The sequence below is a fragment of the Oryza brachyantha genome, chromosome 3 (assembly GCF_000231095.2).
Source record: "Oryza brachyantha chromosome 3, ObraRS2, whole genome shotgun sequence".
Lineage (NCBI taxonomy): Eukaryota > Viridiplantae > Streptophyta > Magnoliopsida > Poales > Poaceae > Oryza > Oryza brachyantha.
Window position 1 is genome coordinate 10,873,569 of NC_023165.2, and position 71,512 is coordinate 10,945,080.

General features: G+C 40.0%; 6 protein-coding genes, 1 long non-coding RNA gene and 1 other non-coding gene across 8 annotated transcripts; 4 read left to right on the plus strand and 4 right to left on the minus strand.

The window, feature by feature from the left end:
* Positions 1-1,953: 1,953 nt before the first annotated feature.
* On the plus strand, positions 1,954-3,471 carry LOC102718331 (peroxidase P7-like). The gene is made up of 3 exons (XM_040522323.1): positions 1,954-2,243; positions 2,353-2,547; positions 2,683-3,471. The coding sequence occupies exons 1-3, from the start codon at positions 2,037-2,039 to the stop codon at positions 3,244-3,246; spliced, it is 966 nt and encodes a 321-aa protein (XP_040378257.1). The 5' UTR covers positions 1,954-2,036; the 3' UTR covers positions 3,247-3,471.
* Positions 3,472-5,410: 1,939 nt separating this feature from the next.
* On the minus strand, positions 5,411-10,866 carry LOC121053864 (peroxidase 2-like). Its single transcript, XM_040522111.1, has 4 exons — positions 10,627-10,866; positions 9,355-9,546; positions 8,848-9,013; positions 5,411-5,820 (listed from the first exon to the last, which is right to left on the minus strand). Exons 1-4 carry the CDS (start codon positions 10,840-10,842, stop codon positions 5,432-5,434), a joined length of 963 nt encoding a protein of 320 aa, XP_040378045.1. The 5' UTR covers positions 10,843-10,866; the 3' UTR covers positions 5,411-5,431.
* Positions 10,867-12,621: 1,755 nt separating this feature from the next.
* On the minus strand, positions 12,622-18,291 carry LOC102715539 (protein pleiotropic regulatory locus 1-like). The gene is made up of 18 exons (XM_040522694.1): positions 18,094-18,291; positions 17,858-18,000; positions 17,721-17,745; positions 17,520-17,619; positions 17,233-17,317; positions 17,089-17,145; positions 16,382-16,463; positions 16,207-16,299; positions 15,298-15,361; positions 15,104-15,189; positions 14,924-15,025; positions 14,751-14,834; positions 14,393-14,453; positions 14,248-14,314; positions 14,092-14,169; positions 13,315-13,379; positions 13,094-13,171; positions 12,622-13,000 (listed from the first exon to the last, which is right to left on the minus strand). The coding sequence occupies exons 2-18, from the start codon at positions 17,986-17,988 to the stop codon at positions 12,828-12,830; spliced, it is 1,431 nt and encodes a 476-aa protein (XP_040378628.1). The 5' UTR covers positions 17,989-18,000; positions 18,094-18,291; the 3' UTR covers positions 12,622-12,827.
* Positions 18,292-18,450: 159 nt separating this feature from the next.
* LOC102716769 (putative tRNA pseudouridine synthase) lies at positions 18,451-22,348 on the plus strand. The gene is made up of 7 exons (XM_006651292.3): positions 18,451-18,778; positions 18,878-18,913; positions 19,361-19,473; positions 19,580-19,728; positions 19,826-19,970; positions 20,777-21,193; positions 21,543-22,348. Exons 1-7 carry the CDS (start codon positions 18,514-18,516, stop codon positions 21,972-21,974), a joined length of 1,557 nt encoding a protein of 518 aa, XP_006651355.1. The 5' UTR covers positions 18,451-18,513; the 3' UTR covers positions 21,975-22,348.
* Positions 22,349-23,853: 1,505 nt separating this feature from the next.
* LOC102704224 lies at positions 23,854-26,010 on the minus strand. Its single transcript, XM_006649993.3, has 4 exons — positions 25,662-26,010; positions 25,192-25,308; positions 24,572-24,742; positions 23,854-24,369 (listed from the first exon to the last, which is right to left on the minus strand). The coding sequence occupies exons 1-4, from the start codon at positions 25,743-25,745 to the stop codon at positions 24,262-24,264; spliced, it is 480 nt and encodes a 159-aa protein (XP_006650056.1). The 5' UTR covers positions 25,746-26,010; the 3' UTR covers positions 23,854-24,261.
* A 22,633-nt stretch (positions 26,011-48,643) lies between these two features.
* TRNAG-CCC lies at positions 48,644-48,714 on the minus strand. The gene has a single exon. It is a non-coding gene; the product is annotated as a tRNA-Gly (tRNA).
* An 8,856-nt stretch (positions 48,715-57,570) lies between these two features.
* Positions 57,571-60,577, plus strand: LOC102704498 (alanine--glyoxylate aminotransferase 2 homolog 3, mitochondrial-like). The gene is made up of 8 exons (XM_006649994.3): positions 57,571-57,974; positions 58,128-58,358; positions 58,440-58,610; positions 58,726-59,049; positions 59,128-59,353; positions 59,472-59,585; positions 59,682-59,768; positions 59,969-60,577. Exons 1-8 carry the CDS (start codon positions 57,786-57,788, stop codon positions 60,010-60,012), a joined length of 1,386 nt encoding a protein of 461 aa, XP_006650057.2. The 5' UTR covers positions 57,571-57,785; the 3' UTR covers positions 60,013-60,577.
* Positions 60,578-65,912: 5,335 nt separating this feature from the next.
* Positions 65,913-67,912, plus strand: LOC107303847. Its single transcript, XR_001549815.1, has 3 exons — positions 65,913-65,938; positions 67,421-67,479; positions 67,823-67,912. It is a non-coding gene; the product is annotated as an uncharacterized LOC107303847 (long non-coding RNA).
* Positions 67,913-71,512: the final 3,600 nt, after the last annotated feature.

The window sequence follows — 71,512 nt, forward strand, 5'->3', positions numbered from 1 at the left end:
AAATACAAATATACAAATAAAATATGTCTGACAATGAATTTAGAAAACTAATTTGCTGTCATAGAGATTGCTATGTTCTTTAAAAAACTTGATTAAATTTAGGCTCTGTTTGATTGCTGGCCATACTTTATCACCACGTGTCAATAATCATTGTCAAACTTGACTAATTGATGTTATCATTTTTTTAAACATACTTAACTAGCTGATAGTATTAAATTCTTAGCCATATGTCTAAGAAAATTTTGGCACACTCGTTTGAGTCAAATTTTGGCACACTTAGTTTAAACCACGGACATGTGAGATCTAGTTTGCTGGATGAAAATTTTGTCATAACTATAGTTGTAACCAAATACCTACAAAATTTGTCTAACCTACGGCATGGTAAAATATGACAAAGTGTGGCCGGTAACCAATCACCCTCTTAACTAAGTTTGACTAAAGAAAAAAAAAGTCAAATCGTCTTATTTCTTCCATCCCAAATAAATGACTATTTTGGACCAATTTCAGATAAATTAGTGCTAATGTAAAATAGTGATTAAAAGATACGTCAACATTACTTTCCAACGGGTGTAATAACAGCGGGTGCTTCAATTTACTCTGTTTTTTTTTTCCCTTGAAGCCCTAAGTAGCCACTTATTTGGGACAAATCTTTTGATCAAATTCAAAATAATCGGGGGAGAGAGTATAATATAAAATAGAGGGAGTGGACTATTGCCACCTTCCTGACCTACTCACTAAATTAGATATTGCTCACCACCGTTAATTAGGGTGTGAAATTTCGGAATTGCCCGCCAGACTACTCCATCCATTTTAGCGATTTTTTTTTTCAAATTCAGTGAAACCTTTTGAATTTCTGAAATTATGTTTCCCTATATTCATCAAATGACACATAGGCTGGGATCTTTTATTTTAACATCTAAAAAAAGTCTAAAAATATGTTGGAATTTTGGTCTCTGAAACTCATTTTCACTCTGAAATGTGTGATTCCTACTTTTCGGGTGGTAGGAGTATAGTTTTAGTTTTAAGAATTTTTTTATATCAAGAGTGTATTTTTAAAATAGGTTTCATTATACATCTTTAATACTACTTATTTTATTTTGTTTTAGTCACAGAATCAATAGCATTTCCTTCTTGTTTTCTCCTCCTCGTTCTCACTGCACCTTAATAAAGCACACAATGTTTTTTGAACTTTCAGTACTTCATTTATCTTTTTGATTAGCTAAAATTACTGTGTTTTAGTGGTGGATCGACAACTAAAACTTCTAAAAGTAGAGAGAGTACCAGCTGGCTAGCTGTGAGTTAGTTTGTGGTTGGTCACCATCGTTTCAAGCTCGCTGAGCAAATCGAAGGCGGCAGCTCGCGCGATTAGTTGCCGGCTTTCGTCATGCATTACATAGCAAACCACATCGATCGATCCATCACTTTTAATTAGTTATTAAAATCACTTCTTTTGACAAGAAGCCCCACCTCACTCAATCCACGATCTCCATTTGCATCCACATCCAACGAATTCCCTTTGATTTTCCTACCTACCATTTCGAAACCCTGATTAATTAATTAACTGAATAAGTTCATCTTTGCTTCTTAATTACATGTGTCACAGGTACAATAGTGAGACAATGATCGTCTATATACATTCACATTAAATTAATTATCATAAATGATATCATTAACTTAAAAAAAATTAAATATTGTTATATATTCGTTCGACTACTGCTTGGACATGTACTTTTTTACAAGAAAATCTTTATCATTAGTGCAATAAATATAAAATATAAAAATAATATATTAAATATTATATAAATAACCAGATTGATAACACATTGTACAACTTATATCAAATAGACACGGCTGTCTGCACTATTCGAGTCGGCGAGGTCAACTCGGTGAGCTATATAAGCTCTCCATTTTCTTCTGCTTCCACGCACTCAAGTTTAATCAACCAGCAAACTAATTAAGTTGTCGCAGCTAATTAATTAAGCTTGTACGGTTAATTAGCCGTGTCAGCTACTAGCTAGCTAGCTAGCCCCTCTGCTATGGCGGCGTGTGCTGCGGCGGTGGCGGTGGCGTTTGCTCTGGTGGCGGCGACGACGGGCAACGCGCAGCTTGACCCCCACTTCTACGACAGCGTGTGCCCGGCGGCGCTGCCGACCATCAAGAGGGTCGTCGAGGAGGCCGTCTCGGCGGAGCCCCGCATGGGCGCCTCGCTCCTGCGCTTGCACTTCCACGACTGCTTCGTCAACGTAAAGATCTAGCACTAGCTATTGCTTAATTTGGTTGATCGATCGATCGATCGATCTGCGACGTCCATGCGTACATGCTGATCGGCAATGGCCGTGTGTGCTTGATTAGGGCTGCGACGGGTCCATCCTGCTGGACGACACGCCGTTCTTCACGGGGGAGAAGAACGCGGCGCCCAACATGAACTCCGTCCGCGGCTTCGACGTCATCGACCGCGTCAAGGACGCCGTCAACGCCGCCTGCCGCGGCAACGTCGTCTCCTGCGCCGACATCGTCGCCGTCGCTGCGCGCGACTCCATCGTCGCGGTGTGCAGCTTACTTACTTGCATTTTGATTGCACCTGGTACAAGTTAAAACCACGTAACCTAGCTAACTGGTGTTGCCGCCGGCCGGCGCCATGCATGGCGCGCGCGTACGTGTTCATGGATGCATGGTGTGCAGCTGGGAGGGCCGTCGTACCACGTGCCGCTGGGCCGGAGGGACGCGCGGACGGCGAGCCAGGCGGCGGCGAACAACAGCATCCCGGCGCCGACCTTCAACCTTGACCGCCTCGTCTCCAGCTTCGCCTCGCAGGGCCTCTCCGTGCAGGACCTCGTCCTCCTCTCCGGCGGACACACCCTGGGCTTCTCCCGCTGCACCAACTTCCGCGACCGCCTCTACAACGAGACGGCCACCCTGGACGGCTCCCTCGCGGCGTCGCTCAGGGGCCCCTGCCCGCGCACCGGCGGCGACGACAACCTCGCGCCGCTCGACCCGACGCCGGCGCGGTTCGACGGCGCGTACTACGGCTCGCTGCTGCGCGCCAGGGGCCTGCTGCACTCGGACCAGCAGCTGTTCGCCGGCGGCCTCGGCGCCACCGACGGGCTCGTCAGGTTCTACGCCTCCAACCCGGACGCGTTCCGGCGGGACTTCGCCGAGTCCATGGTGCGGATGGGCAGCCTGAGCCCGCTCGTCGGGAACCAAGGCGAGGTCCGCGTCAACTGCAGGAAAGTGAACTACTACTAGAGCAAGATGCATGGCCGGATGCTTAATCAAATGAGTCCTAAAATTCATATTTTCTCTTGTTGTTGATTGTGGCTTAGCTCTTTTAATTCATTTTGTGTGAATGGGATTTGTAAGTACAGTACTCAATGTATTTCAATGCTCTGGTGTTCTACGATTTCCGTTTCCTCTTGTAATAGAGACAATTTCAAAATTTAAATGCGCTCAGTTATTGTATGCACAGCTGACATTTTCATGGAAAAAACGAGGGAATTGATTTTTTAACCCTTCAAAAATTAGGAGCCAAGACATATAAGATATAATCCACTGTCATTAATTTATATAGTCTTATATATCATACCATGAGAGTTAACATAGTCAAAGTGATAATAAAAGAGGGAGCAGACGGAGTTACCTTAACAGAGGGAGTACTAGATCAACATTAATTTGCAGTGAGCACAGAACCACTATATACGTGGAAAAATGTGAACATTATGTGCAGTTCTACATATCTTTATCCTCTCATTTCGATCACCCTCATTTCTCGATGTATTAGCGATGCCGTTGTGTCAAAATCATGCATTTTTGATACTCCTACTTGACAACACGAAGACTGTGTTATTGTGTACACGTATGTAGACGTTTTTTTCGAACACAGTATGACCGAGAGCTCACAATGCATGCATACTATTTCTTCCCTAAGAAGACAACGTATAAACTCTACCCCTATGAGCACCTCCGAAGACTGGTCGGTCATAGATGACTCGCTGTTGATGGATACGTCATTTATAATTGAAAATACAAAGCTATTAAAATCATAGAACATTCGCTAAACCCACGATCTCAAGTATTATTAAGACTTTTGTATTCACCGTATGCAGGCGTTCTGGTGTTGCCTGCAGGTCTGTTTTGGCTTTTGTATAGGTACGTGTTCAAGGTGAAAAGAGCGCTTAGTAGGTGGACCTACCGGTTAATATATGCTATTAGTATTTGTCATCGGTATATGTACTATGACTTTGGTCCAGTAGCTGTACCTGATTGATAGCCTGATACTAACCGAGAAAGATCAGTCTACTGTCTGACTTTGAGCAGAGGAAGATAGTTACCATGCTTAACAATCACAAAGCATTCAACAAGATGCATATGGTTGGTCGGCTCTTCCCTTGGTAGGCACAACTATAAGGTGCCATAAAACGACACGCATGAGGAAAAAGTCACAAAGGAATTAAGACCCTCTTTTGTTTATAAGAAAATAGGATCTCAATTTTATAAAAGAAATCCTATCATTCCCTTTAAAATTCCTATTAATTGGACAAATCCGATTTTGTAAGAAAATGGACATCGGATTTTACCTCATTTTTCAACGTATCGTCAATCAAACGATAATTCTAATTTATTTTTGTGTTTTTAATTCCTGTAAAATTTTAATAGACATGATATTATTATGTATTTGCAATCACTAAATTTTAAATTAGGTTATTTGTGGCTAAGTTTTCTATTTCGGCTAAGTCTATTTTAAAAAAAAAGCTACGTATATCCGGTTGGATATAGACATCAAATAAAAAGTATCATTCTCTAAAAAAAATTACAATTACTAGGTGCTACGTTCCAACAGGCCCTAAGCCTTCGCACTTTTTGCTCGAAGACTTCACACACATGTGGAATACATACATATACACACATATATACACACACACACTAATTAGGCATTTTCTAGACCTCTAACGTTTACCAGAACAATCAGACCATGCATTAGACGAATAGTATTACTGGGACCATAGATCTGTGCGGATTGAGACTCCAAAATAAACTCAACTCAGTTTTCATCGATTCTCAATTTCATACTTATCAAGCATACAGAAATACTATAAGTAAGACTCCAAAACAATAACAACTCGATGTTTATTAACTACGAATTTCTGAATAACTAAACCATAAAAAAGTGTCTTTTAATATTTCAAAATATCACTAACAATATATATCCATGTAACGCACAAATTCACGACTCTAGTAGTACTACTAACCACTTAACTTATTAATCAACACTATAGTTTTATTCCCCTCAAAGAAAAATAATATAAAAAAGAAACGCTTACAGCTTTATTCGACTTTACCAACGTACACGGTAGAGACACAGTTGTTGGCACACATGTTACGTGTGCAGGCTCGCAGCCAGCTTCCGATATATCCAATGCTGTCGATCTCATCGTCAGTTCACCCTGGAGCAGTTGAGGCGGACCTGCCCCTGCGAGCCGGTGAGCACGCCGAGGCCGCCCACCTTGGCCATGGCGGCGGCGAAGTCGGAGAAGAACTGCGCGGAGTTGGAGGCGTAGTTGCGGACGAAGGCGTCGGTGCCGGTGCCGTCGCCGGCGTAGAGCTGCTGGTCGGAGTGGAGGAGGCCCCTGCCGAGCATCAGGTCCCTGAAGAAGGCGTTGTCGAAGGCGTTGGGCGTGGAGTCGAGCGCGCCCAGGTTGGCGTTGCCGCCGGCCTGCGGGCAGCTGCCCCGGAGCGCCGCCGCGAACGCCGAGTCGATGTTGGTCTCGCCGTAGATCCGCGACCGGAAGTTGGTGCACTGCGCCGCACCGATCGTGTGCCCTCCTGTATATATATACCGCAGCACAGTAGCAATATGTCAGCATTTTGCTATTGCTATTGACCAAACGTTTGATTTTTTTTTCTGATGTCAAACCATGGGTAATGTATGGAGGCCTAGGGGAGGGCGTGCACGTATTTATATTATCATCCAACGGTACGGTAGAGATACAGTTGACTGGATTTGAATGCTAGAATTAAAATTTTTAAACATTTAATCAGTAGGCGGACCCATATGTCAGCAGCTAAGGTAGGAAAAATTGTCCCGTAATAAGAAATGAAACACTCTCTACCCAACCGTTTTGTGAAAAAAAAAGTTCAGTTAATAGCTTAAAAATCTATTAACATGTGCGTGTATTGCAACGTACCTATACAGGTAAGTTGGACGAACCTGTAAAATCGGTGATATGCTGAGAGTTGGGAGTGTGGATCGAGCAACTGTTTTTTCATTAACCATTTTTTATTTCTCTTAAGATATATAATAATTATTTATATTGTCTATATAATTAGGTAGCTAAATATGAACTAAACCTCAATCCCTATGTATGGTTTGTCTCTTCACTTCAATTTCAAATTTCTAGAATTCTACTATTTTCCTCCCAAAATATAGAAACTTTTGTGCGTGACCAAATACATAGCCAAAAATTACTATATTTTAAACATAGGTAGTAGTTAATAATTACAAGATAGATAATTCATTTAACATTTTGCTAGGATCTAATTTTGTGTATGATTTTTACCTATATATCTAGATTTTTAGCTCGGATGGCGCTCATATTTATGCTTAGTATGCGGTACGTATATCTGTATACTTATTTATTTTGTATTATCATGTGTTTTTTATGTTGACATGATATATTTACTACCTATAAAAAATCTTGATATTATCTATATACTTTTATTATATTTTCATTGTAATTATTAATACTTCATAATATAAGACTTTCTAATATTTATTAATATATATGCTAATGAATATATACATAGCTACCAACATTATATATTATTTAATAGATAAATAATAATATGATAGGGTCAAAACGTTTTATAATATAAAACGGAGAGATCAGGTCAAATTGGTCCCTGGTGGTTAGAACCTGGCTTCGTCGCTGTACGCCACCGTGTTATCACCGGAAGCCAAGATCCACAGACGCCTCGTCACGGCGATCGGTGGCCTTGCCGAGGATGTTTCGGCTGCAGGCGAGCGTGGCGTGGGCACGAACCCGCACCTCACGATGACACCACGCGACGCCTGCGTCGATCCCCACTCTACTCGACTCCTGCTTCGATGCCCACAAGCTTTTCCCCCCTTTTTTTGTTTGTTTGTTTGTTTGTTGCCTATCCTAGCAGCAGCAGCAGCGTCGTTCATCAGAGGCCGAGCACGGCAACTTGGTCCCACGTCCTGTCCTGAGTTGCCGCAACGTACTAACGATTAATCTGCTTTGTACTAGTCCGAAATCACAAGCAGCTAGCTGGTGCAAGAAGTGGTGGTGGATTAGTGGAGTCGGGGAAAGAAAGCATATATGTAGCTAGACATGTATTATATTTGGTACCGACATGACACTAACATATATCAGCCAAAACCAACAAAGTCTCAAAACATCCCAACGAATATTAGAGACCTGGTACCGGTCCACGTATCACCGACACAGTATACCACCCAATCCCATCTAGCAGTAGAAAACTAGTTTACCAGTTTATCTAGAGCGAGGCTGTAAAACTGGCCAATAATATTTTTGGAACCGATGTGAGTTGGTCACCTGTCAGAGTGTGTGCAGCCTCAGCCAGCAAAGGAGGGACTTCACCGACATTGAGCAAGAAATTAAGCAACAACGGTGGTTGACTTAGGTGTTTTTTTGATCTAGAGATTTTTTTTAATCTATTGTCACATCAAATGTTTGAATGTTAATTAAGAGTATTAAATATAGACTAATAACAAAACTAATTGCATAAATAAAGGTTATTTCATTAGATAAAATTTTTAAGCCTAATTAATCTACGATTAGCAAATGTTTACTGTAGCATCACATTTGCTAATCATGAACTAATTAGACTTAACAGATTCGTCTCGCGAAATAGTCCAGAGTATGAGGTGTGTTTTATTAATAGTCTATATTTAATATTTCTAATTAGTATCTAAATATTCGACAGAGACTTTGGTGGAACCAAACAGCCCCTTAGACAGATGATCTGACAACCCGGTTTTCCCACGGCACTAGTGTGCAGATTAGCTATATATGGAGCTAGGTTTGGATATTCGGGTAGCGTAGGGTACAGGTGTTGGTTACTCGGTCAATTCAGTGAACAAATCCTAGCAATGAAAAGGATTTATAGGAAACACTAAGAAACGAATGTGTCTCATTCGAGTGGACAAATATGTTTTTTTGTTATGAAAGGTGACCGATTTATTTTTCTAACAAATATAATACATTTTAAATTAGCCTTTTGGCCTTACCTTATAATTAATATTAATATTGCTCCAGCATATATCCAACATTTGGTACTTATATATACTTTTCAATCGAAACTAAGAAGAAATATTCATGAACACATATACGAGTATTGACAAATCTAAATTGCGTTTCGAACATAGGAAATTCACACCAAGATTGTTGACTGGCAAAGTCGATCAATTTTGCTGTCGAAAGTTTTAAGCAGAACTAATTAATGATATATCACCGTCTTGTCCTTCATTCTCTTTAGGAAAAAATAACTAGAGAAAATATATAATACGACTGGGATTGAATGAACTACCTGCAGCCAAAATGGCTACAAGTCAGAGAGCGTGTAAAATTGGGGGCCGAATGAGTTATCAAAAGAAAAGGCTATGTCAACAAAAATCCTACGTGTAGCACAGAGAAAAACAGCAGCTAGCTACTCCATCTCAATGCTAGGCCTAGTATATATGTACGCAAATGTAGATTAAAAAAAATTAAATGAAGACGGGTTATAAACTTATAATTGGTTAAGATAACAAAGAAGGGGGCAGAAATATTCACTGTGGGATGGAGAGATTATAAGTTATCTACTTACCTGAGAGTACAACCATTTCGCTGGAGTTGAATCCTCTCCTGGCGAAGGTGGTGACGAGGTTACCCAGGTTGGTGGTCGGAGCAGGGAGGTCGATGTTCGCCTGCATTTGGACCGCCGTCGTGCCGTCCCTCCTCCCCAGCAGCACCGGGTACGACGGCCCTCCTAGCTGCACATATATGCATCCACGTACACAAATGTTACTAGTTTGCCTATATTCACCTATTTAACTGACTTTAATGTGATGTTTAACTAAAGTAAAAGAAAATCAATTTTTATACTCTGGCTAGACTTCAATCTACATTCGACATTTTAACTTTTTATGACTCTTATGATTATTGATAACAGATTTATTCTAATCTCATATACCATAGACACACAACGACTCATATATTGTAAACAATGAATAGCAAATCTTATACCGCTTGTAAGAGTGAAAAAAAAATTAAATTGCCCAGCTGGGAGGGAGGGGTCTCGAGCCGTTGGTGGTGGGCTTATTATTTTACGTACGGCGACGACGGAGTCGCGGGCGGCGACGGCGAGGATGTCGGCGCAGGAGACGGTCTGCCTGCAGGAGGCCTCGAGCTGCGACTTGATGGTGTCGACGACGTCGAGGCCCCTCAGCGAGTTGGCGTTGGGGAACGCGCCCTGCTCCCCGCTGAAGTTGGGCGCGTCCGCCAGCAGCACCGACGCGTCGCATCCCTGTCACCGCAACAACCACCAACCATGCCATGCATCACTTAGCGGGTGTTTACTTTTTATTTCAACGTGTCACATTAGACGTTTGACCAAATGTTAGAAGGGGTTATTGGATAAGAATAAAAAAGAATTTCACGGCTGGCATTGAAACCGCGAGACGAATCTTTTGAGTCTAATTAATCTATCATTAGCGCATGTGGGTTACTGTAGCACTTATAGCTAATCATGTACTAACTAGGCTCAAAAGATTCGTCTCGTGATTTCTCACATAACCGTACAATTAGTTTTTCGATTTATCTATGTTTAACACTCTATTTAGATGTCCAAAAATTTGATATGATGTTTTTGACAAAAAAAATTTTGGAAACTACACAGGGCATCAGATATATATGCGCCAAAAAACAAAAGACAAAAACAAAAAACCCTTCTTCTGATCACCGTACCATGCATGCATACTGATAGTGTAATAAAAGCTGTAAATGCCTTAAAACCACGTCGTCATGGCTAGCCACTTGATCATGCTTACCCCCTTAGTTTAAAGAAGAAATCAATTTCCTTTCAACGAATTTGGATAACTGGATATATAAATTTATTATAGAATTTTCTTTATTTTGGAACGGAGGGAGTATGAGTTACTCCCTCCATTTTATAACGCAAGAGGTTTGACTTTTTTACTTGCAATGTTTAACCATTTATCTTATTCAAAAAATTATATATAAAAATATTATTTATTTTGCTTGTGAATTTAATCATCTATAGTTAGAGAATCATAATTACATGCATATTGTATACTCCGTCCTTTTGCATAGTTGCTATCATTTTGTTCGAGACCGAGGTCAAATTTTTAAAACTTTCAGTACCAGTATATAACTATTAAAATATTTAGTTACTAAACATAAGTACATGTATAGATTATTCTTAAAAAAATACTTTAATAATACTAAACACATTTATTTACTCTTTGTATTTATTCAAAACGACATGAATTATTAAGCTAGAGAGACTGACATTATTAAGATCCGCAGAGAATGCATGAGTTATTATCTAGTATCAGAGAGACGATGAGCTAGTGGTGACACTTGCTTGGACAAAGCAGTCGTGGAAATGGAGCCGGAGCAGGGAGGCGCCCATCCGGGTCTCCCTGGCCACCGCCGCGTTCACGGCGCTCCTGATTATCGACAGCGCCCTCGGGCACGACGAGTCGTAGAACGTCGCCGACAGCTGAGCCGACGCCGCCGCGGCCATGCCCAGCACCACCACGACGATGGCCGTCACGACGACGGAACAGGAAGAAGCCATGGCCGATCGGTCACTCGAGCTAGGCTAGCGCTTTCAGCTTTACTTTAGCTTGCATTGGCATGCACACTACACACATATATATAGCCACTTTTTTGGCACATCGCCACACCCCTTCGAGCTTAACTAGCTAGTATTAACCATCTGTAATTACGTGCTAATTATTGCACGTCTCGTGAGCAGCAGAAACGCCCAAGCTAGTCTCTGTGGCCCTCAGGCTGTCTGGAAGCTAGCTTAGCTCTAGCTGATTAGTTAACTTGTCCACCGCTGCATGCATGTTCAGATCCTTCTGCACCTGGAAACTCGAAAGATGCATTTATGGAACGACATCGTGGTCTTAATCAATGACGGCCTGTAATAAACCATGATAGATCGTACGCAGCGACGCATCAATCATGCGCACGCACGCACGTTTCCTTCAAAACATGGGCATGCATAACCTTTGGCCCTAATCTGAATTAGTTGGCACAAACTGTACAGTGATCGATGGCTCAAAGTACCTTCAGAATATGCAGTTAATTAATTGAGGCACTGGAAGTGATCAGTAGGTAAATTGTCTTGGCGGTGCTGGAGAGACCCCATGTGCCTGCCTGTCTGTACATATGCAATAATAGATACGAACATATGCAATAAATCATGATATGTACATTCAATAATTCAGCCTTTGATAATTAAGGGCCAATGATCAATCCAAAATTGGAGCAGATATGTTCACGATTATAACGTGGATCTTCTCATCTAAGAACAAAACTAAGAATGAGTGTCACTACTTAAAGAAACACATTTGTGCCGGTGGACAAAATGCATTTTCCGAGACAGGCCATGCTTCGTCTATCAAAACGACTGAGAAATGTTCATTTTCATGTACTATCCCCTGTAAAGATCTAGTTGGTGAAAACATTTGTAATTAATGAATTTTGTCCAATCATGAGATCTGATGTACACTGTAACAGGGAACCTGACCAGTCTCTCTTTGTGATCTTCTCCTGGCCTAAATCTCCGTTCGCGCTTGTTGGCAGCCAGCTCAGTGTTGGCTTGTATCATCTAAATAACGAACAAATTAGACAGCTTAACAAGAAACAGTACTCGTACTCTGTTTCAGTATAGGGACATCCTTGCCGGCATGCATCCCTAGCGGTTCGGACCCAAGAGACCAATGTCACAATGCTGCATACTTAAGCATCTCCAAGAGATGTCTAAAATTGATTCCTAAAACTGAGTTTTAGGAATTGGACTAAAAAATATATCTTCAACAGGTTACCAAATACATTCTTAATATTTACACATTCCTAAAATTAACTCTCTTATAGCCTAAATTTAAGACAAAAATATGTGTTCCCAATACAACTTATTCAGTTTTAGATATCTGTTGGATGAACCTAAAATATTAGCATTCTCTTGATTGGTTGATTGCCTTTAATTACATCCACGCCCATGACAGTCACAGCTAATCCGATAGACATATATTACTCATGTGGATTACCATGAATTAATTGAGAATCCCCGTTGAATTCACAAGACATTTTGCTCTCATGTATCGAAACACCATTGATATAGGAGTACTGACAAAATACACCGCATATACTTAACTAGAAGACTAATGAGTAACTTACAGAATGCCATCCTAAACCGAATCATACCTGACCGACAGGAGGTTTGGTGTCGCTGCTCCAGGTCGAAACACAGAGCACTCGGCAACGTCTGGAACTATATTATCAGGAAGGTGCGAGAGTAGCTAAGCATAGCAAATGCTGTGCAACAGCTAAGAGATAATAACACATGTTTACCAAGAGGAAGCTCTTCTAATATATGAAAATTTCCTACAGTTAACATTCTGCTCGATAGATAGGATTTGGTGATGCGAAACATGGCAAAAATTAAACAGGTCCATCCCAGGCTGCCGCATGGAATTCACAATTTAGTTTTAGCGTAAACACTACAACATGTACCACATGTAGACATTTAAAGAGTTTAAGTACCCTGTCTGGTCAGTATCTTCTGATGTCCTTTGGAGGCTTGAAATTGATAGGATGGGTCTCTGGCGTGGCTGTCAAATCTTCTTTCCACATTTTTATTGTCTTATCAGCTTCGCATGTCACAAGTCTTGAGCCACTGACATCGTATGAAAGGGCATATATGCATGCCTCACTCTCCAGTGATCCTACAATTGGGCATCAGATTAATTAAGGCGGACGATTAGTGACAGTTAAAGAAGCATCCTAACAACCAACACATGATGCAAATCAATACTTACCAGGTTGGACTATGGTCTGATCTTGTTGGAAGTTATGGCCACTCTTCCAATCCCAAAACCACAGACTCCCATTATCCCCTGCACACAATATTAGAACTTCATACTATGATCGGCAAACAGTAAGTAGCAGCCAGCAAGTATGGCATAGACAATGCAGCGGGTACTAAATATATTAGAACCATCAATTTTTAATAAACTAAATTGGCTCCAACTATGCATACCTCCAGTTGCTAAGACACCATCTTCATTTACAGCCATTGAGTTTATGATGGTTTTCTGCTGTGACCTGAAAGGTGACAAGCCGTAACATGTTTCAGTGGAATGTTTACACAACCTCCTAGCTGATGTTTGTTTACAACACTGAGAAAAGCCTTTGAAATGAGAGCATAACTCCCTATCCACCCCAGGACATCATGTCCAGCAGCTAACATTATAAAGGTATCTGAATATGATTTTTTTTTTTTTTTTGCACTCGAGCACATCATGTACCTCCACTCAAACCCTGTTACTGTTTCAAAACACATTCTCCCGCTAAATAAGTCAGGGTGCATGATTTAAGTCTAAACTGAAGTCACCAAACATGCCAAAGAGAAAAAAAGGATATTTCATAAAGAACTCGGTAAAAAGTAAATGTTATACAACATGATTGTTCAAAGGTTTTTAAAACTAGGTAACAAAACTACACATCACAAATTTTCAAACCAAGTATGAGCTTAGTGCAATTGATAATTTTTACAGTCTAGGTAGAACAAATAGCCTGTCTGATTCTCACCTTAAACTAACGCATTTCCTCGTAAATATAAGGTTAGAAGTTAAAAGAAGAAACAAGTTCAGAATATTGAACTCCCAAGCAAAGCTTGTACTAGAAGCTACATGAGCTTCAAATCAAGCATTCAATCATTTTATAATGCGGAATACAACATGTCAATGTTCTAAATTACACAGAAATAAATCACAAAGACTGTTAATATCATAAATAATGTGAAAAGAATACATACAGCATGTTATGTAGAAATTCGCCTTTGGGCAGGCTAAACTTCTTTATATTGTCCGCTGATGCAGATGCAAACGATTTCCTGCCCAAGAAAAAAATATAAATATTTCCAGCAGTTTAGGTTATATGAAAAGATATGTAATGATGTATGGAAACTGACTCTTTTGGGTGCAGTGCCATAGCCCGAACAGATTTCTTATGATGTGTAAGAGTACACATAGTCCTCCCTATAGAAAAAAAAACTGTAAGGGAAACATTTAACAAGAAACCACTCAGATAACAGTCAAATTTGATAGTAAAATTACCAGCTACAAGGTCCCAGAACTTGATGGTTGAATCATGTGAGCCAGTGACAACTTGTGGATCCTGAAACAAATAAATACAAGATTAGTTTTTTTCAAAGAATGATATGCTAGTATGCAATAGTATAAAGAAACTACCCAAAACAAGCAATAACCTCAATGTATAAGATAAATGTGTTCAAGATCATTCTTCAATAGTTTACTCATTGATATTTTTAAAAGAAAACTCAGCTGGTCTGTAATTGCGATATGAATAAGAATGGGCCATAACAGGGCTAACAAGAAAGGCTTCAACTAAGGAAAATATTGATTTGCAAAACTGGACACTACTAATAAGCTATGAAAGGTTCAAATGTCTTACCGTAGGACGAGCAAACACTGAGCATACAGTATTATCATGACCAGTTAACGCAGAAACATGTGCTTTCGTTCGAATGTCCCAGACCTGTGTATGCCGGTTAGCAAAATCAGAACCTTAGTGCATCATATACTAATAATTGTGCATAATCTGCTTTGCAATAGGTGATTACATACCCTACAAACTGAATCACGACCACCGGTCAGCAGTATATCAATTGTTGGATGGAGAGCAAGACAGTAAACACCACTCAAATGCCCATGGTAAGACCTAATAACCTTAACAAGGAAAATAGACAAAAGGTTATGAGAATGCCAATATGTCCTGTATACTGCAATCTATCAAACAGTGTTAACCTTGTTTTGTTCAAGATCCCAACATTTTACTTGTTTGTCATCACCAGCAGAAAATAAATATGTGTGCCGTTGGCTCACAGCAAGCCCTACAATAATGCACATCGAATTTGTCAATTAGTGAATTTATAGAATAAAACAAAGTTAGTTCAAGGCTGCTAAACAGACCCTGTTAACAAAGGCCAAGAAAAACATACCACGAATTTGTTCAATATGGCCAGTCAGTGTAAGCTTCAGCGTTCCTGATGCAAGGTCCCATATCTACAAGAAGACAGAATCACATGGTGGATAAATTAACAGGATTTATAATAGCTTTACTTGTTGGGGGAAGTTGGGTTGTTAGCTTAATTTGCTAGCAAACAAGAAGGAAGAAGAACAAAGATATGGCCTGGTTTTTCTATAAGGCGTATCATCAAATCATTTAGAAGAAACATTGAAAACTCGATGGACAAATAAACTCAGATGACAGGACCAGAAAACTTCATAAAAGATAAAAACAAACACCTGGCGTGGAGCTAAAACTAGCACTTAAAACAAATTAGGGTGATGGAGGAGACAAACTAAAGTTGTGATATGAAACATAAGATGCGCTGACACTTTGCCAAACTGCCATTCCTATGTTGGATATGTATATCATAGAAATAAGTTTAAAGAAAAAGGGAAATGTGCGTTCATGTACAAGCAGAATGCAAGTCTCAGAAAATAATACTACCTCCATTTCATATTGTACGACTAGATTCATCTATACATCAATGCATATTGTTTCTAAATATTTTTAGATTCATTAGCATCCATACGAATCTATGCAATGCTAGACAGTCTTACATTTTGAAACGAAGGTAGTACTTTATTGTGTCTATGGCTATGGCCCTAGCCCCACTTGCCTAATTGTCATACCATGCGATCTTTTGCTGAACTTAGGGAACGTATAGATAAGATAATCCAGCAAAATGGAAAATATACCAGGATTTCAGATGTATGACACACAACATCTATAAACTAAGACTTAGAATATACAATGTAAAAAAATCGAGAACATACTGGAACACTAAATGTAGAAGGTGAGAGATAGAATAAACTACAGGAGTGCAGGCTGTAGAGCTCACCTTAATTGTCCTGTCGGCAGAACCCGTACAGAACCATTCATTACTTGGATCAAATGCGATAGATCGCACCCATCCCAAGTGACCACTGATCACCTGCATACATTTAGAGAAACCATTAGCACAAATTATAGCCAAAACTAGAAAATCGAGCACACAATGAAAAAAAATAAATTACCCTATAATTCTTCCAAGGAGCATGCCATACAGGCCGTGGCCATCTACTAGGTATCCTTTCCATAAGTGCAGATGTAGAGAATCTGAAAGAGATATAAGCCATTAGAAACTTAAATTTCAGAAATAGTTAGAATCTTTTTCAACTTATTCTATTATCATGGATGATAAAGGCTTACTAGTGTGACTAGTGTGAGGGGAGCTTGGTTTTCCACTTCACTGCCATGTCTCACAGGAATTATAGTCTAACTTTTTCTTGTAATATTTAGCTCTACTTTGACCCATACTTGAAAACAATTAAGGATATGTTTGAATGTCTTAGGCGTGCATGAAGCAGAAACTTTTGGCTTAGCTGGTTCCCATCCAGTTTGCTAGATCCTGGTTTGGGGGGCTGAAATTTCTTAGCCTTTCTTGGCATCACACTACACATGCCCTTAAGAGCCTGGGAAGCACCTAAACAATAATAGAATCCCAACACGTTGGCACAACATTTTCTATAACAACCACATCAAGTTCTCAAAGTTATACCAAGAACCACCCAAATATCCAATAATTCACCAAAATACTAGTTCGAGGGCTATGGGGAATGCCACAAGCTAGGTTTTCAAAGTTTAAATTGAGGGCATTTCTGTTTTTGGTTTAGCCACACTGGGAACCATCAAGGTGTTTGAGGTGCATGTCAACAATAAAAGCAAAGATAAGTGAACAAACCTGTCAGATGACCCAGAAATCGACAGGGTTGTATTCTTGCCTGGTATTGTCGAATCCCTAAAAATCAAAAAAGGAACTTCTCAGTGCCTACAATTAAGAATAGAGTAAACAAGTTACAGTCAAGAAAATTATGGATGGTCTTACGGTGCTTTGGGGAGCATATGTGGTGCAGGAACAATAGCAGTACTGTTGCTGCCTTTGTTATCAGCATCTTTGACACCTTGTGTTCCTGACAAGATATTTGTAAGCTCAATTAAAATGTAAAAACAATCAGTTTTCAACACAGCTTGCTATGCTTATATCAGGTGTCTCGATTTTTGCAGCACAAATCATCTAATACATTTCTGTACTAGTACGGTAATTGCTCAAAAGCACCATCAGATTTCACCTATGTAAAACAGAAGATAGAACAAACGGGCAGCAGATTTTACCTGGAAGTGCCAATGCAGTCGAAGTTGCTGCAACACTCTTCACCTGTTCCCGGCCCTGATCTGTTGGCAGGTTCTTCACCGCGCTGTACTCTGCATTCACCTGCAAGATACAACATCACCATCAAGTTTCGGGGCTTCATCAATTAAGCAAATAAAGATGGAATCTAGCAAGCGGAGATCAACAGAGACGTGCGAACAGACCTTGCAGCTGACACGAACCTGCTTGCTGCCGTCCGCGACACCAGCCAAAGGGGAAAACAGTTAGTAACAGTGCGTTAGGGTTCTGGGGTTAACAATGGGCAGGGAGGGAGGGGAGGGGAGCCCGCACGCTGGATTACCTCTCCTGGTCGGGAGTGAAGAGGAGGGAGTGGGTGGGCGCGAAGAGGTCGTGGGAGCGCTTCAGCGACTTGAGGCTCAGCTTCTTCAGCGACTGCGGCTCCACCGGCTCCCCCGTCGCCGCCGTCGCCATGACTCACAGCACCTTCCGACGGCAAAAAAAACGCACACAGCATGACAGATTTGAGCTAATAAACTCTACTGAGATGCTAGTAGACGCTTAGGGTTTGCCGCTTACCGGTGAAGGCGCCGGAGCGCGCGCAGGAGACGGCTTCCTCTCCCCTTACGCCCGCGTGCACCTGCAGATCCAAGCTGCCTCTCTCTCCTCCTGGTCGGTCACGTCCGTTCCCCCGGCCGCCGCTGCCGCCGGTGATGTCGCCGAAGGATCGATGCGTGGAAGCAAGCAACGGTGACGGCGCTTCGCGAACCGCGAGTAGGCGAAGAGGGGATCGGGCGAGGCGGCCTCGGCGAGGTGTTCAAGTGGGCCGGAGTAACCGGCCCACCAACGAGACGGCCCATCAAAGATCGGGGCCTTTTGAATTGTTTACTGGGTCCACATAAAGCCCATGTACTTCGGCCCACTTATAAAATGCTCGTTCATTATTTTCTTTCCTCTCTTCTTCGCGGTGTCTTATCGTCTCTTCCACCCCCGCCGCCGATGGCCGCCGCCGCCGCCGCGATGTCGTGTCTTCTCTGGAGGCCCTACTACCCCTGCGCTCTCCTCGCCCGCCGCGTGAACCCGAGGGTCCTCCGTACCACGCTGTGCCAGTCCTACTCTACCGCCTCCGCCCCGGCTTCTGACGCGCCGACCTCGCCTCCGCTCACAACCTGCTCCGACGATGGGGGCAGGGGCATCAGGTGGGAGTCCGCGCGGAAGAAGAGGGTCGTGCTACGCGTGGGCTACGTCGGCACGGAGTACCGAGGTTTGGTTTTGTGGCTGGATGAGATGTTTTTACTGCTCAGGCTTTGAATTAGCAATGATGCGCGTATTCATCACTGCTATGGCCTCTTTGTCCATGTAGGCCTCCAGAAGCAGCGGGAGCTCAGCGCGGACTCGAGTAAGCTCTGATTTGTGTGATTTGATAGTTGCTTCCTAGGTGCTGCTTCTTTGTTCACGAGATTGAAAAGCTCAAAATTGCAATGTCGCGGTCAAGAAAAATACGAGTAGCTTGCATTGCAAAACTAGTGTGGTGGTACTAGAATATTGGTATCAGTTTCATTCTAGCCGCATCGAATTGTTATCATTTGTTCTATGCATGGACATAATGTTTGCTTTGCGTATGTCCTTTTTTTGCCATCAACTAAATAACAATCTAGGTCTAAATATTCTACCGTTAACACTTTTAGGAAAGATCCAGATTGATATTATCATATGTTATCATGGCAAGTTTATTATGAACATTGACACTATATAAGACCTGCATGCGACATCTCATTATGAGAGTGCTAGTGTAATGGAGTATGTATGTAAACATTAATTGGTTTTTTCGGATCTCTTTCGGCAGCAATTGAGTCAGTCTTGGAAACCGCCATCTTCAAGACAGGGGGCATTCTTGAGAGTAATTATGGAAAGCTGCAAAAAGTTGGCTGGGAAAGGAGTAGTAGAACTGATAAAGGGGTAGGATTTTACATTTTAACCTATAGATTTGTACAAACCATTCTAATGTGTTCTTTCTTTTGTCTAACAAATGCTTGGATGCATGCTTAGAACGGACTAATTTCAGGTACATTCACTGGCCACGATGATCTCTCTAAAAATGGAAATTCCTGATCGAGCATGGGAGAATGACCCTGATGGGATTTCTCTTTCAAACTTCATTAACTCCAATTTACCAGATAATGTTAGAGTTTTCAGTATTTTGCCTGCACAAAGGTTAGAGATACAAAATCATTGATATAGAGCGATCAGTTTGAGTTACACATGGAAAAATCACTTTTCTATTCATGGTACAACATGCATTCAATATCAGGAGTTTTGATGTAAGGAAGGAATGCTTGTACCGGGATTACTTGTATCTTATTCCTGCAGAAATAATTGGAATTAAAGATGGCTGTAGCTCTGACGAAGTAGTGGAGCACTTGTCAGAATTCAACTACATTCTTAAGGGTTTTGAGGTATGTGTATGCTTAGACTGCAAAAGAACATGACAAATGATTCCTTTGATGAATTCTTTGAAAGAAGAGATGTGTTTATGGAGACACACAGTGACACAAATACTGCCCTATTCTTAAATAAGACTAAAACATATGTTTGTAGGACTAGTAAATTCACATAAGGTTATATAATTTTGTCATGTCAGTCCATTGTGGACCTTTATTTCAAATATCACTCTCGCATGTTACTGACTTTGCTTAGATCCAGTCATCCAGCTGCAATTAATCAGATGGAAAATAATGAAGTGGAAAAACTTGTTTAGCTCCATAAAGCATGCTTGGAATCAGATAGGGAATGTTAAGCAGGCTCAATAGCATCACTGTGTCCTAACTTGTCAATCTCCAGTTACTTAATGATGGATGGACTTCAGTGAAGAGTTTTTAGTAAGTTCATCTAAATACTAGACTAAATTGAAGTTTAGGAAACATGTAGAGGTGGTATAACTAAATAGATGAGGGACTCCTGGTTCATTATATTGTTTTCATGAAGTTACTGGATCAATTATTGAATTGTGAATTTGCAAAAAGCCTAGCCCAGTTTGATCCTGGTAGTAATTTCGTTTTTGGATGTCTGGGCTATTTTCCAAGAGACATCTGATTGGTACATAGCCCAGGCGGGTTGTTTCCCTGAACCATCACCGAATGGTTTGGCATGCATATCCTTTCTACTCAACAGTAATTATAGACATAGTCACAGTATTTTTATTTCTCATTCTGTGGGTTACTCTGCATCTGCGGCAGCTTCATTAAATTGGTTCTACATGTAGGGAAACCATCCATTTCATAATTACACTGCCCGTGCCAAGTACAGGAAAGTTCTAGCAGGAAGGCATCGAAAGGTAAAACGAGCAAGCTCAGCTGTAAATTCCATGTCCTCCAAAATGGGTATGGAGGGAATCTCTTCTGATGATGGAACTAGTTCAGATCACGATGAAGAAGACTTGAACTCTTCATCATTAATTGGTTCTAGTGCACCAGAAAACAGTTATAAGGATAGTCCTGAACTTTCTAAGAAGCAGGTGCAAATTCGAGCTAGGTGGCTCCATGAGCCTGATGAAAATGATAGATTGAATGCTTCACACTTCAGGGATATCCTCACATTCTCCTGTGGAGAGTTGCAGAGTTCATCAGGAATGCAATTTGTGGAATTGACCATATCTGGAGTATCTTTCATGCTACATCAGGTATGCAGACCATAAGAATTGCCCCCAACCCCGTCAATGTAACTAAAAATCCACAATAGTATTATGCTTATTGTTGTTCTTTGTTGCCAAAGGAGTCACATACTTGATACCAAAAATACCCCTCTTGACTAATCAGTTCTTAAAGTTTTTTAACTGTTTCTATGCTATAGTATTTTGTTTTTACTGTCACTAGGCTAGTTCCTTCTGAAACTATGCATAATCAGCAAAATTGTTGGTTTGGGTTCATGGTTTATATACCTTGCAATATGAACTGTAGGTAACAGTAAAAGTACTATGCATACATGGAACTATGGCTTTGCCATAATGTCTTTCTTTCTCTTGACCTCAGATCCGGAAGATGGTTGGTACTGCTGTGGCAGTTAAGCGCGGATTACTACCCAAAGATATTATAGCACTGTCTCTTGCAAAGTTTTCTCGCATTGTCTTACCAATTGCCCCTTCTGAAGTTCTGATCCTTAGAGACAACAGTTTCTGCCTGAAGAACAAGCAAGGGAGTATAGTTCGGCCTGGGATCCAATCAATGAATGAATCTGAAGAAGTGAAGAAGGGGGTTATGGAATTCTACAAGGCAGCTCTTCTGCCAGAGCTAGCAAACTTCTTGGATGCATCCATGCCTCCATGGAAAGAATGGGTAGAGAACTTGGACCAATTCACGAGCATACCAGATTCACAGTTGGAGGAAATTAGGAGTGCTTATAGAGTATGGAAAGCGGACTACGACCGAGTAAAAATGGCTAGAAAGAATGTTACCATCGACTGATTTGTTAAGCCCATCGACTGATTTGGTGAAGAGGAAGCATGATTCTATTTCAGACATTTCTTCATAACAAGAGCAACCTGACTGTTGGGCAGAATCATAGGGTCACATTTCATCCCCCAAGGATAACAGGGTACGGATCCTGAGCTCATGTTAGGGCCACATTTTATCCCCAAGGATAAGACCTAGTTCATACATGCAGATTTGGTTCAATTAAATGCTTGTTTACCCGTTGCCTAAGCCATGTATCCACTGCAAAATCTTGCAGAGCAATACTCTGGTCAGTTGTTATTTTAAAGAAAATCAGAGGTGAACATCGTCACCTGGCCATATTCAGATACTGCAACTCCGCAAACACCATAATCATCTGCCGATCTCGTAGGTTAATCCTCCTGGCCCGTTGTCTCAACTCTCAACTGAACGCGCGTCTCGTCAGTCACGCGTCCCGTGCAGCGTGACCTGTGGAGGAGAGCTTCAGTGCCCTAATTGTCGCCTCACGAGCAGCAGCAGCGAGCGCCCTCTGCATCTGCCCAAATCCCGTCGTCCGAGCTGGAAAACGATGTGTCTGGGCGCCAGAGCACGGACCCCTCGTCCAAGCCCGTAGCGGCGGCGGCGACGACGACGACGACGACTGCCTCGCGCCGCGCGCGCAGCAGATGTTCCTGTCCCTCGTGAGCCCTCTCGGCGACGCAAACGTACGTACGTACGCTCCTCTGGGCCATCTTGGCTGCTGGACGGACGGACGAGGACGAGGACGAGAGACGCAGCAGCAAAAGCTTGTCGCTTCACCTGGAGCGCGCGCGCGCGCGTCCGCGACAACGACAAACCCCCACGCCGTGTTTGTACGCACGCACGCCACCACGGCAGCACTGATCAAGTCCTCCCTCTCCGCTTCAGTGCCCTCGCCCAGAGCAGAGCAGGGCAGAAGCAGAGCAGAGCAGAGCGGGTGACTGTTACGCCCATGAGACCGCGCGCGGGACGCGGTGCGCTCGCCCGATGGCCAGCACCGTCTTTGTTGTTTTGCTCCGGGGGACGGACGGGCAGACGGGCGTACGTACGTTCGCGTCAGCGCGTGCGTGACCCCGCGCGCCCGCTAGCTCACCCAGAGAGTCACAGGCGAGGCGAGACGAAACCGACGCGATCACGCGGCGGGATACCGCACCCGCCCGATCGATCCGTCCGCGCGGGCGTCACGGGAGCATAGTGGTGGTGGCAGCGCAGCGGCGGCAGGGAGGGCGCCGTGTCTGTCTCTCCGGTGTCGTCGTCGTACGTGTCCCCTGGACAAACGGCACGGCATCCCGCTGCTTCCTCCTCGATCCGCCCTGCTCGCCGTGAACGCGACTGTGACCGAGCACCTTGCTTTGCTGCTCCATATCTCGATCGGCATTGCAACGGATATCATGAAAGCGTTATCAAGTCGTCTCAGCCTCCTTCTCATTGGCCGGTTATCTTTTATCTCTGCATGCTGCATCCGCCGGTACGTAGTTCCGTGGATTTTGGAACCGGTATATATATATATATATAAGCAATGCACCCTTTTTCATCTGACCGTGACCGGGTTGTGGTATGCATCTACAGTGGTGGTGATGAGCAGTGCGGCACGCTTGTGAATGGAGAGACGTCTGCCTCTGGCCTATCCGGCTCACACGCTGCTGCTCACCAGCTGGGGCAGCCACAGCCACTCCATGCCAGCCACTGTTGCAGAGCACGGTGCTACTGCTAGCCAGCCACCAATCGTTGCGTTTCGTGCCATATCATGCTCGATCGGGAGCTTCAAACTTTCAAATTAAGACATCGATCAGGGCTTCGGTGTCGTCATGCATGGTACCCACTGTTCGGTGAAGCTACAGATCAAGATCAAGACAGAACGTAACGTCGCATATATTCAGCTTTGCTTCCGATCGATCGAATCGAACCTCCCATCACATATGTTACATGATCTTATTGCCATAGACTACATATATATATAAATAATTTTGATGATATGCTCCCCTAACAGTACTAGTATTACACAGGAAATGGTTCGGTGTACTTTGTTTCACCGAACTTAATTTTAGGAGCCTACCATGCATGCATGCATCTCATCACCATGCACCGCCGGCGGGTAGACGACGGAGGCAGATATCAGAGAAAGGAAGAAATCGAAGGCCCGGGGAAATGGAGAAAGAAAGAACAGAACAGATTAATCGAGCAAATTGTTGCGATCGATCAGCCATGCCCGGCGGCGAGGACAACAAAACGGCGGATATGTGTAGCCAGGAAGGGCTAGCTTCTCCGCTTCTGTGCATGCTTACTCGTCGTCCTCCTCCTCGTCGTCGTGGTGATCTCCGGAGCAGCTCCTGATGGCCCGCAGGACGGCCTGCTTCACGACGTGCTCGTCCACCTTCTCCACCAGGTTCTGCAGGAGCAACATACGTACAGAGCAGGCAAAGAAAAAGGCATGTCAAGCTCTCGTCCAGAAATGCCTCGATGCTTGCTATATCGATCCAAACATCTCCCATATCTCTCGAAAGGGATCAATGAATTCTACCCAAATTGAATTGGCCTCGATCGAACGACTGATCCGATAATTAAGTTAATTAACGTGACTGCATGTTTACCTCGCCACCAATGGCCTCTAGGCGGAAGGTGTCGGCGCAGGACGCCGTGGCCTCGAGGACGCTGAGGCCGAGCTCGTCGAAGGCCTCGAGGATGGAGACGAGGAGGCCCGGGCAGCTCTTGCCGGAGAAGACGTTGACGAGGAACCCGTGTCCTAGGGTTTCCACGGTCACCTGCATGGTGTAAAACCATAGTATCCATCTAGTCAGCAGCTCAGCTCAGCTCAGCTCGATCACACTGACCAGATATTCAGACACAACTCATAAATGCAGACATGGAAGCATTAATTAACTGCGTGTTCTGTCTGTGCAACAGTGCGCGTGCGTGTACGCACGCGTACTACCAGCACTGACCAATCCAAAACTCCATTAAACTGGCTGGCTCATCAGCTAGCCACTGTAGCATTACATCGTGCATGTGAACTATGCTAGAGCCACACGCAGGTTGGCTTCTAGTGCTGGCCTGTCCTCTCTTGCCAGTACGAAATTTAAGTATAACAGAACAGCAGCAGAAGAAAAAAAATAAAAGAAAGAAAGAAGAAGAAAGCAAATCAATGCACTGTTGTGTGCTAGCTAGCTTGAGCTAGCTTAAGCTAAAGGCGTGTGATGAGTTTGATGCGTACCCGATTTTGTCTGAGAGCGTCTTGCGCGCAAGCGATCTCCTGGTTCAGCCTCACGACCTTCTGCTTCAGCTCCTTGATGTACTTGGACGCGTCCACGATGATGGACGTGTTGCTCAGCTGCAAACATATACAACGGCAGACACATCATTCATCTATCCATGGCCGGGGAATTAAGAACCATACAAATATATATCGGTAATAATATATAATTAATGTTGATCGAATTAATTTATCCAAACTAACTAACAGAGCACAACACATATGTTCAGCTGGATATATACATGTACAGGGATAACTGCAGGTAATATATGTGCGACATATATATATATATCGAATTTGATGGGGACTACAGAACTGACGCATGGTATCGTTTCGATCACTGACAAGCTCTCACTCTCACATGAGAAAGTAACAAAGAGAGGAAAAAGAAAACTTGAGAACAAGGAGAGGGAGGGCGAGTGATTAATTACAGCGTGGGAGTGAGTGATGGAGCGGAGGATTTGCAGCTTCTCCTGTAGCGCCGCCGCTTTCTTGCGTTCCCTCGACGACATCATCTTCCTCTCTGTAGCAGCAGCTCTCTCGCCCTCTTAATTCTTTCTCCTTTCTCTATCTCTCTCACAAACACAATCACAGGCACAGCTGCAGCTGGCTCACGAAGCCTGACAGCCCAATTGAATAGAGAGAGATATACATATACACAGCTTGAGAAAAGATAGAGAGAAGAAGAGAAAGAGAAGCAGAAGTGTGGTAGTAGTTAGCTTGGTAGCTAGGTGAGAGCAGAGCTGCTGCTGCTGCTAGTATAGCTTAAGATAGCTCAAATGGAGAACGCCGAGATGAAAAGGTCACTACTCTCCATATGTATATAGTGTGGCTGCCTCTCGCTCTCGGCTCTCCCGGCCGTGGCCACTCACGTGACGATATTGTTGTATCCTTCTGATCATTTAATATATTCCTCTCATCTTAAAAATCAATTGAAAGAACAAAAAGGAAATATATATAACTGAATGAGAACTCAGTGAAGGAAAAGAAAATTAGTAAAAAGAACGCAAAGTATTGGACGTATGCCTGCCTGCCATATATATATGTTTACTAGTATATGTACATATCTCTGAATCTATATGAGAGGAGACAAAATAAGATCGACTAACCTATACATCGTGCTGCATACGACGTCGGAGCAAGTGGACGATAGGGTTCGGCAAATATTGATCGCTCTTGTGTTTCGTTCTAGCCATGTATACAATTTTTGCTATTACTTAAAACTAGATGTGACATACGAAACTGGCATTTCGAGGCGTGGTTTTATTATTTCCAGGGAGCACACCCAACACACATGCATGATATGCATGAAAGTTAGTTAACTTTACTACTACAATATGTATACAGTGATCAGAAGTTGTGGGCTGGCTGCTTAATTGAGGGAACTGGATTATATATATGTGCAAAAACACGTACATAAGATGAATTAAGCGACAAATCCATCCATCCATGTAGCTAGATGGACGTGGATATGGTTGGTTCCTGTGTGCATGCATCACCAGCTAGAAAAGGAATCTGCTTGACAAGATGCAGTGCTGCGTCCTCCATCCCGTGTGGATTAAACAACTGACCATTAGCAAATTTTCTGAAGAAAAACTGGGCCATTAGTTATCCAAGGACTTGTATATGAACAACTTGCTGTACGTGGTGTGCAATATACTATATAGGATCATCGAATACATCGGATGCCCCCATAATGGAACACAAAATATCCAAGGTCCAAACGACACTGTTACTACATATAGTAGTAGCTAGCATGGTTGGTAGTGGCACTACCTCCGGCCGGTGAACTGAATAAATTTCTTTCCCCCTTTGACAGCGCCAGGGAGAACGATGTGTGTGGGTAGGGTAACCATGAGACCGATCACCAGCCAAATTAATGAAACATTCTGATGTGTATTCATATGTGGCGCCATGCATATGGTGGGCTGGTGGCCATTCCCAACTAGAGCAAAAGGAATGGAAGACCAGTACCACAGCATTAATTAGCTCGGCTAGCTATAGGTCTAGATGCTCTTAATATTATACTTTACTGCCGCTTTATACATAAAAAAAATACTCGCTTCGTCAAAAAAAAACAAATTTTGGTTTTTTATCGAGCGTTTGACTGTCTGTCTTATTTAAAATTTTTTAAAGAAATTCTATAAAAAATAGTCACATATAAGTACTATTTATGTTTTATCATCTAATAAAAATAAAATTATTAATCGTAATTTTTTTTAATAAGACGAAGAGTCAAATATTATATCTAAAAACTGAAAAGTTGATTTGTTTTAGGATGGAGGGAGTAGAAGTCACATTCTCCATTGGATTTATTATTATTGTTATTATTATTAATGTTTGTTGTTATTATTATAGAAAGATACTCAGTTTTTTATTAGATTTATTCTTTTTGCTAAATAAATGCATGTACATTGCAACATGTTATTGAATATAGAAAAAAATAAGTCTTGTTGAATTCTTTTTTTAATTGGTTAAAAAAAGATCGATGGTGTGTTATATTGTGTTTAAAAATAAAAAAATTCATTTGAAAAATACAAAACAAAACAAAATACTACACTTGGAAAATTTAGTACAAAAAGCACCATAATCAGTCACACATATTGTGTTGATATGATAGCCCATATAACAGAGATGGTGGTGGGACAGACTCATTGTCACCACCATTATCTTTTTTTATATAGTGGTATAGATTTTGCATGTGTACCTCAAATTTCATCTTTGGTTTTGTGAATGAATATGTAACACAATAATATATATTCTCTCATCCTAAAATGTAGCTATCTAATATTAATGATAGTACTACATAAGTGCTATGAATCTATCTGGACATATAAATCACAATTGAACAATTAATTTTATTTTTCATTTCACCAATTTTATATTTGACCTTATATAGGATACACACCAAAATGTGTGCATATTCTTCACCAATGCTCAACTTAGATATGGTTCTCTCGATCTTGCTCTCTTTCGACTAAAACCATGTGCATACACTACAACACAAATGAGATGTAAACACTTTTTTAAATACTATATTTTTCAAATGCCTTTACAACAAGTATAGACACTAAAAAAAATACTTTATAGGTGCCTTGTGGTGATTTGTCTTTACCAACAGAGAGACAATTTATAAAGTGTCTCTATGCATTGCGGTATTCTTATAGAGACATTATATTATACGGCCACCATAGCAAACCATTATAGAAAAATAGAAAAAAAAATCTTTTACACCTAACAATCCTTGAACTCAAGACCTATTGAAATGAGAGTTTTTTTTGTTTATCATTCACCTATCCATCTTGACCTTAGGTGATTACTTGTTTGTTAATATCATGTCTTACATATATTTAGTTATTTAGTATGAATTCAACTCCAATTAAGTGTCTTTAAGAAGTTAAAATGTCTTAATAAAGTGCCGATACATATGAGGCAAATTATAAAATACCATAAAGATGTCTATATAAGATTAATTTATTAAATTAGGTTAGAAAACTACCTCTAAAGTGTTTCTACGGTAAAAACACTATAGGCAATTTGTAAAATACCTCTAAACAATGTCTCTAGGCTATAGGAGTCTTAATTCGTCTCCATAAAAGTGCCATTACGTAAGGTTTTTGTTATAGTGATAATAATGACAATTGTGCTATTGAAGACAGCAACAGATTCACCTTCGCTGTAAGCTGGTGAGGTGATGAAGGTGTGTTGACGTCAAAATATGAACGTTGACGTGTCACACATGAAGGCCTGGGAGTCAATCTTAGACAGCACCAGTGCAGGACCTAAATTCTTAGAAGGTGCGTGGGCGTGCCAGTCAGTTTGATCCTGTAACTGACAAGATAAAGAATAAAACGAGTTGATCGGCTATTGAGCCGATAGGTAAGTAATTGTTCAGCCGATCGGACGTTGATGCAGCAATATTTAGCTGATAGGTTGAGCAATCGGCCGTTGAAAGCTTGGATCGGCTAGAAACCTGATAGAAATAAACTTGAGTTAAATATTAGACCAACGTAATCCGTCAAGTTACTTATTAATCTTAGGCGATCGGACGAGCCCCTATAACCAAATCGAACCAAACATACATAGATCGGACTTAACCAAGACAGTATGCGGTCGAGCATGATATAATTATAGGAAACATGAAGATCGATAAGGCTAATAAATAAACCGACGAATTACTTGGAATAAACAATGAATCATATGTTACGATCGGCTAAAACCAATTTACATGTAATCCTCATAAGCCGATGCAACATAAATAACTACCGATCTAAATGAATCAAGCCGATTGATGTAAAAATAATGCAGTAAGGCAATCAACTACTCTATTAATGTAAATATAATAAACATGTAGATCGGCAAGGATCATCAGCTATAAACGACTGACAAACGACCAAGATCTATAACCCAGATTGCTAAGAATAATCATAGATGATCGGACCCAACTGAGACAGTTTCAAGATTACACCTAGCAATATCAGGCTAGATACTAAACAATCTAGATTGCTATCAAGCCAATGAGCCGATGACTGATAACTTATAGGCTGGTACTCCAATAAAACAATAAGCAAAATACGTCAACATGATATAAACTATCTGATAAAGGCAATCTACTAGATCGGACCAAACCGAGACAACACTAGATTGAATATGCCAAATAGCAAATATCAAATCGACGTAAATTACCCAAAGTGGTCGACCAGATCAACTCAATATACGGAAGTAACTCAAGCTGAAACTGATACGATAACTAGCAATCGCACAACCAAATTAGTTGATCGGACCGAACCGAGACAGTCCTAATCTAGCCGATGCGATTACCGTGGCCCGGTGGAACGTAGGACTTACCCCTCCGCCGGAGATCGAAGCGATGCAGCCCCGCGTCAGGTGCCAAGTTCCGCCGGTGTTGAAACCTCGGTTAGGAGGGTGGCGATGCGCCGAAAATACTTGATCTATTGATTGAGAAGTAGATGGTTTACAATGACCCCAGGCATACATGTTTCTATTCTAGTATATAAGAATATTTTGTGTATATTGGACCATCATACTAACGACGTCATTGTTTTGCTCAAATTAAGCATAAGTAAAACCTCTTATGAATAATTAAAAATAATTTATAGGTAAATCTTTTATATATGTGTTCTTAGTGATATAAAAGCAAAGACAGAAAAATAAATTATGACAAAACCATACATCAACTCAAAATTTAAAGTTTAAAATATAATTTTTGACTCATAAGCATAAATAGAAGCGAAAATTCTAGACATAGCATTGCAGAGAACAACGGTCGGATGGGTCCTCACTAATACAGGAAGCATTTTCGCATGTGAGCCGAAACCATCTTTGCATGTGATTGGCCAGTCCGCATGCGCGAAAATATTTGCAAAGATCACCATTTGCGCATGCGGCCGGCCCAGTCGCATGCGAAGATCGATATTAAGACGACCAGATGCGAAAGATGATTATCTTAAGCAGCCACATGCGATAATGTCTCTTCGCATGCGGCTTGTCGACCCGCTCCCGTAGGGGCGATTTTTCCAGGCGCCACCACAAGTCGTCCTCATGTAATCTATTGACCCGGCCCCTCGTAGTGGCGAAGCTGCTTGTATGAAAGGGGTTCCCAGGAACCCCCTTTGGAAAAATTTTTAACTAAAGTTTATGAATTTTCACCATTTATTCATTCCTCTGATTTAAATTCAGATACACGTGACACCTCCCTCTATTTTACTTTAGCTTCGCCCCTGGTCCCTCGTACAGAAAAATGGTTTATGTAGTAGTGTCTTGTGGAGACAAGCTAGCATGTGTGGTTGATCGAATGGACTGATATATATGATATATGAGTGCATTATTTTCTCTTGGCTCAAGATGTACGTGAGGCACTTGATGTCTTGAGAACAACCAAAAATGCAAACAACTTGTATAACCAACTCTAACCTATATTAATTATCTCGTATTTTTTACAATAAAAGTGGATCGTTTATGGTACATAACGAGAGAAGAAACAAGAGTACATGTTCCCGAAGGCTTAAATTCCATATCATATTTCATATATATATACAACTATGGCACACAAATGCATGCCATATATATGCCCCTTGTTTGCTGCCCTGCAACTAGGAGCTTGGCAGCCAACATATCCCAGCTGGGCTACACAGAAGAGGGCAGCAGATACGTTCGTACGAGGCGATAAGTTTTTAATCTGTTTCTCTTCGAGAATGACGACGACGGCCGGGATAACTAGTTTAAACTATATCTACCGTGTGACCACCGCATGCGCCTACATACGCATACGGCACACCATGTGATCGATCGATGGTGCATGCATGTATACCAAACTATACATATTTATATATGTTAAGTAACAACTATGTATACATTTAAAACGTTACAAAAATAATCACATGCATACGCATACCCCTCCGTTTTTTAACATTTAGATCTTATCCTAAAATATACACATTTCTAACATTATTTACTACTTGTGAATCACTATTTCTATTTTATCCATACCAACTCTCTTATCAACATACATTCTTTATTTATTAAATAACATTATTTTTCTTCTCAACCTTGATCTCTACTTTAAAAAATCATTACATTTTTGAGACGGACGAACATATTATAATATATCCATGCACAAGGGTGGATCTGCCACCCATGTTGTGTAGGCTAGAGCCGCTCTAACCCTATTCATGCTATTGGAACCCTTTAGCCCTCCCAATAAAATTTATGTCATTACTTAAGGGAATAAAGAGTTGAAGGTACGATGAATCAAACGAAGATTGAAGAAGATATGAGCCAATCTTAATATTGTTTTCTAAATCCACATACTCACTAATTCACTTGTGGGAAGGTGGAGCACCACAGAGGGAAAAAAAAAACGTAGTACATCCGTGACGGTACTTACGTGTTAGGATGGCGTGGGGGTGAGGTGCGTGCGTGTGGGGCCGATGGATCGACGTTAACCAGCGAAGGCAGCAGCGCAGCTGATGCTGCTTGGAGCTGCAGTGTTGGGGGGGGGGGGGGGGGGGGGATTGAAGCTACCGGCCGCGCGCGGGGGGTTGGTGGGGATCGATCGGACGTGGGGGCGCGCGGGGGGAGAGCGAGGGAGGGAGGGAGGGGAATCTGCTCGTGATCAATCGCGAGGTGCATGGTGGGAAGCGGCCACAGGCGGGCACCTGCAGCGCGGGGGGGGGGGGGGGGGGGGGGGGGGGGGGGGGGGGTGGGGAGGGGGGCGCCGCCGCGCGTACGCTGACGATCGATGTCCGTCGTCGTTTCGACTGAAGTGGTGGGCTCGGATTATAGCGAGGGGAGCGAGCCACGACGACGGCGGCGGCAGCTGTCTAGCGGCCTACCTAGCGCGCGCTTGCAAGCATGCGTGTTTCTACGCGTGCGGTACACATGGCGTACAAATGGAGACTAAGAGCATCCTAACAACTTATCTATCTCATCTTCTATTCTAAAAATAGAGGATGAAAACTACAAATTAAGCTCCAACAGAACGGGCTATCCTATCATCTATTTTTAGAGGTCATCCATATTAGGAGAGAGAACCTTCAATTTAGATGATCTCTCTCCATCCTCCAAATAGATATAGAGAATGTTATATATGGATGATTTAGTGGAGTACACAGAGATATGAATGATGAAACTAGTTTAGATGATTATCCAAATGAAGATATGGATGACCAAATTTAGATGAGATGTTGGGGATGCTCTAAGAAGGTTACCTTTTTTTCTGCTTTGAAAAACACCGAGACGGTGTATTTATTATAAATAAAAAGGGGTGATTGGGTTTTTTATTTAAAAAAACCAAATGACAGATTTGTAATCGAAGAATAATTATGAATACAAATTTTATTTACGTATTTCTACTGATCTAAAAGCTAGCCAAGACTGGAAAATAAATTTTGATAAAAAAATTTTAAAATCAACTCTAAATTTAAGGTTGAAGTCCAAATTTTGGCTTATAATCATAAGCATAAGCCAAAAGATGAGGATGAAAATAATATGTGAATAAAGTTTATATATTTGTTCCTACCTATCTAAAAGCAAAGTCTGATAAATAAACTAATATGAAAAATCTCAAAATCAACTCTAAATTTTAGATTGAAATTTAAATTTTGGCTTATGGCATAAGCGAAAATATGAGGGTGTAATTATATAAGAGATCTGCATACAAAAGGATTGAATCTATCTTTCTCTTTTCTCAATTTATTATTTTGTTTAGCTAGATTTAGCTCCCCAAACTTTGATGCCGACTAAATTTGGTCTCCAAATTTTTAAACCGTGCAAAATTCATCCATTTATGTGAGCAGAATCGGCAGTGTGCATCGTTGGCTCTTGAGCATGTCGTGATTGTCATCCGACACCACCCGGAGGATGCCATCGGTTGTCGCGCACCGCTCTAGTGCCACCCTGTGCACTCAATTAAGTTTGAGTTCGCGTGATGATTCAGTGAAACCACTCAAAACTGTTTAATTAGCTAGAGGGCGAAATTTGCATGGCTTTAGGAGTTGAAGGACCAAAAAATCATGTTTTAAAGTTGGGGACTAAATATAGACAAAACGAAAAGTGTGGAAACCAAAACTAGACTTTTCCCATACATAATAGGTACGTATCAATCAAACATTATAATTGAAAAAAAACGTGAAGAAGAAACCTAATAGTAGCACATGATGTAATGAATATATATGTATGTATTTATGTCTATTATCTTAGAAAAGGAGGAAAATTAATTTGCATTATTATGTCGTTAATATGGTTTAGATTGATAAATCGATATAGTGGTATATACAGAATACAATTGTATCAATATAGAAGCTAAGAAATGTATATTGACTTCTAATTAAAATTGGTTGTGTATTAAAAACAATTGTATCTGTGAAAAATAAAAGCTACTAAATGAAACTTAATCTTATCTCTAAATTTCTCGATGCAAAATTGTGGTGGAGCTCCAGTTCTTGTATCTTATATGTTGGTTTGGCAGAGCTGTTGAGTTAGAGTTTTTTTTTTTTTTGGGGGTAAGATGTTGAGTTAGAGTTGAACCAAACTATCCACATCTATTAAAAAATGGAATGGAACAGGTTAGGCACTTTGATAAAATTGAACTGTGGTGCGGCGATGTCTTTCTAGCTCATAAGCGATAACTTCACTTCACTTGAGATCACTTATTACGCGCTGTATACCCCCGACAAACATTACATTGATCTCTATATATATGAGCGTGAATCTGTACTATCCACTGATATTTAAGCCCACCTCCTGCTTGGGACTAGCTAGCTGGTTCTCCTCTAGACATATAAAGACAACGATCGATCACTACTAGCTGCTGTTGCATGAATAGTGTATGCATTATTTGCCCGCATACTTGCCCCCCTTGAAATAGTTAAGCGCAATTATCTAGAGAATTCCATGCCGCACGCCTGGCTATGGGCCTGTTTAGGGATCTTGACAGCCCTAAAAATTGCTTTTGCCAGAAGCGGTTCATAGCTTGTAATAATCTATAGTTACAAATTCTTAAAAAAATAAACTAAGAACGCAGAAGCCGGAGAAGCCAGGTTTAGGAGCTTTACCAAATTATCAGAAGCTGGCTACTAAGCAACTATTTCTCAGAACCTAAAGCTCCTCAAACAGTCCCGTAGCTCGCTCTCGCACTCGCTCGCTAGCTGGAGTTTTTTTTGTCACTCCGTGCAACAGCGCGCGTCGCTGATGAGAGGCCGTAGCTCACACCGCTGCACATAAGTACATAACGTGATAACAATGCTAGCCATATATTGGAGCTATTTTGTTTTTGGAAGAGGGCGGCGCGTGCATGTATACGTACGCAGTGCCGGTACGTCCAAGGAGAAATGCTCTCTCACGGGGGCGGGGAAAGATATCTTTGCCGCCGTGCGTTGTCCGGTTCCGTGTTGGCGCCCGCCCACACGTGCCGATCGCCAACAAATCGTTGGCAGAGGGAGGGAGCAATAGCAACAAACGAGCCTTTTGTTCATGAGTTAGCGCCCGGTTTTGTTGCCTTGCGACGGAGGACTCGAGCGGAATAAATATTAATCTGGATTATTGAAGCATATTAATATACGTTGAAGTAAGTAATGCATCGTAAGATAGGACATTGATTTAAACTACTAGGGGTGGTAGGTCTTTATGCACTCAATAATCTAGAAAACAGTATTAATGCAGTAGCTTATTGGATTATAATAATCTAGACTTTAGATTATAATAAACTAGCACAATAATCTAATTATTTGTTTAGATTATTTCTATAATCCTGATGACAATAATCCTAAGCTAAAACAAACAAGACTTTAATAAATGAATAATGAATGGAGGTAGAAGCATAGTGGGGTAAAATAAGAAGAATTTTCAATGAGAAATAATTAATTGATGGGATAAGTAATACTACGAATGTTTATATTTGGTATAGGATTTAAATAGTAGAAATGGTTATATATTTTAGAACGGAGGGAAAGGTTACAAATTTAATATAGACTGCTTGATCCCAGGCGGACAGAGTGAGAGAGGTGGCAGAACTTTTCAGATATAAGAAAAAAGAAAGTTGCTGTGGCTAGGTGGCCACTTGGTATGGAATTAAGATTGGAAGAGCCATATATGTTTCAATCCTTTATTTAATTCGAGCATAGTATAAATATGTTCGAGACGTTGAACCGGAGTCTATAGGACAGAAACCACCAACCATTGCCAATCGAGCTGGACACGGTTCTCAATTTGTTAGTAATGTGTGGCAGCCATATGGCAAGGTAGGTATTTTTGAGTGATGGTTATGAGCTATGTGGAGTTATTATATATGTCAGTTGAGAAATTTTATGGTATTTAAAAATATATGAATATGGACACAAATATTCCTCAAGTTATGATAATTTCTCAAATTGCTCTTATAGATAAAAAATTACCCGCATATAATTAACTAATTGATATAAACACATGACTAATTCGGATAGCCATTTTTAACTTTTAATAATGTTAATTGCACGTATTAGTGTTGCACACAAAAATGTTATTAATAATAACTTTAAAAGATTGGTTAGAGAATAGAGCCAAGAAGAAGAAAGAGATACATTATGTGTTACTAGTTATGTGTTATGCAGATAATATTTGTATCAGCATCCGTATGGAATGGCCATATCATCTTTGTATTTGTATTTGAAAAAAAATGTTCGTATCAATCCATATCTAGATCTGGATTATCTAACGTAAATTTTTTTCATATTCGTTTTTTTCAGGAGCGGACAACACTATCCACTCTATTTGGATCCACATAGATGGTAAAAAAGCTCATATTAGAATAAAATGGGTGAACAAAGTGGACAAGCATTGTTGAGATCCATTGTGTAGTAGAGCAACGGTGCAGCGACATACTTAATTTGCTTGTGTATCTTTGACCTATTAAGATAATAATACGATGAAGTTACTATGTTAATTACAGTATCAAAATTAAAAGTTCGATCGAATTTCACCAAATAAAAAATTATATTACCACTTTCAATTAATACATTTCATTCACAATAAAATATAAAAAAAGCCCGTGTAACAACAACACTAGCTAGCTGCGTAATCTACCCAGGCCATCATACCGGTTATGGTGTATACATATCGCATAGTCCTATTCAACTAGATTTACTAGTTCTCCGTGTACGTACCCGACGTACGTATACACAGGACATCTGGAAAGCGACGTGCCAAAAGTGCATGAGACGACGCTCTTACCTGCGTGCGTATGTAGCTGTACAAGTGATCTCTACCCCTATATGCATACGAACCACAACCCCGTCCGGGAAGGCAACGCAACGCAACGTTAATTCTGGACGGGACCCCGCATCCACGTTAGGGGTGGATTCAACATGGAATGGCGGGGGCTCGAGTACCCGCTACCCCTGTTAAATTTATTTAAGTCCCCACGAAGAACTCTCTAAAATTTTATGATAAAGATTAATAGAAAGAGAGGCTGAAACTCTATCTAAAGTATTCAGACCCCCTAATCTCGTTAGCTAAATCCATCACTGATTCCACGTCATGGCGTAGTGTCAAGCATGAGGCTGATCAAACTAAATATTGACGAGACACTGCATCCACGAGAAGCAGCAGTGTCAGTCACAGCCCCCCATATATATATATATATAACATCGTAGTACCACACATTATTATTTGTCTTTTTGAGTAAACTATCACAAAGGACCAATGGCTCCAAGCTGAAAACAAATCTTTAGTCTATGTCTCAACTCGCTCCATCTCTCTGCCTCTTTCTCTCGCTATCTCGTTCTCTCAGTCCTGACTTCCCCTCTCCGGCCCTATCTCACAACCTCCTTTTAGCGGCTATTCCTCCTCCTTCCTTCCCTCGATCAGTGAGTTTGCTGAACCTTTCTAGCCTCCTTACCTCATAACAACGATCCCCTCCTCCATACCCCTCTTCCAGTGCTAGCAATGGCACCGTCATGTAGGAGACGGTTTGCGATGCTATGTTGGGGCACCATATTGCTTAGATCCAGATGCCATGAGCTCAAACATGGTCATAGCCTCCCGCCGCCCTGTTGAGTAGTGATGCCCTCCTTTTCTAGAGTTTGACCACCTCATGCAACCTCTTCGTCTTCTCGTGCTAAGTTGATTTTATTCGAAATCTATGGAAGTCGGTGTGAGTACCGATCTATCTCTAGATTGACAAAAGCACACTCCAAACATTGTCACCTCGATTCAAGCTAAGGCATCAGGCCGATCTCTTTTTTCTTTTAATTCGTGGAGCCTTAGAGGTGTCGGCTCATAAACCAACACGAATAATTCCTCCTCATCTATACTAATTTTGTGATGGCAGCTAAGAATCTTGTATAGTTGTAGTGTTTTAAACGGGTACCAGTAGACTATTCTAGCTAGTGAAATGAGTGGTAGGAGCTTTAGTAAGAAGAATCTATTAAGGGAGTGTTTGGGACAATGGACTACTTTAGTCCCTCGTCCCATCAGATATTTGGACACTTATTATAAATAGTAAACGTAGACTATTAATAAAACTCATCCATAATCTTAGATTAATTCACGAGACGAATCTGTTGAGCCTAATTAATCCATGGTTAGCCTATGTGATGCTACAATAAACATGCGCTAATCATGGCTTAATTAGGCTTAAAGAATTTATCACACGAATTAGCTCTCATTATGTAATTAGTTTTATAAGTAGTCTACGTTTAATATTTATAATAAGTATCTAAACATCCGATGTGACGTGAGCCTAAAAGTTAAAGCCCCATCTAACCACCCCCGAAGCCTGACCCATGGTTCGATCGGTTTGACTGTTGCCCCGGCCGGCCAGCTCACACACATAAATGGACAACCAAAGAGCTAGCGGTTCCGTAAAAGCTGTGTAGCTAGGCCGCCGGAGAGAATCGAATGTCATGCCTCCACCATCCTGGCCTAGCTTCTCTCCTAGACTAGCTGCTTCGTACTCCCTCTTTTGTGCACAGAAAATTCTCACGTCCATCTATCAACCCTGAGGTGACCTAAGCTAGCTTTGTGTCACTGTCCTTGATGGCATATATGCAGCAACATTCCCCATCACACATTCCCCTATTTTATTGGGCATGCAACCCGTTCGTATCGATCTCGCTCGCCCGTGTGAGGGGGCAGGGAATATATATGTGTTGCCGATGAGCTGTACACATAATTTGGGCCTCACTCTATATGCATGAGGCCATAAATAGCTAGCCCTCCTATATGTATACCCTCACTACTTAAAACTAAAACTTAATTTTTACTAGGTCCAAATCGTACGTACGTACGTTATTGAATCTTATCGCCTCAGAACACAATAATAGCAACTATGCAAATGTGCCAATGTGCATGCATGTTCAGAACTAGCTATAAGCTACCCATTCATTCATTCATTCATCGATCATTCATACATATACTTTCTTGCAGGTACGGTGGTGCGTTCACGTCTTTTTCTAACCGGATTAATTATTCCATATATATATATATATGTTGTAACTTCAGCTAGAACGTGTTGGACCAGCTACACGCACAGCATCTTGTGGGGCTTACCTTGAATGATACTTCCTCCGTCCCATATTATATAGGATTTTGACTTCTGTTTGTAATGGTTGATCACTCGTCTTATTTAAAAAAATTAAAAAAATATTTATTTTGTTTATTATTAAAAGTATTTTAAGTATTACTTCTAAATTTGTACTAAATTTTTGAATAAGACGAATGATTAAAAATTATAAGTCTTATATAATCTAGGACCGAAGGAGAATAAGCTATTGGTGATAACCATATTAATGTGTAGAGAGAAGGTACATGGAGAGAGAGAGGGAGAGAGGATGGTGGCAGGGAGTTGTGCAGAGTTCTGTGCTGGTGTTTGGCCTCTTGGAGTTTTGACAAACATCTCGTGAACTCAGACTGTTGTTGAGGACGCGGTCACGCGTACGTCGTTATTAGCTCTAGGGTAGGGCCCCCATGTGTGTGTATATCCTTGGCAGAGGCCTGGCCTTTTGTCCTGCATGCATTGCATGCTCTTGTTGCTTGCATGTACTCTCCGTTATTGGAGGAGGGGTTAATGTACGTAGCTGCTTTGTCTTATTATCCATTTGTTAATTTTTCTATTAGAAAAAATGGATACCTTTTGCTATTTATAATTTGTTTTATAAGAACGAAGATATATTCATAATTTTCTGTCATTAAAGACATGGAAATAGGATGATTATATTTTCCTTATTTGTCTAATGTCCCGTTGACATGTAGGCCGCCCTAGGAAATATCTTGGAGGTGCTAAGAAAGATATTCATGGAGCTAGCTTTCAATATAAAGAGGATAGAACATCTGATCTAAATTAGAAAACGCATGGTAACTATCGGGGTGGATTATAGAAGATGAAAAATATGTAGAGTTTGGACAAGTAATTAATTTTATTCTGAAACTTTAGTGGGCTTTATTTCATACCAAGCTAACAAGTGGTGGTTTTGGTGGCAGAGGTATTTAATAAAGGCATCGGCGTTCTTACCATTACAAATATTTCAGCTCAAGAGAGTTAGATGCCTGGGAGAAGCTAAACACTTTATTCAAAACTTAGGTCTTACTTAACCTTTTTACACAGACACATACTTCCTTCGTGCTACAAGACTTTTTTTTTTATACAAAGTTGATGGAACTAGAAGAAAGCATTAAAGACCAAAGTGCCTCTCATTATTAAGAAAATAGTATTATCGACAAGGAAAATGTTTTGTGCTATAATTTAGTCATTTTTTAGCGAGGAGGGTGTGTGAAAAAAATACCTAGACGCACCCAATTCTATTAAATACTCTTTTTGGTGGGCTTTTAAATATGGAGTCCAAGTTACTCATCAGGTTTAAAAAATAGATATTTTCTTAGTTTTGTCAATCTTGTGTTGCTATAAAATAAGCTGTCACATGCTCTCTTAGTATCATATATTTGAAATATTTGTAGATACGCCCTTTTAAAAACAAAAACGCAATGACATCCACATCCATAGATCAAGGATAAGAAAAACCACGACATACATCAAGTAGTTGTCCAACTAACTAGCATCATCAACTGAACAACCTTGTCAAATATCAAAATCCTTCCAGCATAACCATTAGACATTCAATAGATCAAGAACACTAGCACTAGATCAGATTTGACTCATTGTCGCCGTCCCCACAGAGCCACCAAAGATGTCATCGATCTTCCTCACTATCATCGTCTACTTCATGCCATCACCGCCAATATTTCACTTGAGACTCCGTTGTCAGCATCTCACTCTAGTCATACCACACCAGTTCAGCAGTTCTCAAGGACATTGAAGGTGATAAATAGTTTCTACTTGGTATAGATGTCGAGAAGGGCATTGGTGGTAGAGGGATGCATGGCGAGGTGGTCAGAGGTTACAAGATCTACCAATCCCTACCTCCAGGCCATTGGATCTATCAGCCTAGCCATTAAGAAGAGTATGAAGGAATTCATCATTGTTGTCGTTGTTCGCATGTTGATGGCCATAGTCGGGAGGGGTCGAGCCAATAGTCATCTCATACTATCATTTACTGAACTTCGTATGGCTACACTATGATGACGGTAGCAAGGAGGTGTGTGTCGGTGAACTTGGAAGAGGGAGGCTAAGGTGGTGGCATAACTAGGAGGAGGGTGGTCATCACCACCGGGGAGAGAGAAAGAGGAAACAGTTAGAACTAGGAGATGAAGGGATCGAGAGCGAGCAAGAGAAGGGCAGACAAGCAATACTTTTGAAGAATTTTATCCATTGTCGTTGGGTCGCTCATCGGCTGATCGATTGGCTTGTATCAATCTGTTTTCATTTTCTTTTCTTGTATCACCCCATGGATATTGTTTTTTAAATAAAGCGATACTGATTAAATTGGTGTTGATTTTTCTTCCAAATCATCAGTGATGAGTCATAACCACCCACCCCCCAAGGATGCGGGATGGGTGGGGTTTGGGTTGGGAAACCCAAAACAATGTCGATTTTTACCTAATCGGCACTAAGGTACCACGATTGAATGTTTATGTAGTAGCTAACTAGTAAACATTCAAGGGAGTAACTAGTAAACATTCAATGGAGAAAAGGGAAATCTATACTATGAAAATTAACCAACAACTTGCCTTTTGTATTAATTCATTATCTTTTGTGACGGGGACAAATTAAACGGGTATTAATTATCATGAGCATCTGCTCCCAATCATATGAACACAGTGCACACGCGCATTACATTATAATAATACCAATTTAAGGACGCATGGAAATTATAAGAAGGAACTATCACATATATATATAGAAGTTCAAATGGGTACTCAAGATAGATCTGGAAATGTCGGAAAATATTCTGGCTTTGTTTGCGACATGCATGAACTTATCGTGTTCCTTGAATCCTCGTTAGATCGATATTCTAAGACAGGGGCCAATGTCTTTCGCACAAGTAGCTAGTTAGGGCCGGGTTCCCACCAATTATTTATTGCAAGCACAAGATCAAGGCGATACAATGACACCACCAACTTGCAACGAATAAAGAAGGCGCTTGTGGCTTGTCCGAATATAGCATTTTTGTGAGAGCAAATGCCGGCCTGTCCTTGTTATTTAGTAAGTCCAATGGAGATCATCTTGCTGATCACTAAATATTTTTGTGTAAGCTCGCTGGAGGGGATATATACGAATGTGAGAGTATGTATGTATTATGTTCTTAATCTAGTTTTTTATTAAAGAAAAGATTCTTCTCGAAAGCACTCCATTCCTCTTGGGTATATATAGTATGCAAAAATAGCTATCTAGGGTCCGTCGATTCTTGTATAATATTTTTGTATCTATTCTAGTTCGCACTCCTAAGAAGTTCATGCGTTAATTAACTACAATAGTTTAGATGCCCTGTTTAATTAGCTTGATTGTGTCATCGGGACCATAGATTGTATTAAGATTTTTGGTTGTAAATAAAACATGGCGTAGGAGGCTCACGAACTCTTTAGATTTACCCTTTTTTCCCCCTGAAATTTAGAATTAATGTGAATTGAGTTTAGTTCAACTATGTACTTTTTTTTATGGTGGAACCATCCCACCCAGGTTTAAATCTTAGATTTCATATGAGTACAAGTTTAAATCTTAGATTTCATATGGGTACTCGTTACGGCTAATTATTTTCTCAGTGGGAGACGACATACGTATCCCTCGATAGCCTCGCGTACGTATCCCTCGATAGCGAGGCGGCTATGCATTCATAAGGATGAGTGTTTGCGTATTATAAGTGTTTGCGTTTGTAATATGTTAAAAAAAGAAATCTCAAATTGATAAATATAGACTGTACCTATGCTGGACTATCAATTTAGCACTTTATTGATTTCATTAATTTCAAAGAAAATTCCAAGTAACAATTAGAAAATTGTAGCTAACATGGACTCTTTCACTCTACTCTATAATATGATACAATTTAGAAATAAATTCAAAATTAACAAACATTGAATCCGATCTACCTATCTCTTGGAATATCAATTTAGCATTTTAACTTAATTATGTAATTCAAAATTACAATTAGTAAGATGTAACCCGAGTACACCATTCTTCAATCTAATTAAACCACTGTAGTTTCATAAATACGGAGCATATTTAGCTTAATTTTTTATTTATTATAAGTTGTTTATAATAATAATAATAATGACCCATATAATTAAGTCATCGGTTGATGTTATAATGGGTCAACCCAATGTCCTAATTATATAGAAAATTACTAACTCCGTCCAAAAATATTAGTCCATTTAGAATTGAGATTTTGTCTCAACATATATGGGGTAAATCCCCTATATACTCCTGAAAACTCACTCAATCCCTTCCATGCCCCCGAAACTTACATGATCCTTTTAATAACCTTAAAATTTTAACTTGATCCCTTCCATGCCCCTGCCGTTACATTGTCCTTCATTTCAGTGTTAAGTTCATGACAAATTTCTTTAATGCCCTTGATAATTTAAGTTTGAATATCAGCTTGAAAAACAATTGAAAATTTTGTTTGAGTGCTCATTTTATGTAACTAATGAGACTAAATAATTAGTACAGAAAATTTAAAAACAAAACGATATAATAAATTATTTTTTATTTGAAAATTAATAGGACAATAGATTTTTTTTATCGGGAGCACTCTTTAAAAAAATAATTGTGAGCATTGATAGTCCTATCTTCATATGAACGCTCCTTATTTTTATGATTTTTTAAAATAAAATATATACATATTTTTTATTTTATTATCTAAATGTCATAAATATGAATCGCGCAACAAACTCATAACTATTAATAGTCTCATGCGATAAACTTTTACGTTTTCAATAATGTAATTCATAAATTTTTATGCTCATCCAAAGGGTAAAATGGTCAATTTTATAGAAATTAGACGGACTACTAACGGTCAACTGATGAGAGGAACATGGAAGGGATCAAAATTAAAATATAGGGGCATACAAGGAAGCAAGCAAAATTGAAAAGATTAACTAAAATTTCAGGGATATGCAACGGACAAATATATGTCACTCTAGAGTACTACGTATCCCATCATGTACCTCGTTACCTCATGTTCATTTTTTTTTTTGCACATTCTACCCTTCACCATCGTCGCACGCTCAATCATACTTTATTTAATAAAGGGTAATGCATTCATTTCTTCTTAAATCTTAATATATGCTAAATAGTAACTAATAACAATAACTATTTAGGGGCAGAGGATGTAACTCCATAAGTGTAGGGTACTCGCTAACGGTGGGTTTTAATAACCTTATACTCCATTCATAGTTTAATTATTTGTTTAATTCAAAAGATTTTTGAAAGCATCGTTTACGTGGGTGTGACTTGTTTTATATATAAATATTTTAAGCATAATATATATTTATTATAATTTATTGAATAAGATGAATAGTCAGACTGTGATCTAATAGTAAAAACATTATATATTAAAACATGGATGTGGTATATTTATTTTTTTATTGTACTCATGATGCCTATGCATCTCATATACGTACGCACACTAGCATACTTATTACCGTGTGTTTTTTTATCATTTTTAAAAATTTCTTAAGATACCATATTTTTTATATAAAAGTTTAATACGTTAAGGTATAATGTACCTTAGCACCAATAATTTGTATTAACTTTTTTGTTATATTGAGATATTTTTAAAAGAAGATAAAAAAGTCCAATTACTCTATATACCTTTGATGTGGTGCAACAGAGACAGACCATGGATATGATGCAGCTAAGGTACTGTATCACACAAGTCGAGCAAGCACGCATGCATGGCAATACATACATGGATCGAGACGCCGATCACGTGGGTCACTATGCGTGGGGCATGATCGATCAGTAGGTGACGAAGACAACAGTGGTTATCAGATACAAACGACAAAGCATAAAAACTAATTAAGTTTCAAAATATAAGCAGTGTTTAGACTATTTAGTGAATATTAAGTTTGAAAAAAAAAACTATGATAAAATGGAAGAAAGTGGAAGGATATGCACGGATAAAATGAGAAAAATTGGAATGAAAAGTGATTGATTGAATAAGAATTATTCACGAATAGTGTGTTAGAAATGCTTATATATATTTTGGTACAAGATTTAAAATCTAGAAATATTTATATTTTATAATGAAGCAAAAGTAATTTGTTTGTGACAATAGCTAGCTGATTTCGAGCTTAATTTACTAACTACTCACTCCATTGCAAAATATATGCAACAAAATATAAGCATTTTTATCACTATACACAATACTACTTTTTACGTCAATCACTTCTTATAAAAATATCTTCAAATTTTATCTTTGATCATGTACCTTCTCACCACCATTCATTTTAATTTATTAAGGAGTATTCTAGTTTTTTGTTGTTAATCTAAATGTGTACTAAACAATCTAGAAATACTTATATATTTTAAGCACAGAGACAGTAGTCATGTTATTAACACGATATTTAGTCGTTATATAGGGGCATTAATTTACAACTGGAAGATATATATACGTAACACCCGTACATATGGCTTTATATTTGTGTGCGCAATGTTTTCGACGAAATGCATTCCGTTGGAGAATACTATGACGTCGGTGGACGTATACCAATCACATATATGCGTGCGTTGGTAGTGCGTCGCACATGCGTACATACGTATATCCGACGACTCAGAGCAGGGCGGGCGGTCACATGCGTACACATGTGGAGTACGTATCTAGGCTTTGTATGTACAGAATAACAGAACGGCGCCGTGGTTCTAGGATTCTCGGGGGCGGGCGGTAAACTAGCTCCCAAGGCTCACGTGACGGCGCGCGCCCGGGAGATATGATCGGGCCCCGGTCGAGCCGGGCCGATCGATCGAGCTCGCGCGCTTAGGAAAGTACACTCACATGCCATTGGCAGAATGTACCCCGGCCCCCGCGCGCAGCCTGCCCCTGCCCTCAGAACCTGACCATATCAATCAAACCGCAGCGAGCGTACGTACGTTTCGCTCGCCCCCATCGGCCGATCGATAGCGCGGGCCGCGGGGAGGCCTTCGTGCAACATATACGTCGATCGATCGCGATCATCACACGCCCGCCCGCGCGCGTCCGGCTGTCCTCTTCGCGATCGATCCGCCGATCGCTCGGTGGGTGGCTGGGCGGGGCGGGGCGGCGCGGATGGATGGGTGGATGGCATCAGCGGACAGGGACAAAGCGGAGGAGGCGGGGAGGGGAGGGAGTGGGTTTTTTGGGTCTGGTGGCAGCGAGCCTGCCGTGCGCGAGCGAGCTGCATGCGACCATGCATGCGTGTTGTTTTTTCTCTCTTTTGCTCTCTGGACGGGTTTGCCTCCTGCTGCTGCTGCTGCTGCTGGTGCTGGTGGTGATGATGCATACGCCTGCTGCCGTAGCGGCGATTTGGCGTCTTCGTCGTAGGGATGATGATGGTGTGTGGACTAATTGCTACAGTGCACTATCTGCGTGCTAGCTAGCCTAACCTAGCCGCCTACCTAGGTTGGTATATAGTAGGTGTATATACGTACGCCTGTAGCTAATTATTCCGCCCATATTTTTTTTAAATATAGAGTACCACTGTGCGTATTTTTCACACTTATCTTTAGGCTAAATTAATATTTAGTCCTATGGATTAACCTATTGAAGCCAATATTTTAGTGCATGGTCGCAGTTCAAGATATGATAGAGGGTTTAGCTATCGATTATAATTTGTCACCATGTACTAACAAAAATTATCGCACTCATATAATTTAAGGTTATTAACTGTTTAGTCGCGGAAGAGAATCTTACTATACTTGTGAGTAACTGAAACATGGAATCCATGACATGTTTGGTTAGGTGTCTCGTGTTGTCTAGGATTGTTAAATTTTTTTTAGATAGCTTACATAAGATGGCCAATAAATAAGAGAACACTTTAGTAACTACGACTCTATGAGATAAACTTGTCATACTTTTTGTGCTATTGACATATATGTGAGATCAATGAGGTCGGAATGAAAAAACGTCATAAGTAAACATGTGGCTAACTTAATCAACTTGGCTAACACAAGGTGTGTCAAGGTGGGGAAATTGTAGCCATAATCCAAACATCCCCTAGCTAGTTTGCTAAAGGGAATCTTGTCACAACTGTACTTGCAACCAAACAATTGCTAAAGTTGCCAACCCTTAAGCATGGTAAAGTGTGGCCGATAACCAAACACCATACGCTTAGTAGTTTAAGAAACGTGCACATGAAAAAAAAGAGAATTTTAGTCGGAAAGGTGGGTGTCAAACACATTTATAGGTTATCCGTTCCAAAATTGATTTTCTAATACTTGGGCATTTAATTATTTATCAATGCTACAGTGATATGTTTACATATTTAACAGTTCATATGTCTTGTGTGGGAATAAGACTTACTTGTCATAGATACACTGGTTAATTAATTATCATATCTAAAAGTGTTAAATCCTTAAATATCATTCTTACTACCGATGAAATTCAATAAATGTAACACAACAAAACCGGTGACTTATTTTGTACTATCCTACTTTTTTTTAGATTTAGTTACTTTGCTACTTAGGTTGAACGCTACAGACCGAAATACAGATAGCAGGGTCGTTAATATCGTTATAGTTTCGAAACACTAATAAGAAATTGAGAATAAAGGAAAAATGGCAATAAGGAGAAAGAAATATAGTAGTGCTCACAGAGTGTGGTTTTCTCTTGATAAATATATTTATATTTATATTATTATATGTTAAATATTCTCATTGCTCTACTTATATCGGTTTTATAAAATCAATAGAAATACTAATTAAACTAAACTTAAAAGCAGGGAAATCATAGGATCCGGATACTACGATCTGGTACCAAGTGCATTATTTTTTTTTTGAATTTTCAACCTTAAATTTAGAGTTGATTTTGAGTTTTTATAAAATTATATTTTCTAATTTTTACTTTTAGATCACTAACAACACATTAAAACTGTTATTCACTAATTATTTCTTTGCTTATAAGCATGACGTTTGATTTTTTTAACGCAGCAAAAGTTAGGATCTCGATCCATTAAAATGAATTTAATATACCATTAAGATATGCTGGGCTGCATTACGAAGCGTTTTCTCCTTTTTTTCGCCAAAAATCTGGTTACACTGACCATTAGAAATTTAGGCCCATTGATGTTTTGGGTGGATCAGCGGCTCGTTCGCTGTACGTATGGGCTGGGGTCGGGGTGCCGCGGCTCGCAGGTTTCCTTCTCTAATGTTTTCCGGCCTGCAGGCTGCGAACGTACCGGTTGCAATTGGTTAATTCCTTTCGTTTTTTGTTTAAGAACAAGCTGATTCCAAATTTATAACTGGGCTTTGAAGTTTCTTTTCAAAAATAATATATGGACGAATGAGACAGGGCTTTCAAGTTTCATTCCAAACAAAAAAAAAATCGAACATTGCGCATCCGGGGAATCGAACCCCGGTCAGTATCGTGGGAGGGTACTATGATACCACTACACCAGATGCGCTTGTGTTTGACATTTATTTGTCCTTTTTTTTGTCTTTTAAGGAAACTTCAGGTTGCATAGTACCGAGAACATTACACGTCCAGTTGGACGCGTTTCCAATTTACAAGCAACATGCAAAATCAACATTAGCGGGCCAGCTTGTGGATATATATCCCCGTCAGTGGCCATCCTCCTATGAATTGCTCCAAACAATTTGCATGAGCATCCTGACGTAATTAACAACTAACAGATCCGGATCCCATCCGACCTACCGCTGCTACTCTCCATCGAGGCATCGATCGAGTCACCGCGGAAAGCGAAGAGCACTGGCCATCGATCCAGCCCTTGCCATCACCAGCCAGTACTAGAGCTGGCCTCTGATCCGACCCGATCCGTCAAGCACCAAGCTGCAGCCTGCAGCGCAGCAACGGACGGAGACGCGAACCTAGAAAAAACATCTCCATCGGCATCGTCACGCACGCGCTAGTGCGTCCTTAGTGCTCGCTTAACTACGGCATTGTTTTCTCGGAGGAGACGATGTTACGTTACAACTTTACAAGAATGCGTCCTTGTGCATGGGCATACCTACTCCCTAGCTCCGTCCCATTTCTGCACCGATTTTAATCATGTCAATAATTTCAGAGTTGATCGGACATTTAAAGTATCTTTAAGATATATTTTATTAGACGGTTGTAGGGTTCGACATGTCATAATGTACTATTTTGATTACATATGCTCTAATATTTAGCCTAAGGTGGTATATACTAAGATAAAAAAAATCTCCTCTTTTCATCTTTTCCTATCCTACGACATTAAATATTTTAGCTAAAATATTTTTTTAGTCTAAGCACTAGTTTAGACATGGGTGTTTATAAGTTCTAGACTAACATCATTTCTCTAATGTGTATTGCACCTCTCTCATCTGTTTTTCTGTCATGCATGCACTTTTTTTAGAACACACATTGAAATTGCCCTTAGAAAGAGAACTTAAAATTTAAAACTTGATGATTGAAGTGACTAAAATGAAATCTTTAACATTCCCTTAATCTATGCTAAACGAATTATTAAATTTTACAACGAAGGAAATAGCTAGGACTACAAGTGCATGCACACGAATTCTTTCTTACTGAATGAGGATTTTTTTTACTCACGCCATTATCTATGGATTTGATTATTCGTTGTTATTTAGATGAGGAATTAATTTAATAATGTGCTATCTTGTCCCATATATCATTAACTTAGGGAGTCTATGTCATTGTCATGGGGTGAATATATGTCTATGTCTAGGGGTGGATGGATAGCGGGTATCTTGGCTATTTATGGCTCGGGCGCTCAGCTTATTCGGGCTCGTTATCTTAGGTTTAGCCAGCTCAATTGGCTCGTTACCATTAACGACTAAAGTTCTAGCTCGACTCAGCTCATGAGTTGACTCTTTAAACTCATTAGTCTCATTAATTAACAAGCTATATCTTATTTAAATGATCTTTATAATTTATAAATTTATGACTTTATCATATAATTACATAAGAATAGACACTATCTAACAAAAGGACCCGCTCACTATACTAATATTGATGTAATTATAGGGCTAATGACTAGTCAATAAGTTCTAAATACATAAAAATATCATGATCATTGGTACTAACGAGCTAAACAGTAGCTTGTGAGCTGGCTCATTAAGCTCACGAGCTAAAAGCCTAGCTCGACTCGACTCATTAAGATTACGAGTTCAAACCGATCTGAGCCGGACTTGATACAAGTCGATCCGAGCCACGAACTTTGAGCTTTTTGTCCATTTGTATCTATGTTTGTGCATGCTAAATCTTATATGTATTTTTTTAAAAAAATCCACTAATATATCTATAGCATTTCTTAACGAACTGGCACAGACGTGCCAACTGAAAAAAAAATGTATTTACAGGTGTAAATCGCGAAAACGCTAACCAAGGTTGATTATGTGATTATGGTATGATCCGGTAGCCTGTTTTGCGCCCATCGATTCCCATGTTCTTCCTTTCTCCTTTATTTTTGGTAGAACCAATCCGTGCTTAGTCACACCCTTGACAAGTTGCCAACACCTCCGACCATTCGTGCGCTCTCTTCTACGAACCGGGATTCAAATGGCTCACATGCACCTATTCTGCAAGACTGCAACCTCTTTTCCCAAATCTTGCGTACGTATTTGCATTCCGACATAAGGTGGAAGGATGATTCAAAGGCATTTCTACACAGCCGGCGATAAACATTCAACTTCATTATTTCGCTGTGTTCATTCTTATAAACTAGAATTTAAATTTTAAATTTTATATTTGGAGTTAATTTTGAATTTTTTATCGTATTTTATTTCTTAGCTTTTAATTTTAAATCAGTAAGTACATGTATATAAAAATTTTATTTACAATAATTTTTGTTTGTAATATGTTGTTTGACATTTTACTTGAACAAACGAAAAGATAATCTCTCATTTTCGTTTGGCCATCCACGTACAGCGCAGTCTGTCAGAGGTCCACGCTATATTCTGAATGATCAACAAGCTAGGCGAACGACTTGCATTCACGCGGAGCCCATGGCTTCTAATCAACATACCTAACACTTTGTTTGTGAAAAATGATACTCCCATGTATAGCTACATTTTTACAACTACGACAAGAACATGATTAGGAAAGTAATAATCAAGCATTATAGATCGACCATCGACGTTCTTGTCTACAAGTTTTAAAAAAGGGCCCATCGGCTATCAATAATAATGTATCGCTTCGACTAATCAATGAACTAACTGGATGGGTGGTAGGTGCTTGCTATGGATGGTACAAGCCAAAATGATTGATGAATGCTGATCTGATCTGATCACGGTGCTTGATGCCGTTTCTTGCCGGAGGCACACTGACGTTGCCCTTCCCCTTTATTAGGTGTTAGGTCTAGCTTAAGACAGTATAAAACACCAGTCTTAATGTAGTGCTTAAACTATATATGGGATAGGACGTATCGCGTCCACATTCAATGGACCTCGATCGGCTTTAATTTGGTTGTATATATTAGTATATTACTGCTTAATTAATTCGTCTTCAGAAAAACCAAAAAAGAAAAAAAACAACTACAGCATGCTTAATTACTTCTGAACAAACGCATCTACATCTTCTTAGTCCATGCTCCACTTTAACACATAGCGTGTAATATGCTGAAGCACTGAAGCAGTTCCCACTTTAAATTAGCACTAATATTTGTCTAGGATGGGCAGGGCACGGCTCACCAATTACTCAACTGAAAGATCAGGGTGGCGAATCAGCTCACGATCAATTAAAGATAGCACCAAGCAAAAGTAAAGTATAGATGGACTTTCTGATCAATAACATTTTTTATGACAGTGCTCTACTGATAAGTAACATGTAATTAAGGCACAGCAGTTTCAGGTTAATTAGGATGCAGGGATGCTCACTGGTACAATGATGCAAACGGCAGAGTTGGCTAAGGGTTTAGTGATGTCCGAGCAAGCATCGATCAGGGTGTTTCATTATCACATCTCATCTGCTACCAAAAGCTTAATTAAGAAAGAGAGATCTAACCAACAACTCTGCAATCAGATAAGGGCTAAGTGTGACTCCATTGTGGATCCAACTAGGAAGTAGTAGTATGTGTGTATATGCGCGTGCACACATTATATTGCTGCTACTGAACCAATAATGCACAACTCATGACTCATGAGCTAGCTTTACTGATAATGTCATCATAATTAACTAGCAGTTCACAATGTTTATTTCCATAGAAGCGAACAAGAGTTGGTACATTCATTTATATACAAAATATTAGAAAGGGGAAATTACGAAAGCTCTGCAAGCAATTAATGCAGCAAACATCACTATGTGAGAACTTAATTTTTGGGTACGTAGTTTAAGAGCGACGGGATGTGTTCAACTTTTTAAAGAAAACTTGACAATAACAACATAAAAAATATATATAAGAAGATTGAATTCTAGCTTTGCTACCTACCCTATTCACTCTAGTGGGAGATGCATCACCTAAATATTTTAGGCTGTGTCCCTATACCCAACAAGGAGTCTAATAAGGGTACCGTGATGTTCTCCGTTTTATATTATAAGACTTTTTAGATTTTTTTTAAATTTATCTATGTATGAATGTATATATTTTATATATATATATATAAATTCATTAGCACACATGAATCTAGATAATGCTAGAATATCTTATAACGTGAAACAAAGAAAATATCATTTTCTATGTGAGATTAAGATGACATAATAAACTTACTACAATTAATTTGCACCAACGATGATAAGTAATCATTAACTTGTTCGATGACATAAAAAGCTCTTATATACACATGTAGACACACCGTGCATTATACACGTACATACAGATTCAGTGATTTATTCAGCCTAGGGTTTAATATAACAATAGAATATAAATATTTTAGATAAAGTTTAACTAAAATATAGTAAATTTTTAATGCAATTTTCCGGCCAGACATAGGGCTCAAGCAAAGATGAGATGCCCCATACCTGGTACTACCCTGCGTATGTATATACATTACTCTCCACTTGCATGCATGTAAGTGTGAGCAATAGGATTTTAACTCGGGGGTATATGGTCAGTACCTAGGATTGCACCACCACATCATATACGCTTCCACAAGGGATCACTAGCTTGGCTTACTCGCATGGACCCAAGGACAACTCTGAAGAAAATTACACGAAACTAGCTTGATGCGTCGAGCTGGCTTACATCTCTCTCTTTGTGTTTTGCTGGTATCCTGTGTGCAAGTGTGTGTTTGATGTATTGAATGTGTATATTTTGTCTTTGTTTCTCTAGTATATATTTGATCTCATTGTTGAAGAACAATCTTGTTGTACATCTCATCAGAGAACACAAGACATGTTTGCTTGATTGTGAATCTGTGGTCACCAATATGTTTGTTCCCTAATCACCATCATACCATACTACCACGATTGGTATCCATGTAGTTATTTAAGGGAGGTGTTGCTGACTATAAGATTCTTTCGCTGCCAAACAATATAGCATATCATTATCCTTAGTACAACTATATATATATACGACAAAACACTAAGAACAACAAGCACTCAACCAATATACAAGCCATTTCTCATGTACTATCTAGACTAACTTCTGTAGCCAAGTAAAAGTCTTGCATGCATAACGAAATGTAGCAACTAAAATGATAATACCAAGGACAATGATATGGTAGTATGTATATCTATTTGAAGAGATATAGGAAAAGGGTGCAATGGCATGCTTTTAAGCTGATTCTTTCTTTGTCACCATGAAAAAAGAATTAACCCACCTTTCCTGTTCGAAAAATGAGCTATATATTTTACCCACTTTATCCATTTTTCCACTACACCAGAATGATCAATGCTTTCTGTTCATGTGTTTGATCATACATAACGTTGCCCTGCCCCTACAGCGAAAGGATAGGAGCCAGTGGTGTTACACTCAAAAGTGTTTTGGCATGCTCCACTAGGCACTAGCTCCTCTAGTCTCTAGATAAGCCCAACTCTGATAGCGTAGTTTGATTTGCAACGCCACAAAGAGCTACTAGGAGAAATTGACATGTTCATTAACAATAAAACATGTACAATATTTAAGTTGTAAGCTAATCAATACATTAATTCGGTCTCGCAGCCACTCACCACTCTTTTTTTTTTCAACTCATGTATAAGTTCCATACCACGGTATCCAAATTAGCCAAACTAGCCATCAACCCATGCAGCTGTGCACAGGGCAAGCTTATTAAAAATTCATTTATGGTATTAAAATAGAAGGTCAAAACTATATTATTTATGTGAGACTTGTCTTTAAGGGAAAAAACCTAAGTTATTGAGGGAATCATCATGCATTACTAATTGGTGGCACTAATGCATTGAGATGGTGTTTATGTACTAGATGTCATTAAATGGATATACATTGATCATAATTTCATGCATTAAAAGTGCACATATCATGCAATTTAGCTTTGTGAATAGGGTTAATTAGATCCATGTTATTATAAATATGTCAGTTTAGAAAAATACCATTACAATTCATCTAATTGGAAATATGCAATTATTTCTCTTTCAGAGACATGCCATTTTCTACACCTTGAAGGCTATTCGACCCACATGGCAGACAAATGTAATTTCGTATTACCCAAAATGCCCCTATTTCTTAGGGCTAGAGGTGGACGGTGACCGAGCAAAGTGGACGACGATGGGTGGCTGGCGACATTTGAGCAGAGTGGATGGCAGCAGGTGGCCGGCGCAACGATGACATAGTCACGACTACGGCCGGGCAGAGCGGTGACAATGTGACGATGAGGGCGTCCGGCTGGTGCGGCGACAACACGTAGATGAGGGCGGCGAGTGGCCAGTGCAGTGACAGGCGGAGTCGATGGAGGCGAGCGCCTGGCAAGCGCAGAGATGAGGGCGGTGGGTGGTCGACAGCGGCGACCAACCGACGCGGCAACGACACGATGATGAGGGTGTCCATCCGTTGCGTCGATGGTGCGGAGATGTGGGTGGTCGAGGCACGGCGTTAGCGGTTATCGGGGGGGCATTGTTCCCCCTTACAAGAGAAAAGATGAAGCTGAGGAATTTTAGATGATACGAAAATACATTAATCTGGGTCCAACAGCCTTTAAGGCTTAGAAAATGGCGTGTTTATGAAAGATGAATAATTATAATAGCATATTTACAATTAGGTGAATTGTAATGGCATTTTCTAAATTGACATATTTGTAATGGCATAAATCTAATAAAACCTTATGAATATGGGGACATACTACCCATCAAATATTTTTAAGCACCAGTTAGTTACGAGAGAAAAGTCATCTTAATAAAGTGATAGGAAAAAGAAGCACCATGTTTGCTCTCAAAGCCTAAATTTCTCACATTAATTAAAAAAATAGAGTCCAAGTATAAATAGAATTTAAAATTGGGAATAAAAAGGAATTGAAAAAAGAGACCATGTAGAAATATAATTTAGAAAAAAAATCAGATTTAAATTTTAAAATTAATCAATATAGAGTTAACAATCCATTTAGAAATACAATTTAGAAAAAAACCTGAAATTCAGTTTAAAATTTTCATTAATATTGAGAGAAGATGTAACAACATTTTAAAAATAATTAATATTGAAAGATGAGTCCATACGTTGAAATGTAATTTAAAAACATCTAAAAAACATATTAGCGGTATGTAATATTAAGAGAAAGAGTCTGCATATAAATATAATTTGGAAATATCTAAAATTCAAATTAAAAATAAATATTATGTAGTACGAGTCTTAACTACACATGGCAAGAATGCACAAGCACATGAGAATTGTTTGAGCTACTTAGAGCATCACCAATAGTTTCTCAAAAATCCATCTTTTGTTTTCAATTCTCCAATCAAATTTTTTTGCTTTCGGATAGGTTGATTCCAACAAATAAATAAAAAATGATTCACAATAATATTTCGTAAATAAATTGAAAATCAATTTTGATGTAAATGTGTTCAATATGCACTAAGATCGTTTCACACAAACGAATAATAAACTTTCTCCATGTTTTTTATATGACGTCATTGACTTTTATGTTTACGTTTGATCATTCATCTTATTTAAAAATTTTATCCAAATATGTAAAATTATAAGTCATACTTAAAGTTTCTATAAAAATAAATCAAATTATAATAAAATAATTAATAAGTATATATTTTTTTAAATAAGACGAGTGACCAAATGTAAACATAAGAGTCAACGACGTCATATTAAAAACCATGGAGGGAGTATCTGTTATAAGTTACATGGAAAAAGTTTGACAGCTCTTAGTTAATCCCCTATATTATAATGATCCACCCGTAATGGTTATTGCTGGTCAACATTTATGATTTTTACCATAAACATTTTACGTAAAAATTTTGTGTCTCCGTTATAGGTCTATTTTTCCTAACAGTAAGGTTATTCAGAACGTCTACCGAAGCTCTCATGGCTAACAGGCTGGGAAACAGTTTTTAGCACACGAGTGTAGGTACACCCGTGTGCTTGCATGTCATCTAAATAATCACTAAAAATATGAAAAAAATTGAAAAAAAAATATTAATATGAGTTATATCACTCCACAAACATGCAAGTTTAAATTCAACTTATACAAATTGTAGCAAAAAAACAAATAAAACCGAAACTAACTATACGCATATTTATAATTATTTTTGTTATTTTTACTACAACTTGTAGAAGATGAATTTAAACTTGTATGTTGGTAGAGTGATATAACTCATATTAAACTATCTTGTTAAATTTTTCCATATTTTTCGATGACTATTTAGATGGCATACAAGCAACGGGTGTATATTCACCCGTGTGCTAAAAAAACGCTTCCCTATCAGGCAGATGACCACGCGAGCGTGGTATATGGGTACGTGCCTTTTCTTTCCATCAGCCCATCTACAGATCTACTGCCATAACACGTCTAGGTTCAATGAACCAGTTATGATTTCACCCGGTTCACAGGTTAAACTTAGCGCAAACTTCTTTCCGCTGCAACCCCAACGACACTAATGGCAAAGTTTAACCAGAAAGGAAACCTGTCCAGGTTCATGGGAGCTGCAAGCTAGGCAGCTAGCAGCTGGAAGCCTGGAGCGCGCGCTAGCTGTGCATTACTGCGTGCATGCCTAATCACGAACACCTCGATCGTACCCTGGAATTTGATCACCCAAATTGCAGACGATATCATCCGTGCAGAATTTACGGGATTTGAGCTGGACACACACACTCGCAACGTTCGAAAGATCTCCGTCGATTGATTCGATCAGGGTGTGGCGGCGCGCCGTGTCGCCGGCGAAAATCCTTTCCCGGCCGGTTGCCTTATAAAACTCCCCTTCCCACCGCCGCCTGCGTCGTCGTCCCGGGCACGCACACCCACACGGCACGAGCACAGTGCCTGACCCACCACCCACCTGCTTCTTCCCCTCCTCCGCGGCGTCGAGCAGATCGATCACACGGTGATCGACTCCGCCATTGTTAGAGGCGATCGAGCTAGAGAGAGAGAGAGAGAGAGAGGAGGAGGAAGAGGGAGGGGAGCGGATTCTGTATCGACGATGCAGGTTGCTAGGATTGCGAGAAGGGGGCTGTCGAGGCTCGCCGCGGCGGTGGAGACGGCGGCCGTGCCGAGAATGCCGGCCTTCGACCACGTGCCGCTCCCCTACGACGGCCCGTCCGCCGCCGAGATCGCCCGGAAGCGCGCCGAGTTCCTCAGCCCGTCCCTCTTCCACTTCTATTCCAATCCAGTATGTTTATTTTTAATCTGTATATGGTATTGTGTTCTTGGTTGATTCGATCAATGAACGGCAATCTCTGGGTGATTTGCATATTGAAATCAAAGAGTGTGTGTGTCATCTCTTCGCTCATCGGCGACGTGGTTGGGTTGTGTTGTGTTGCAGCTCAACATCGTGGAAGGGAAGATGCAGTACCTGTACGACGAGCGCGGGCGGCGCTACCTGGACGCGTTCGCCGGCATCGCCACCGTGTGCTGCGGCCACTGCCACCCGGACGTCGTCGACGCGGTCGCCGCGCAGGCCAGGCGCCTGCAGCACTCCACCGTGCTCTACCTCAACCACGCCATCGCCGACTTCGCCGAGGCGCTCGCCTCCAAGATGCCCGGCGACCTCAAGGTGCGGCTGCACCGCGAAACGTTTGCTTCACTCGTGGCGTTCGTCGTCGTTCGTTGTGACGGACGTTTTTTTTGTGTTTAGGTTGTGTTCTTCACCAACTCCGGCACGGAGGCGAACGAGCTCGCCATCATGATGGCGCGGCTGTACACCGGCTCCCACGACATCATATCGCTCCGGAACTCCTACCACGGCAATGCCGCCGGCACCATGGGCGCCACCGCGCAGAAGAACTGGAAGTTCAGCGTCGTCCAGGTCCGTACATACAAAAAGCCATCACCGATCGAAGAAATGATCGCCATTCCAAGCCATCGTCGTGAGCTAGCTCTGATCACCTACCTGTTCGTCCGGTTTCCGTGCGCTTCTGCAGAGCGGCGTGCACCACGCCGTGAACCCGGACCCGTACAGGGGCGCCTTCGGCTCCGACGCCGACAAGTACGTGCGCGACGTGCAGGAGATCATCGAGTTCGGCACGACCGGCCAGGTCGCCGGCTTCATATCGGAAGCGATACAGGGAGTAGGCGGGATCGTGGAGCTGTCGCCGGGGTACCTGCCGCTGGCGTACGAGAAGGTCCGGAATGCCGGGGGCCTCTGCATCGCCGACGAGGTCCAGGCGGGCTTCGCCCGCGTCGGCAGCCACTTCTGGGGGTTCGAGACCCACGGCGTCGTCCCCGACATAGTCACCATGGCGAAGGTACATCTCCTTCCTCCTCTCCGGCGAGCACCTGCGCCCAGACAGAGAGCTTGAAGACACGTATACACCACCGTGCAGGGTATCGGCAACGGCATCCCGCTGGGCGCGGTGGTGACGACGCCGGAGATCGCGCAGGTGCTGACCCGGCGGTGCTACTTCAACACGTTCGGCGGCAACCCGCTGTGCACCGCCGGCGGGCTCGCCGTCCTCCGTGTGCTCGAGAAGGAGGGTCTCCAGGAGAACGCCCACGCCGTCGGCTCCTACCTCAAGGACCGCCTCCGCGCTCTCCAGGACAAGCACGAAAGTACGCATTCGCATCGCCCGCTCGCCTGAATCTCGATCGATCGATCGAACACCCGGCCGACATGGCCGTGGCTCGTGTTAACACCTCGATCGCCTCTCTCTCCCTCCCATGAATGCAGTCATCGGCGACGTGAGGGGGACGGGTTTCATGCTCGGAGTCGAGCTGGTCACCGACCGGCAGCTCAAGACGCCGGCGAAAGACGAGATCTGCCACGCCATGGAGCACATGAAAGGTACTAATAGCTTCTTAGACGAACCAGACGGTTCATCTCATCGGCTTGCCTTGACTCGATGATTAACGAGAGATCCGCCATTGGTGTGCACTGCAGACATGGGCGTCTTGGTCGGCAAGGGCGGCTTCTACGGAAACGTCTTCAGGATCACTCCCCCTCTGTGCTTCACCAAGGAGGATGCCGGTTGGCCATTGATCACACTTCATCAAGACCACTACATATTTTCAAACGAAAAATAATTTATTAAAATAAAATTTATATATATATATGGTTTTCGCCATCTAAACACAAAAGCTGATAAATAAATTTTATAGTGTACTAACGCACTTATATTAACTCATTGTTATCATTAAATTGGATCTGGTTCGTCTGTTTTGGTGCAGATTTCTTCGTCTCCGTGATGGATGCTGCGCTCTCCAAGCTCTGAAGACCTGCTTTACCAGGAGAGTGTTCCCTGCCACAGAAACCACAAGCACCACAGACGGTTCAGAACTTTCACCAGAGACGCATGGCTTTCGATGATGAGCCGTTCAGTAAACCGTTCACTCGTCGATGGCTCGATGCGTTGACCTCCCAGGGTCAAATGTTTACCCTAGCTATAGGCCCCTCGTAGAGAAAATCATAGAAACCTCTTTCCCTGATGATGGTCGAGTCCAAGTAGGTCTACAAGGTCATGCCAAAGTCGATATCATATATATTTTTGAATCATATACCTGTAGAATGGAATTACTTCCGTGTAATAGGCATATTATACTGTAATTAATATACATATGCTCAGTTTTATTTTGCAAAAAAAGCATGATTAATATCTATGTTATCATGCATATAACAAAAAGACCCATCTGACAGAAGAAACATGGGGTCTCCACTTTTCAATCACCTGTAAAATAGCATAAACCTTAGTCACTTTCAGACAGTTTGGGTCGTCCCAAGATTAAAATATGCTTTTTGGGGGAGATTAATATACCTATACATACATGGAAATAACTCTATTGTCTTGACATCATTGTTGGTATTCCAGTGGCATTTTGCATCGGCTTGCGCTCGTGATCGAACTTTAATTTTAAAGATATGTACTGCATTTTTATAAAAATGTTATAATTAAAAGTTTATATTTTTTATCTTAATAAAAAACTTCTAATATATAGAAAATATGTATCTTGTTTCTAATTTGAAAAGTTAATTTGTAACCTATGAAAACTCCAAGTTATGTTTCGGCTGAACCACGACAATCCTAGGTTATTATCACTTACATTTTGTACGTAGACGCCACCGTGGCATCTCACATAGCTCCATCAACACGTAGGCGCCACCGTGGCACGCCACGTCAGCATATGGAGCGGGTGGGAGTCCGTTTAGACCTATATGACACCCCAGACAAGTTTGAGGATCCAAAAATACATTTTAAGAGTTCATAGACCTAGATGATAAATACACACAAGTTTAGGACCGCTGGTGCACTTCACTCATTTTTAATTTAGAAAGTCAAAGTTTGTTTGAGGAGAGGCATAGTCCATCCTAACTGTCCGATATTATAAAAACAATTTTAGACGTTGAATTCGAAGAATGATGAAAGAAACATGAGTAAAAGTAGTTGGTGCGATGTAGACTCAGCTAAACTAGATTTATAATGGAGAGAGCAGTGGTTAATCTTTCCATGTTTACGATGTCTGGAGAACGAGAAAACCTTGCAGGTTTTGACCGACCGTCATTCAAGTGTTTCTTAGTAGTGATTTATGTAGTATCTCTTATTCACCTTAGTATTTAGCTAGCTTACAATTTATTATTATACTTACTCTTAGAGGACTACGACCATGTTTGGTAAGATGTTTGATTTTTTTCTCGTAATGTTTGATTATTCATCTTATTCAAAAAATTGTGAAAATATCATTTATTTTGCTTGTGACTTACTTTATTATCTAAAGAACTTTAAGCACGGCTTATCATTTTTTATATTTGTACTAAATTTTTAAATAAGACGAAGGGCCAAACGTTGCAACCAAAAAAGTCAAACATATTACATTAGGAAATGGAGGCAGTAGTTGTTTTAGTAACCAGCGCGGAAAACGCAGTAACCGATTATTATATGATTAATTAATTATAGAAACTTAAAAAATAGATTAATCTAAAATTTTGTAGTAACTTTCATATATATTTTTTTAAAAAATATCATTTAACAGTTTGGAAAACGTGCGTACGAAAAAAGAGAATATGAGTTAGTAATACACGTTGCCAAATGCGGCCTACGCCGATTATACATACTTGGCCTGATAAGTAGCCTAAACTCTCAATGCCAACAAGAAAATGAGGTGAAAGAGAAGATGCAGTAAATTTTAGGCCACAATTGCAGCCAATGTTATGGCAGTGTTTTCCCTGCCGCTTCTTAGTACAGAGATTTGAAATGAGATGAGAGTGATGATTTTGTTTTCGTGCTTTTCTTGATCTGAACGGTTAGCATTTCCGAAGGGCCTTCCTTCATCAGCTCCGGGAAGGCCAAGAGTGCCTCCAAGTAGCACAATTGTATTCGACATCAACTTATTGGACATATATACCTGGTCTTGATGATGACATAGGCATACATCCTCTTCCGTTTTCCACATCTTTTTCAAGAGGATGGTGAAGCAAATGATTTCCCATACAGTACATCTAGAGGGACCATTATTTTCGGCTGCAGGTTGTGGGCAAGTTTGTTCTTTGTGTACACAATTTTATTGGTTGACTGAACTGACAAGGGTATGTGCTGAGTGTAAAATCAGGAGCAGTAGGAAAGAATGGATTGTTGCTGCTGGTCCTCTGGGCAAGCCTCGGAAAAATGCAGCTTTTGGTCCTTGAGAGTCATTGTGATATAAAGATACTTCCAATGTCAATCAAGAGGTATAAGAGCAGGAACAATAGCAGACTATATAAGCCAACTATAAACATATTTTAAGAAGATAAGAGATGGAGAGAAGAGCAGTGCGCTGTAGATTTGTAACCAACTGTAGCACGGACTCCAAAACATAATGTGTGTATAACAGGTGGGACAAGATAGTATATGTTTTATATATAGCTATTGTAAGAATTGGCTATTAGATTGACTATAGATAAATTAGAGCTAGCAGTTGCCTATACTTAGAGATGGCAATGGGGAATTCACCGTCGGGTTTCAGTACCATGTCCCTGTCCCCGTCAATCACGATGCGGCTATGTTTTAACCCATTCCTGATCACCACGGGGAAAAATTCCCTGTGGTTTTCCTCGGCCCGTGCTACGCTAGATGGATGAGGCGACGCCGATAGGCCAAGGGCAGGAGGATGGCGCGCCGGTGTGGCCACGCATCGCGAGCGGTGGAAGGGCTGGCGCACGTCGGCGGGCGGCGGCGTAGAGGCCGACGGAGAGGAGCGGCACACGTCGACAGGGCAACGGCTGAGCAGCCGGAGCCTGGGCAGAGGTCGGTAGAGAGACGAGGCGCCGGCATGTAGAGCAGCCGGAGGGGCGGTGCCTTGGCACGGGCACACGGGCGACGCGTCAGCGCAGGCGGAGAGGAGGCGCGTCGGTGGGCGGGACAGTGCTTCGGCGCGGGCGAAGGCTGTGCGTTGGCAGACCAGCCGGATGCATCCTTGTGTCTAGGGTTTTGCTTTATATACCTTGGTGATTGGGATTAATTTGTTTGGGCCAAAACATACATAAAGTCTATATTGGGTCCCTACATAGTATAAATGGGTCACCGTGGGGAACGGGCACGGGGAGTGGTGCACCGTCCCTGTCCCTGCCATCCTCGATGGGGATAAGTTCCTAACCAAATGATTCCCCATGGGTGGTGGACATTAACTATCCCTGTCCCCTAATGGGTGAATTCACCGCGAGAAATCGGTGATCAGGTCCCCGTTGCCATTTCTATTGAACTTGCTCTAAGAGGGTATAGGACAAATTGTAAGGTCAAATTGTATGGAGTTGTTGATTTTTGTTAGGAGGGTATAGGGCATTGTTCGCTTCAGAGGGAGATATCTGGCTGCTTGGGTCTCTTGAATTATTGTTTTTTAACATATAAACGATATATTCATCTACCCTATAGTGCACAAACATGATTTACTCATCATCATCATGATATGACGCATCCAACGGCCTAAATCGATCTATACTGGATTGGGCGATCGAATTGACTCCCCTCTCTCTAGCCACCTCGTCGCCTCATTTGCCCATCCCTGAACCCTAGGTGCTGTCGCTGCCATCACATGTCCGTGGCTCGGACTCGTCGTCATCTACATCACCGGGTCCATGGTCCACCGTCGCCCTACCCCACCCCACCACTCTCTTCGCCGCCCCTCTACGCCCTCCTGGCCCCGCCGAATCGGACACCTCCATCCCTCGTTTGCCACCTCCTCTATGTTTTGGGCAGCCGCAGCCTGTACTCAAGGTTAGAGAGATTTTCTCTTCATAAATAAGGATATTACTACATACATAGAAAATATGAAATAACAATACCTGCGAATAAAAACAATTTTGTAATCTACCCTATAGTACACAAACATGATTTACTCATCATCATCATCATCATCATGTGACGCATCCAACGGCCTAAATCGATCTATACTGGATCGGACGATCGATCTGACTCTGTTAACGCCAGATTTTGGCAAATTGCTGTTATGGATTGAAACGTGGTTAAAAGACTGAATCAGACAGAGGAAGGCAGATCAGCTGGAGAAAGAAGTTGAAGGCGATACGGTTGTGGCCGATAGAGTTTGGATCGGATAGGAACTGGGTTCGATTGGGCCCAAAAATTAAAGATAGATTTGGTGAATGAGCCACTAGTCCGTGTAAATTAGTTAGGTTTTATCTTAGAGTTTGTTTAGGATTTTGGACTTAATTAAAGTCCAGATATTGTAAGTTAGTTACTAATGCGGATTCTTATCCGGTTAGGATAGTTAGATCCGAGGGTATAAATATGTGTGCCCGGGGTCCTTGTAAATCATCAATCAAATCAAACACACATCTTCAGTGCATCGCCAAATTACTCGACTTGCTGGGCTTTCGGCACGAGGTTTGTCAGCTTCGCAATGTAATTTCTAGTTCGTCAAAACCCGTCGATCGGCTAGAACAGGATTGTCTTGGTTAAGTCCGATCTCCTGCCTAGTTGATCGACGGGTTGAGTTCTATTGTACTTTAATCTGTTATGGGTTTAGAGTAGCAGTAGTTCTCGATCAAGTCCTCGTGGGTCCCTCTATTTGATTTGTTAATGTGAATTTAGTTAACTCGATTCTGTCTCGGTTCGGTCCGATAAATCTAGTTAGCCTAGATCGCGTTATCAAGTTGGACTGAGTGCTTGTGAGGGTTTATCGCTGGAGTTCTAGCCAGTATTTTGTTGGTTTATTTGTTAGATTCATCAATCTTCGTACTCCTAGAATTATATCGTGCTAGATCGCACACTGTCTTGGTTAGGTCCGATCTATGCCTGTTTAGTTCAATCTGTTTATAGGAATTCGTCCGATCGGCTAAGTTTAATAGATTACGCTAGTTTGATATCCTGTTGTTAGATATTACAATGCTCAGTTGATTTCACACATAGTTATGCTTAGGTCTGTACTGTCTCGGTTGAGTCCGATCTTCTAGGTCTACTGTGAGCGTGTATGCGGTTGATTATTAGTGTTTTATGCTAATAATTGGTATAGCGATCTAGTTTACATTAAGTTCCATGTTTAGTCTCTTATCGGCTACTAATTTGCATGTGCGATAAATGCCAGATCAGTCCGATCGGCCGATTAATCTTAAAACTGTCTTGGTTGACATGAGTCCGATCTTTTAAGATTAATTGGTTGGTTAGTCTGTTTGGTGTTTATCCTACCTCTAATTCAGCCGATTGAGCATATTTATACCTGTCATCATGAAATTCCTATAAAGTCGATTGTCTAGTTCATCGGCTAAGGTCCTGGAACGGTATCAGCTATACGACCGATAGCGATTTCGGGTTTAAATTTTCTATGTCATACCTTGTCAATTACAGGATCAAACTGACTAGCATGCCCAGCATTTCTAAGAATTAGGTCCTGCACTGGAGTGGTCTTAGATTAACTCTCAGACCTACGTGTGTGACCGTTGTTATTATTTTTAGCGTCAACAGACTCCCCTCTCTCCAGCCACCTCCTCACCTCATTTGCCCATCCCCAAACCCTAGCCACCGTCGCTATCATCACACGTCTGTGGATCAGACTCATCGTCATCTACATCACCAGGTCCGCGGTCCGCTGCCCCCTACCCCGCCCCGCCACTCTCTTCGCCGCCCCTCTATGCCCTCCCATCCTCGTCGGATCGGACGCCTACGTCCCTCTTTGCCATCTCCTCTATGCCCTGGGCAGTCGCAGCCTGTGCTCAAGGTTAGAGAGTTTTTCTCTTCATAAATAAGGATATTACTACATATATAGAAAATGTGAAATAACAATAACTGTGAATAAAAGCAATTTTGTAATATGTTTGAAGTTCTGAAACCACAAGTTGTCATAATCTAATTCCGCATGTCAATAAGTTCAGCTTTAGGACAATTTGGTTGTAGATTGGCAAACATTTTGGCTGGAAAACATCACATTTGCATACTGAAACAACATAATGGAGGTATAATTGCAGTTTTTCCATAGAGGTGTATATGGTGCTTTTTTTTAACAACCTTGCTGATGATGATAGCTGTCAAGAAACTTGACAATAAGCTAATAAAAAAAGTAAAACAATTACAAACAAAGAGACATGAAGAAAGTTAAGTGTTAATCAAGAAAGTGTCAATTATTTCCTTGCATGCTTAATTCTAAATGTAATATGCAAAGTGGAGTGCACTGCGCATGAATAATTTTACCTATGCAGCGAGAACCAAAAACATAATATTCCAGATGAATCATGATCACAATTTTATTGCCAATAACATGTACATATGAGGCGAGATTAAACTCCCCGTATAATCAGTAGCCAATATAATTTCAAGCATGCATAAAAATACAGCTATATAGATCGGGATCTAGGAACTTAGAATGTACTTCCAGGAAAAGAATAAACCACAATTTGACAAAACCAAATAGATTATGTGATATGCCAGGTCACCTCTTCCACAACCTTGTCATCCGCCACCGCCTCTATGGCAGGTGCATCGCCCCTCTACGTCGGGTTTGCTGCCGCCTCTTCTACATCCTGGTCAGACACTGTCGCCTCGTTATTTGTCTGAAAGACTCAACTTCCTTTTCTTCCATTGTACAACTACAAGATTCAACTTCCTTTTTTCCCTAAAAGAAAGAACTAAAAGACTATATTATCGTGCAACAATGCAATTAGCTTAGTAATTAGTAATATTGCCTCCTTCCCCAATAGTTCTAGAAAAAATGAAATCCATACAACAAAAAGAATCTTAGGAAAGTTCAGACAACAAAATAAACCTAGGAAAAAGTAATATTGAAGGTTTTGGCAGCGGCAATAATGCTATGTTAGCAACTGAAATTTGGAATGTTTGATCATTTTATAAGAAATAAGATAAAGAAAAACAGGGACCCTATATCGAGATGACAAGAAAACTACAAATACAACAAGATGTTACTCATTTAACAACAAAAATGAATTAGTTGTTTCTAATAACACTGAAATGGATATTCTACTGAGCAGTTTATATGAATGTACAAATAGGATGTGTCTTTAAAGAGAAAGTAATGATTTGATTCTAAAGTTTGCATTTAGAGATAGTCAAAACTTTGTCATTGCACCTCCTTTCATTTAGAAAAAACATGTCATTCTGCTGAAAACTTATTATCTAAATTGAATGTATCCGTAGCCCGTTTTATGAATAGTCTATTTAATACTAATTTCTTTTTCAATCTTAACAGCATGATAAATTAAAACTTTGTGAGAAGAAGAGGAAGAACATGACCAGCCTAGATAATATGTAAGTTCTAGCTTTTTAAATTGTTACCTGGTGAATCAAACTATTCCCTTCATCAAACATATTATTTTTATGGTGTTCTATATTTTGTTTGCTCTTCTGTATACTGTCGATGCTCTAGCAGTAAACTATGGATGATGATATGCTGAAATCATTTTTGATAACTTCTGCACTCGACATCTACATGAATCTTGTTTACATATTACTCTTTGTTGGCTAGTCTTTTACTGTAAGATGATACTTAAATTAATGAAAATAAGTTTACCACATCAAACCATCAACTTGTTTCTAATGTTATCAAATTTTGTTGCTTTTTTTTGCCTACTCAAACAATTGGTTATTTTAGGTAGCCATCTGTTTGGGATCAATAATGAAATACTCGGTTGTAGTGCCAAATTAAATGCAAGTTGATATCAATACTTCTGTACCGCCAAAGGTATAAAACTTAAACCTTTTTTCTTGACAAATTAGAAAATAGAGCACACATGATGTTTAGGAAGACATGCAAATGCGATCATCAAAATTGAGCGCACCTATGTACAACATAGTCAAGGTGCTGTGTTTGATTCAAAATTTAGTAAAAGTTAACTCCAAATTTAGAATTTATTTTATTAATTTTTCCCAACCTGTACTTGCTTAACTTTTTTGTGGCTTGGATTTCAAATTAGAAGTTGATGTTAGAAAAAGCTTGTGATTCTAATCTTTTAAGTACGTGTTGAGGAATCATATATAAATATGTGTTGAAATCTATTGGTTTAAATCATGGCAATGGTATCATCAAGGAAAGGTTTATTCTTTTGGGGAATTTTAGGATAAACTAACAGAATACTTCTCTCTGATTCACAAATATGTCTTATATTGCCTATTATATACTTACCCAACTAGAGTGTATAAATAAATAAATATAGATTTTAGTTGTTCATCATTGAACCAACTTCAAATTAATAAACACCCGTCATACAAAAAGACTACGTAGTATGAATCAAAATGTTGGAAGGAATATAATCAGTCAAATACCCACTCAATTGTATTTTACCTGACAACTCTTTTAATTCTATTTTGGTGTGTTCACTTGATCTGAATTTGGTTAGTTGGACTATTCATAAACATGCAGATCCCTCAATTGGGAAATTGAACTTTTTGACACTTATAAGTGGTCAAAATAGATTTACCACTCGCTATCTATGACATGTAGACCCTCATAAGTCTATGACATGTGGGTCTAGTGACAAATCTGTTATAAACATTCGTAAGAGTAGCAAAAAGTTAAATGCCCCCTCTCTCGGACATTAACTTTTTAATGTATGCACATGTTTCATTTGTTGCTTCGTTTGCCGTGGAGCTTCAAACTCGATGAAACCACAACAATTGTTTGGGTTGTGACTGGTTTAATTGTGTTAGTGCAGATTGGCTGACAACCAATTCATGGATTGTTTATAAGGCTAATGATGATTTGTCTTGACAAATAATTCATTACTCGGGTTTGTTGCAATTCAATGGTTATAAAAAACAAGCTCAATATACAATTTAAGCACCTTGGTTCACAGTGGGACTTTCAATTTCAAAATTACCGTGTTGCTACTCTTCAGGCGTTATTCTAAAGCTCTATTGTTCGTTAGTACATGCCTCTCTGTTTTCCTCACCAAGATGTCGGCTAGTGACTCTATAGTGTCGCTACTCCTTTTTTGCAAGATTAGGATAATTTCTAGGGTCAAAATTTCTTCCCTAAAGTATAATTACTTTTATCCACACCTATTTTGTTCTCATTTAAAATTGATGACTATGACTAGACATTTATTATTCTACTTTATGATGAATACTTGTATTTGGTATGTATATTTGAACCAATTTATATGTTATATTTTTTCAAATCAAATTTGCATTAAATGCATGCCAGTTTCTATATCAATAATATTATAACAATTATTTACTACTATCTTTTTGCCTTGTTTCTTGCTATGTATTAACTAAAAATGTTAGAAACTGGCTAAATCTAATTTCTTATATTGCGGACGTGTCATAAAAACATGAGTCTTACAACATCATTCCTACATCTATACGGGAATATGTAAAGCACATAAGAAATTAGATGGTTTCTGCATATACAAATAGTGATATCATTTTACGCATGTTGCTTTATAATTACTACCACTACAACAACACTTTATATAGATCTTCTTTTTGTGTGAATTTAAACTAGCCTTATTTTCATCATCATATCATGTATTGTCTTTTGGTTATTCGTTTGAATTTACTAAATGACACCGTACCCGAGGGCGTGAAGAGGAGTTTGATCTGGTAAATACGTTTAACCAAAAAATTTGATAAATTATTTTTTACTTATTTCTTAGGTTTAGACTATTATATTTTTTCTTCGGAATCAAAATCAACCCATTTTAGGCGTAGTTGTCATACTTAGAAATTTTAAAATTACAATATAAAATATAGTGTAACATATAAAGTGATAATATAATGTTTGACTATTTTCTTAAATAATAAAGTTAATATGAGAAAACCACATGTATTATGGCCTGTGTCACTCACATAATCCCTATTATTATGGTCATAAGACTTCACAAAACCATGGTCCTATGTATATTGAGCACACATTTACTTTAAGAAATTTCATCCTATATAGTGTTAATGGAATTTTTAATTACTAATTTCTTAATACAAGTTGTTGACATAATTCTTCCATATGCATAATGCTATTTTAAATATTAAATTTACTTGATATTTAGAAAAAGGTGGAGTTATGTGAAATATGTGGTTACTTTTGTTATATTTGTTATAAATCTGATAATTATAGTACGTTATAAATAGATGAGTGACATTTGTTATAAATTAGTAGTACATTATAAATAATTCTAACATCTCATTACATATATTGTTTAGTGTCAAATAAGACTATAGCTATCATATTTTTTATTATCATACCTAGATATATCTTCATGTTACTCTTGCTAATAATCATTCATGTGCTGCATTGTGAGTTACTCATGTTAAATTATATTTCACAATTGAACACTTTATATTTAAAAATAATACTTTAAATATGCTATTATTTTATAATGTATTATCGAACATATTATCTCACCGTACCATTAGCATGAACACATTAGTAATAATGGTAAAACACCAAACATATGGTGATGAAATTGTAGTGGGTTTAAATCTTGATTCTCATGAATTGTACAACTAGAATATGCATGTAGTAATGTAGTTTAATTAAATAGAGGATATGATAGTAGAATTATGGGAAATAAGAATGGTGTGAACAATGACAATTTTTTTATCCCTGTGGAGAAGCACATGCATTGTGCTAGTATATTATAATACAACTAAAATAAATAAAATATACTTTCCCATATAACATGTAACCCATGAATAATTCATTAAATTTGATTTGATACGAGACTATTTATATTTGATAATTTCTTAATATTAAGTTGTTAAAGAGATAATTTTCCAATTTTAAGATGACAGTAGGTGGGGTGGCAAATTTATTAACAACATCATATTTTAAAGAAGTGTAGATAATTGTATTACAATATAAGAGTTGTATATTGAATTCAATTATAACTATATCTAACTCCATACAAAATTATCCAGCAAATACGACTGATTATATTATAAAGAAAGCTTTAAAGAAAGCAAATTGAGGCTTGAAATTATCATATTAATACAAGAAAAATAAAAATATATTAACTATATAACTGATAGATCATGATAAATCTGGATTATAATGCTATACATTGATTGATATAACTATATATAAAATATAATATATCTATAGAAATAGAAATTAAGAGTTGTATATGAAATTCAAACCTATAAAAACAGAATCTAAGAGTTATATATAAATTCAATAAAATAAAAGTTAAGAGATATATAAGTAAAACAAATATATTTTTATATACGATGATATTAATAGAATAAAATCTGAGAGTTATATAAGGAAAGTGCGAGGGCCTGTGGGTCGATGGGTTGCGGCTACGGGCGCATCGTGTAGTCATGGTCAATTCCATTACTAGTC

Bases quoted from the DNA above. Each gene is read 5' to 3' on its own strand.
- LOC102715539 (XM_040522694.1), bottom strand. From the start codon at position 17,988: ATGGCGACGGCGGCGACGGGGGAGCCGGTGGAGCCGCAGTCGCTGAAG. The intron at 17,746-17,857 runs GTAATCCAGCGT...CGCGGACGGCAG, and splicing joins TTCACTCCCGACCAGGAGAG to CAAGCAGGTTCGTGTCAGCT. The intron at 14,170-14,247 runs GTCAGTTTCCAT...TTTCTTGGGCAG, and splicing joins ATGGCACTGCACCCAAAAGA to GAAATCGTTTGCATCTGCAT.
- LOC102718331 (XM_040522323.1), top strand. From the start codon at position 2,037: ATGGCGGCGTGTGCTGCGGCGGTGGCGGTGGCGTTTGCTCTGGTGGCG. The intron at 2,244-2,352 runs GTAAAGATCTAG...GTGCTTGATTAG, and splicing joins TCCACGACTGCTTCGTCAAC to GGCTGCGACGGGTCCATCCT. The intron at 2,548-2,682 runs GTGTGCAGCTTA...CATGGTGTGCAG, and splicing joins CGCGCGACTCCATCGTCGCG to CTGGGAGGGCCGTCGTACCA.
- LOC102704224 (XM_006649993.3), bottom strand. From the start codon at position 25,745: ATGATGTCGTCGAGGGAACGCAAGAAAGCGGCGGCGCTACAGGAGAAG. The intron at 24,743-25,191 runs GTACGCATCAAA...TACACCATGCAG, and splicing joins ACGCTCTCAGACAAAATCGG to GTGACCGTGGAAACCCTAGG. The intron at 24,370-24,571 runs GTAAACATGCAG...TTGCTCCTGCAG, and splicing joins TAGAGGCCATTGGTGGCGAG to AACCTGGTGGAGAAGGTGGA.
- LOC102716769 (XM_006651292.3), top strand. From the start codon at position 18,514: ATGGCCGCCGCCGCCGCCGCGATGTCGTGTCTTCTCTGGAGGCCCTAC. The intron at 19,971-20,776 runs GTATGTGTATGC...TTCTACATGTAG, and splicing joins ACATTCTTAAGGGTTTTGAG to GGAAACCATCCATTTCATAA. The intron at 21,194-21,542 runs GTATGCAGACCA...TCTTGACCTCAG, and splicing joins TATCTTTCATGCTACATCAG to ATCCGGAAGATGGTTGGTAC.
- LOC121053864 (XM_040522111.1), bottom strand. From the start codon at position 10,842: ATGGCTTCTTCCTGTTCCGTCGTCGTGACGGCCATCGTCGTGGTGGTG. The intron at 9,014-9,354 runs GTACGTAAAATA...ATATATGTGCAG, and splicing joins CCCGCGACTCCGTCGTCGCC to CTAGGAGGGCCGTCGTACCC. The intron at 5,821-8,847 runs GTAAGTAGATAA...ATATATATACAG, and splicing joins CGAAATGGTTGTACTCTCAG to GAGGGCACACGATCGGTGCG.
- LOC102704498 (XM_006649994.3), top strand. From the start codon at position 57,786: ATGCAGGTTGCTAGGATTGCGAGAAGGGGGCTGTCGAGGCTCGCCGCG. The intron at 59,050-59,127 runs GTACATCTCCTT...ACCACCGTGCAG, and splicing joins ACATAGTCACCATGGCGAAG to GGTATCGGCAACGGCATCCC. The intron at 59,769-59,968 runs GTTGGCCATTGA...GTTTTGGTGCAG, and splicing joins CTTCACCAAGGAGGATGCCG to ATTTCTTCGTCTCCGTGATG.